Source organism: Helianthus annuus, chromosome 3, assembly GCF_002127325.2.
Source record: "Helianthus annuus cultivar XRQ/B chromosome 3, HanXRQr2.0-SUNRISE, whole genome shotgun sequence".
NCBI classification, from domain to species: domain Eukaryota; kingdom Viridiplantae; phylum Streptophyta; class Magnoliopsida; order Asterales; family Asteraceae; genus Helianthus; species Helianthus annuus.
In genome coordinates this window covers 93098394-93170482 of record NC_035435.2, presented here as the reverse complement: position 1 = coordinate 93170482, position 72089 = coordinate 93098394, and the positions used below count along the sequence as shown (strand labels likewise).

General features: G+C 36.8%; 1 long non-coding RNA gene and 1 pseudogene across 1 annotated transcript; both read left to right on the top strand.

The window, feature by feature from the left end:
• The first annotated feature begins 30904 nt into the window (after positions 1-30904).
• Positions 30905-34837, top strand: LOC110929261. Its single transcript, XR_004888438.1, has 5 exons — positions 30905-31482; positions 31573-32340; positions 32470-32533; positions 32790-32823; positions 34629-34837. It is a non-coding gene; the product is annotated as an uncharacterized LOC110929261 (long non-coding RNA).
• A 20674-nt stretch (positions 34838-55511) lies between these two features.
• On the top strand, positions 55512-57596 carry LOC110929260 (annotated as a pseudogene).
• Positions 57597-72089: the final 14493 nt, after the last annotated feature.

Below are 72089 nucleotides of genomic sequence, written 5' to 3'. Positions count from 1 at the left end.
TGACTGTTCTTGAACTTTAGGTTTCAGAACCTTCTGTTCCTGGGGCTTGACTTTGACTGGAATCTTTGCTGATTTCTGAGAATTAGCCCTCAATCTTTCATTCGATCTCCTTGGGCAATCTCGGGCAACGTGACCTTTGATGTTGCAGTTAAAGCACCTCCTGGTCTCATAACTCCAATACTGGCAGTTAACAGCAATGTGTCCGTGATATCCGCAGCTGTAACACACTCTGTTATCGTACCAATCACCATTTTGAGTCCAAACGCTCAGATCAAAGCATTGTTTGGCTTGGTGATATTTCTTTCTCAAATTTGCTGAATTTGGCTTTGAAGCACTATGGTCCGACCTGCACCACTTATTACCAACATTTTTTGAGTTTTCATTTTTTACTTTTTGTAATTTTTCATTTCGATTGAATACTCGATCTGATGAACTTTTATTAACTTTTTGTTTCTGTTCCACTTTCTTCTTCAAAGGTTTTTGCTTAGAGCATTCTCCCTTTTTCAGTCGATTGCAGAACAGTTTTCTGAAATTTTTCTTTTGATTTCAAAAATAATTTTTGTTTTTCAGATTTTTTATTTTCAACATCAGATTTCACACCACAATCTTTAACTTTGACATTATCAAAGTTTGTGACATTGTCACTTATTTGAACAGAATTGATCGGTTTTGGACAGGGGATATTCAAACACTCAGAAGATGTCACAAAACCTTTCAATTTCTTTTCAAGTTCCTCAATTTTGTTCCTCGAATCCTCAGCTTCACTTTCAAGCCAAGATATTCTCCCAAAATGAGTCTTGATTGTTTCTTCATTCTCATGCTTCAAATTTTCAAGAACAGATTTTTCATTTTTCAAAACTTTTATCTGTTCCTGAAATTTTGATTCATTCGCTTTCAGATTCTTGTTTTCAAGCTTAATCCAGAAATCCAAATCTTCTGAAGATTTCTGTTTACTTTCAAGCTCTTTTTCCAACTCTTTGATTTTCCTTTGAGCACGTTCACCTTCTTTTTCCAAATTTATAATTTTCTGAAGATGAGAATTGATCAACTTTTGCTTCTCAATGTTATTTTGACTAAAAACATTTCTCTCATCTTCAAGAATTTTCATTTGGTTTTGAAATTCTTTTTCACTTCTTGATTTTTCCATTTCAAAATCCTTAATTTTTCTTTCAAAAACTTTTTCTTTTTCTTTCAACTTTTTGTTTTCAAATGTCAAACTGTTCATGTTACTTAACAGTTTGTCATTTTCAGCTTTCAACTTCTCACAATTTTCCTTCAAAATAAGAATCTGCTTTTCATCAGTTTGTTTTTCTTCTTTCAACTTCTTGACTTCTGATGTCAAACTATCCGCATCCTTCTAGAGTTTGTCATTTTCAGTCTTGAAGCTGTCACATTTTGAGGACACTGATGCAGAACTTGAAGAGTCATTCTTCACAGATTCTTCAATCTTTGATTCTTGATCTTTTACCGTCTTGTATGTTCCTGCACCAAAAAGTCTAACAAAATTAAAAGGATTCATACTTTCATCTATATAACATTTCCTTTTAATACCATATTTCAGAATCCTCTTTGTTGCAAGACATATCCGAACTCTTTTATCGATTTCTGTAATCACATCTAATTCCAATTCTTGTAAATTCTTTCCTATCTCATTCAAAAATTCCCTTCTTTTCGTTTCTTCCTTACGACATTCTGCATAAACCTCATTAAAGAACTGATGTGGATTAAGCTCTTGGAAAAAAATCTTTTCCTTTTAGCTCAACCATGAATTCATCCCATTTAGCAGGTCATGCAGTTGTCGATTTCAATATATGTTCATCAGTTGACATTTTAATACCCATTCTCCACAAATTGTCTGTTAGAACTTTAAATCGTGCTTCATCTCATTCAATGTTTCATCCTTTTGATATATGAAAAGTTCAAAACTTTTAACCCAAATGTCTGTACTCACATTCCTATAATTGGTATCCACAGTTCTCATATACCAATTATTCAGGCTTTCAAGCTTATTATTTTCTTGTTCATCAAAAATCGTTTCTGTCATCGTTCGAATACACTCGACAAATCTTTGTTCTTAAAAGCGAAACTGATCAAAACCACAAAAGCGGACCAACTTGTGTTCGAATAAGCGAACCAGAAATGAACACACAAGCGAACCACAAAGTATTATTTGGAGCGGACTGAGATGATCAAATAAGCGGACCTAGAGTGTATTCTGGAGCGAACCAAAATGTACTTATGAGCAAACCACACAACAATTTGGAGCGAACCAGATTCAAACCACAAAAGCGAACCTGATCACAACCTAATGAGCGAACCAGGTTACAATCCAATGAGCGGACCAGAATTTAACCTCAAAAGCGAACCTATATACAAAATGTCCTTAAACACGAACCACTTGAGCGAACCTAGGTGTAATTTTGGAGCGGATCTACTAAAATGTGTCCGAATGAGCGAACCTAACTCGGTCACAAAAGCGAATCTACTCAAAAGTCCGAAAAAGCGAACCTATGTTCGAAGCTGTTTTGACCCATTTTTAGTCCATAATTTGGTCCGAAACTTTCAAGGGTTTGTCTATGTCCAATAATACACAATCTGTGAAATTTTGGTTCAATTTTGACCGGTAAAACTCCCTGAACTGATAAAAGAAGGTGTAGAAATCAGAATTTTAAACGAGCAAAACGGTAAGAACTCTTCTTCCTGAGCTCTGATACCACTTGTAGGACCGTTTTGAGACCTGACGAGTCGTTCAGAAGAGCGCTTAGACAGAATCAGAGGCGGAATTCATTGATTCGGTCTTCGTAAAGCTTGATTTCACTACTTAACGTCTCCTTTATTGATAATCTGACAAATATACAAGATTCAGAGACAAACGGACAGGGCTTCGCTGTTTCACATACACAAACTGTTCTGAGATCCGCTCCAAGTGACCCCCTATATATAGACACTATGGTTCGCTTATATGGACATGTCCATATAAGCGGACCACTCATCATGTCACATAAGCGAACCACCTAAGTGACAGATAAGCGAACCTATGTATAAAGTGACTAATAAGCGGACCACTCTATATACCCTATAAGCGAACCTACCAAATACAAGATTTCTCGTTTTCCGTTCACAATACAATCAGCCCTACCCTAAGACTCGAACGAAGATGTAGTCGACAGACAACTGCACCAACAAAAAGCTAAAAGCAAAGCATCTTAAATGTGCATATATATAGGGAAACTCAGCTCCAAGAAGGCTTAACCATCATGATTAATTGTCAGGAAGTATCACATCCAAACGGCGCTAGAGGAACTGGAGTCATATCTCCATAAAATGACTCTGACAAACGTCGTTACACATCCCAATAAAAACAGGCAAAATCAGGCAAATACCACTTTGTCTGCCAACTGACGTCATTATACGTCATAACATGATTTTCAAAGTACAATTTTTTAATACATATGAATCTTCCTATCAAAGATTCCTCATTCTTCGTAACAAAAAATATTTCCCTCTCAAAAGTCCAGTGCTCCACTTACTTGCATAAGTACAACACTAGACTGGGGGACTTGAAGGGGTAAGGTCCCAAAAAACCCCATAAAAGGCGGAGGGAACCATACCAAAACCTACAAATCAAACCTTATACCTTGCGCGGCCGCGCACTGGTTATACAAACAGAGATCTAAGAGCAGAAAAGATGTCAACACTTGCGCGCCCAAAGGGAATCATAAACCTTTGCGCTTTCTCCCATAAATAAAGGATGAAAATCCTAAATACTCCCGCCTTTATATCCAGACTTGGATATTATTTACTCAGACTTGAGAATTATTTATCCACCTGTCTCCACACGATAAAGGTGACACACCAGATTACAGCAGTAATCTTCTAGAAGGAATACAATCGTGCACCACCAAGACGGTTACAACCGAATGGACACGTGTTACCACCTCATACGTCCCTAGGGTCACAACGGAAGTATGCAAATGGAGAGTAATCTCCATTTGATCACTTTACACGTGGCCTATCCCCAGCCTTCGATCTAAATCACGATCCGTGTGCTCTCACCTCAGATCAGAAAGCTTAACGGAAGGAAATGTAACCGCTTACGGGGTTAGCATCTTCCGTTAACTTTTCATTAACAGGTTTTCCTGCCCAAATGACTCCCGGCTATAAATAAGAGATAAAACCCAGGTACGGAACAAGTTACACACACTTACCAAATACATCATCTTCTTCTTCATACAAATACTTATTCTCACACCGGAGTCGGGTCAAGGAGAGAACCCTCTTCTCCCCTTGACGAGAATAACGGTGCTCTTTTTTGCAGAGCTATCGGAGAAGAAGATCAATCGGATCTGAATCAGTCGAGTGGAAGCTAACCTTTTATGCGGATTCAAACCCCCTAGATATTTCGGTTCCGACCATTTATCTAGTGTTTCTTCATTGGCGCCCGCCGATTCCTCTGTTTTTTCAGTTTTCATCTCGTTTCGATTCAGTTCTTTTTTATTCTCTGTTTTCACATGGCAGAGAATTCATTATCTCACCCATCAGGTCCTCGATCTGAGTTCAAGGGTTCTACAACCCAAAATACCCAGATTAACGGAATCATGGGAACAAACGAAAACAACGGTCGTTCAGACAGAAAGAATTTCTCGGATCCAATCATGGAGAGATCCCCAGAATATTGGTTTAACAGATGCCGGATTGCTTTAAACACAATTGTTATGCAAATTACCGGATCTGATTCCCCAAACACTAGATCTGGTGAAGAAATTGACACCATAGTATTGGACCCACCAACACCTCGTCATGGGGACATCCAATCTAGTCGTAATGTGGATATACGTCAACAATCCAGAAATAACAGTTATCAGAAAATCAAACCAAAACAGATGAACATGGTTCAAGGAGGTCCATCACGGGGACCACATAAGCGGAGTCATGATCAACATTGGAGGGAACAACAAGTTGTGTTTCCTGTTGTCCCTGGAGGCCCTCGGGAAGAACGACCAGTAATCATTACTGGCATCTTCGGCCATTACCGAACAGACTATATGTTTATAGATCCAGGAAGCTCGATGGACATCATCTACGAGCAATGCTTTAAACAGCTCGATCCAGAAGACAAAGCATGTTTAGAACCGGTTGATTTTCCTCTCACCGGATTTTGTAACGAAGCTGTATTCCCATTGGGACAGATAGCTTTCCCGGTGACTCTATCAGATGGTGAGCATTCACGAACAGTCACAGTAAATTTCATGGTCATGCCGGCAACATCACGACATGATGTCTTGCTCGGGAGAAGGTTACAAAGAGAATTAAGTATGATCACCTCTATTCCGCACGCTGCTTGCGGATTTCCAACGGAGACTGGAGTAGCAATCCTATACTCAAGCAAGGAGGTCATGTATGTAGATGACGAACCACCGGCAAAGGTAGCCAAACCTTCGACACCAAATGAGCCAGAGAAATGGGACCTGAACAGCGAATACCCAGAACATACCATCCTGCTAGGACACACCATTTCACCAGCAACGCGGGAACAATTAAAAGAGTTGCTGACCAACAACAAAGATATATTCGCGTGGTGCCCAGCAGACATGACGGGGGTTCCACGCGACATAGCGCAACATTGCTTGAATATCAAACCAACAGCAGAACCTGTTGCTCAGGGGAGGCGTAGCTTTAGCGAAGAAAAAGCAAAAGCCATGGACGAACAGGTAACAGAATTACTCAACGCGGGAATCTTACGCGAAGTTAAATACCATACATGGGTCGCCAACCCAGTAATGGTACAGAAACATAGTGGCGGATGGAGAATGTGCGTCGACTTCAAAGACCTGAATAAAGCGTGCCCAAGATATTGTTACGCACTTCCGGAGATAGACAAAAAAGTCGACTCTCTATCGTCATTCAGATGGAAGTGTTTTCTTGACTGCTACAAGGGATATCATCAGGTCCAGATGAAGGAAGAAGACGAAGATAAAACTGCATTTCGCACAGACAAGGGCATCTTCTGTTACACTAAATGCCCTTTGGCTTGCGCAACGCAGGCGCAACTTACCAACGCTTGATGGACAAAGTTTTCTAAAGGCGACATTGGCAAGATAGTCGAGGTATACATGGATGACCTCGTCATCATGAGCCACGAAGAAGACACAATGCTCAACAATATTCAGCGCACGTTCGACTCATTGCGCAACGTAAACCTGAAGTTAAATCCAACAAAATGCTCTTTCGGCATGGAAGAGGGGAAATTTTTGGGCTTTATAGTCACAAGAGATGGGTTTAAAGTAAATCCAGAAAAAATTCAGGCCATTCAGCTAATGCCATCGCCCGCAACAATAAAAGAAATGCAAAGACTTGCTGGGCGCTTAGCGGCCTTAAGCAGATTCTTGGCTAATCATGCGGCAAGGTCTTACCCATTCATCAGCACGCTACGGAATTGCGCAAAGAAAACTGATTTTCAGTGGACACCCGAAGCAGAAGCAGCATTCAAACAAATGAAAGAGTATTTAATTCAGTTACCAACGCTGACTGCACCAAAAGAAAAAGAACCATTAATCCTGTACCTATCTGCGGCGAAAGTAGCAGTAGGAGCCGTATTGATGGTAGAACGAGAAAACATCCAGACCCCAATTTACTATATAAGTAAGATGCTCACCGGCCCAGAAACTCGTTACTCGATGATAGAAAAGCTAGTCTTGGCATTAGTACATGCAACACAACGCCTACGCAGGTATTTTTCAGGCCATGTCATCACAGTTCTCACCAATTATCATTTGGGCCAAATCTTATCCAAGCCCGACGTAGCGGGAAGGATGGCTAAATGGGCTGTTGAGCTAGGGGGATATAATATCTTGTATAGACCAAGACCGGCAATTAAAGGGCAAGTTCTGGCAGACTTTGCCACGGAAGTTCCCATCGATAAAGTTCAAGAATGCGAAGCAATCCAGAACCCTATTCCTGTTTTCGATGATAGGGTGTGGACCTTACACACAGATGGCGCTTCCAGTGATGACGGAGCCGGCGCAGGCCTACGATTAGTCAGTCCTGACGATCACGAACTTACATACGCCATACGCTTGGATTTCCGAAGTACAAATAACGAAGCCGAATACGAAGCATTCTTGGCAGATCTCCGCCTAGCACTTAAAATGGGAGCAAGGAACCTTGAAGCCAACGTCGACTCAAAGCTAGTGGCCGAGCAAGTTAATGGCCATTATGATGCTAAAGGAGAAACTATGGCATTATACCTTGAACAAGCGCGGGCATTAATCAGCCAATTACAGACATTCGGGGTTAATCATATAAACAGAAGTGAAAACAAGCATGCAGACGCATTGAGCAAACTGGCCGCGACCAGCTTCAAACACTTAGCAAAAGAGGTGCGCATAGAGGTACTGTCCAACCCCTCTGTTCCTCTCAAACAAGTCAACATCATAGAGATCGGCAATCCATCGTGGATGTCCCCGATCATTTTGTACCTACAACACGGGAAACTCCCAGAGGAAAAAGCAGAAGCCAGGAAAATTCAGAATAAAGCAGTAAACTACGAAATGGCAGACGACATTCTTTTACAGGAAGTCATTCATGGGACCGTTACTTAGATGCGTTGACAAGACAGACGCATAATACCTGATCAGAGAAATCCATGAAGGCTTGTGTGGAATACATGCTGGTCCACGTATGGTAGTAGCTAAAATAATGAGCGCAGGATATTATTGGCCGGGAATGCACGTAGATACAGTAGAGATCTTACGAAAATGCACAGCATGGCAACGCCACGCGCCAAAGACGCTCCGACCAAAAAATCCGCTAGTGCTAGTCACATCCGCTTGGCCATTTCGATAATGGGGCATCGATCTTGTTGGCCCATTCCCTGATGCGCTAGGCGCAGTAAAATTCATCATCGTTGCGGTCGATTACTTCACCAAATGGGTAGAAGCCAAAGCTTTGGCCTCAACCACAGCAATGGTAATCCGCAAATTTATATGGGAACATATCATTTGCAGGTTTGGATTACCATTGCGTATCATCTCGGACAATGGCACAAACTTCGCATCAGAAGATCTTCAAAAATGGTTCAAAGAGATGAAGATCGAGCATCATTTCGCCTCCGTCGCGCATCCACAAGCGAACGGTCAAGTAGAAAGTATAAATAAACAGATCGTTGATGGCATAAAAGCGAGACTTGGAACAGCGCGTAGGGGATGGGTCGACGAACTCCCCAGCATCCTATGGGCACACCGTACAATGCCAAAGACTAGCACGGGAGAAACCCCGTTTAGCCTGGTTTGCGGCTCGGAAGCAGTAATTCCAGCCGAAGTTGGTCTTCCGTCACCACGCATGATAGCCATGGAAAAGCAGAATAATGAGCAATAACGAAGAATGGACTTAGACCTTCTTGAAGAACGGCGCGAAAACGCCACCATCACTGAAGCAAGGTACAAGTCCAAACTCAAAAAAATATTATAATGCGCGCGTACGCGTATGCACTTTTATTCCCAGGGATTTCGTCTTACGCGACAATGAAGCATCAAATGCGGAGAAACCGGGCAAATTGGCCCTAAGGTGGGAAGGACCATATGTCATCAATGAAGTCCTAGGCAAGGGGGCATATACCCTTAAGAGAATTGACGGGACTCTGGTGCCCCGCACCTGGAACGCGCAGCAGCTGCGCAGGTGTTACATGTAAGACAACTCACTCGCAGGCAATATGTTTCCCATTTTCATATTGTAAGCCTGGCGCTTTATTAATACGAACACTATTTTTCATGATCACTGTTTGTTACAAATTGCATTAAATTCCTTTGGTTCGCGCGAAAACAAAATGGTAAACATTGTACACCTCATGAACAGTTTGGAAAAAAGAAAGAAAAGCGCAACATAAGCGCATGTTCTGGACAAACGTTCACACCTGAGCACAATACCATCTCTCATTCGCTCTAACTAATCAAAGCAATTAAAAAAATGCAACACATTGTAATCCAAACATACAAAACAAACCCTAACAGGGATAATATTACATCAAAAATATGCACATCATCGAAAGTGTAACCACAAACACTTAGGCAAGATCATGACAATGATCTTCACAAAAAATCGTTCAGATTTACAAAAAAGGATAGTCCTAAAAGTCAAACACCTAACCAGCATCAGAATCATCATCAACAGACATCTGCCCGCACCGACGAGTTCTCCGACGTTGATATACCAGCCGGCACCCTCCCTTCCGGAGCAGTGGAAAGCGAGCTATTAAGCCATCGTCATCTAGCACAGTACCATCATCAACAACAACCTTGTGCTGGAGAAACTTACAGTTGGAACCAACCGCCGCTGGGAAACGGGTTCGATCGGATCCTTTCTGGTAACACTTAAAGGCGGTGAACAAGAAAGAAGCACGAGACCTTCAGCAGCCTCATAAATCCTAAAAGCATCCAACAAGCGACGGGTATAGTAAGAACGTTTCATCTTCTTTACCAGAAAAAGCTAAAAGCAAAGCATCTTAAATGTGCATATATATAGGGAAACTCAGCTCCAAGAAGGCTTAACCATCATGATTAATTGTCAGGAAGTATCACATCCAAACGGGCGCTACAGGAACTGGAGTCATATCTCCATTAAATGACCCTGACAAACGCCGTTACACATCCCAATAAAAACAGGCAAAATCCGGCAAATACCACTTTTTCTACCAACTGACGTCATTATACGTCATAACATGATTTTCAAAGTACAATTTTTTAATACATATGAATCTTCTTATCAAAGATTCCTCATTCTTCGTAACAAAAAGCATTTCCCTCTCAAAAGTCCAATGCTCCACTTACTTGCATAAGTACAACACTAGACTTTAGGGACTTGAAGGGGTAAGGTCCCAAAAAACCCCATAAAAGGCGGTGGGAACCATACCAAAACCTACAAATCAAACCTTATACCTTGCGCGGCCGCGCACTGGTTTTACAAACAGAGATCTAAGAGCAGAAAAGATATCAACACTTGCGCGCCCAAAGGGAATCATAAACCTTTGCACTTTCTCCCATAAATAAAGGACGAAAATCCTAAATACTCCCGCCTTTATATCCAGACTTGGATATTATTTACTCAGACTTGAGAATTATTTATCCACCTGTCTCCACATGATAAAGGTGACACACCAGATTACAGTAGTAATCTTCTAGAAGGAATACAATCGTGCACCACCAAGACGGTTACAACCGAATGGACACGTGTCACCATCTCATACGTCCCTAGGGTCACAACGGAAGTATGCAAATGGAGAGTAATCTCCATTTGATCACTTTACACGTGGCCTATCCCCAGCCTTCGATCTAAATCACGATCCGTGTGCTCTCACCTCAGATCAGAAAGCTTAACGGAAGGAAATGTAACCGCTTACGGGGTTAGCATCTTCCGTTAACTTTTCATTAACAGGTTTTCCCGCCCAAATGACTCCCGGCTCTAAATAAGAGATAAAACCCAGGTACGGAACAAGTTACACACACTTACCAAATACATCATCTTCTTCTTCATACAAATACTTATTCTCACACCGGAGTCGGGTCAAGGAGAGAACCCTCTTCTCCCCTTGACGAGACTAACAATGCTCTTTTTTGCATAGCTATCGGAGAAGAAGATCAATCGGATCTGAATCAGTCGAGTGGAAGCTAACCTTTTATGTGGATTCAAACCCCCTAGTGTGTTTTAGCATAAATATTTTGTGATCCTCTTGCACGAACTCACAAAATATTCTCTGTAGATATTTCATTTCTATATTTTCTTTCTTTCATAAAATCCAAAAAGATTTTAGTGTGTTTTAGCATAAATTTTGAAAAATTCAAAAAGATTTTCGACGACTGATGTTGAGAAGCTGATTTTCGAAATTCTAAGTGCTAAACATGAAGAACAGGTTTGGGAGAGAGTATGAAGATGTTTTATGTTTGCAAGTGGTTTTCAGAGAACAAATTTTTTAATAGATTGTCTGACATAGTTTCTAAAGTGTTAAAAGATTTAATCTTTATAAAAACTTATGTGTTGGGTAGAATTTATGCAGGTGTAAATTTGTGCCAGGTGAAGATTCTGAGCTGTAAAAGAGCCAAGTAATGATCTTGGAATGAACCTTGAAGCTGTGAATTCCAGACTACAATCCCAGCAGATTGAGAGGGGAGTCTGAAGACACCGTGATAAAGCAAGGAAAACCAGTATTGATTCTGGATCTGCTGATGCTGATGAAGTCTAAAGATTCAACATCCGAGAGAGAGGAGTTTGTTGATGATCGAGATAGAGAATGAGGATTCTTGCAATGACAAAAATACTTCAAGAGGAAGAATGAAGACTGATAAAGACTAAAGGTTGACAATCGAAGACTCGACACTGAAGACTTCGTCAACATCCGAGGGGGAGTTTGTTGGTGCATCCGTCTGTCGACTACGTCTTGTATCGAGTCTTGCGTTGTATAGGATAGAATCGGGCACGAAATTCATGAACTTGTAATTGAAGGTGATTTCGTCCCAAATGACATGTGGTCATTTGGAGCGAAACCCTATATTCCTGATTTCGCCCGAATGTCATGATAATGCTGATTTCGCTCATGTGGTAAGTTTGTAATTTCACTCTAGTGTACATGGTATGTAGGAGCGAAATCAGAACCCTATATAAAGGGTATCATGAGCGAAATCAAACACATAGTTTTAGGTGTTTTCTTCCGGTGAGCCAGGAAGTGCTGCCGAAGTGTTGTCAGAGCTTGTAACTGCTTCCGTGATCAATACAACAACAGTTTAAAGTGAATTTGGCTGAAATTGCACCAAGACATTAGTTTCCGCCTCTTGTTTTGGATATGAATTCTTCTGATCGACTCATTCAGGGCCGAAAACGATCCTACAGCATTCTAGTCAATCCAAACAATAGTTTCTCTCTCCTTCAATTCCCCCCCCCCCATTTTTTAAACGTTAATAACTCTTTCATACGACATTATTTTTTTATAAAAATTGCACCAAAAAACGAGCGTTTTTTTATCTTTAAAACGAGTATACTATTGCTATATTTTCGAAAAAGTTTTTCTAAAACCCAGTTGCGTAAAACGCAATGGAAAAAAACCCAGTTGCGTAAAACGCAATGGAAAAAACCTAGTTGCGTAAAACGCAATAGGAAAAAAACCTAAAAAATGACGTTTTTCTAAAACGCAATGCACCAAAAAACACAAAGAAATGTCTTATTTGGAAAACGCAATGGCCAGAAAACACAAAGAAATGTCTTACTTCTAAAACGCAATAGCCTAAAAACACAAAAGAAAGTGTACTTTCTAAAACGCAATAACTGAAAACACATAAAAATGTGTTTTACCTAAAACGCAATGCACCAAAACACAAAGAAATTTCTTATTTCTAAAAGACTAAAACGCAATGGCCAGAAAACACTTAAAATGTATGTTTTCTAAAACGTAGTGGACTGAAAACACATAAAAATGTGTTTAAAACGCAATGCCCCCAAAACACAAAGAAATGTCTTATTTATATAACGCAATTGCCAGAAAACACTTAAAAATGTCTCCTTTCTAAAACGCATTGGCCTAAAAAAACAAAACAAAGTGTTTTCTCTAAAATGCAATGGACTGAAAACACCTAAAAATGTGTTTTACCTAAAACGCAATGACTAAAAACACTTCAAAAATGTGTTTTTCTAAAACGCAATGGCAAGAAAACACATAAAAATGTCTTAGTTATTAAACGCAATGGCCTAAAAACACCAAAGAAACTGTTCTCTCTCTAAAACGCATTGAACTAGGACAATAATTTTGTCTGTGAATTGTCTGAACCAGAAAGTAGATCAAAAGGCTGTCTACGAATGCAGTTTTCTAGAGGCAATTTACAGAAAATTAAATTTTCTGATACATTTTTATTACAGAAAATTAAGTTTTCCAGAGCCAGGGGCTCTGCCCCTTGGACCCCGCCAGGGGCTGCCGCCACTTGGACCCTGCTACCAGGGGCGCTGCCCCCGGACCCCGCCAAGATCTTAAAACGCAATGACTAAATCAAAAACCCAGATCGTAAATATGAAATTAAAGAATTTCTTACATGGATTGAAGTCGATTTCTTCAACGATTGACGAAATTTGAATGATTCAAACACTTATCAGCAATCGAATCGAACGGATCGAGTGATTATCTTCAAAATCACCGGAAAAAACGAGATTTTTTATGAAATTAAACTGGGTTTTCTTCAAAATAACCGAGGAACACGTTGATCGGGTGTTTGAATCATTGATTGGTGACGAAAATTGCACTATAATGTAGTGATTATTAAGATAGAAAGTGAAGAAATGGTTGAAGATGGTGGGTTTTGAAGTTACTGGGGAGAAGAAGGAAGAAGAAAGGATAAGATTGACTAAAATACCCTTCCTCTTTATGTTAAATTTTGCCACATGTCCTAATCCTATTGCTTCCTATCCTTCCTAGCCAAAATAAACTTCCTATTTGATCCTAACCCTAAAGATACAATCCCATTATATAAGGAGATACAAGCCAAAATACAAGGAAAGAGATATCTCCTAAAAAAATACAATCATGGACTAAATATAAACATAATACAATGTATATCGCTAATAGTCACCCGCAGTTCGAGCGGTATTGGAAAGAACACTCAAACTGGATCTGAAGCTTTGGAAGAGCTGTCGAGGAAGTCCCTTAGTAAAGATATCGGCATACTGAGAGGAGGCTGGAACATGTAAGACCCGAACATGACCGATATGAACTTTCTCGCGTACGAAGTGGTGTTTGGTACGCTGATGTTGCACCGGATTTTCGGATAAGTAGACGGCTGACACGTTGTCACAATAAACAATAGTTTCAGCACGAATAGGAACATGTAGTTCAAGTAGAAGGTTCCTCAGCTAACTAGCTTCAGCCACGGCATTTGCTACACCACGATACTCAGCTTCAGCACTAGAACGAGACAGAGAAGGTTGGCGTTTAGATGACGATGAGACAAGATTGTCTCCCAAGAAAACACAATATCCTGAAGTGGATGGCCTAGTATCAGGACACCCACCCCAGTCAGCATCCGAATAAGCTGTCAAAGATAAAGACTTGGAAACAATGATCCGTAAGCCATAATCAATGGTCCCTTGAAGGTACCTGAAGATGCGCTTCATGAACGCAAAGTGAGGTTCCCGAGGTGCGTGCATAAACAAACATACCTGTTGAACCGCGTAAGTAATATCAGGCCGAGTAAATGTAAGATATTGAAGAGCGTCTGCGAGCTGTCGATATAACGTGCCATCAGGTAAAAGGGAGCCAGCCGTGGCACTAAGTTTTGTGGAGGCAGACCTTCACTATCCTTGGTAGCAGTGATCCCCAAAAAATGATGCAAGTGGCCAAGATCCGTCATGGCAAACGTGGAAGACAATGACCGAATAATTTGAGATAATAAACTTGTATCTGATGCAGTCAATATAATGTCATCCACGTATAACAAAAGATAAGCCATTCGGTGTCCCTGTTTGTAAACAAAAAGTGACGTATCACTGGTGCTACTGCGAAACCCTTGCGAATTAATAAATGAAGCGAACCTGTGGTACCAAGCCCGAGGTGCCTGCTTGAGTCCATATACAGACTTTTTGAGACGGCATACATGATTCGGGTAATTTTTATTGACAAAACAAGGAGGCTGATGCATATACACGGTTTCTTTAAGATCTCCATGAAGAAAAGCGTTCTTGACATCAAGTTGATGAATCGGCCAAGAACGTGAGACCGTAAGGGAAAGAACTTTCCGGATTGTGTTGGGTTTAACGACGGGGCTAAACGTATCCTCACAATCAATACCAACGGTTTGTGATTTCCCATTAACAACCAAACACGCTTTATATCGTTCCAACGTCCCATCAGATTTAAATTTGTGACGAAAAAGCCACATACAATGTATAACCGGACTATTCGTCGGACGCGAAACAAGTTCCCATGTACCATTTTTTCTAACGCACTATATTCGGTGTTCATGGCCGCAAGCCAATTAAGATTCGATAAAGCTTTTGTATATGTGGAGGGAATTGGGGAGATGGAGGTGATAGTTAGAAGGTTAAGTCGGGTTTATGGTTTTGAAATACCCGTGTTGGCATAGGTGGTCATGGGGTGTTGGTTGAGTTGCGTTTGGGCGGGTACGGTATATGAGGGGGCTAGAGACATGTTTGGGCTGTTATGTGAGGGGGCGGGTACGTGAGGGGGGAGTTGGGCTGATGACTGTTGGGCCGATGATGGGGAAGAGAAGTTGATGGATTGAGGTGAGGCTTGGGCCGAAGAGGTAGGTGGTGGGGACGAGTGGGTGGTGGGTATGGGTGTTGTTTGGGCCGAAGGTGGAGGCGAAGTGTGGGCCGAATGTGGGTGGTAGGATTGGGTATTAGGGGTTTGAATAGAAGGATAGATGAAGGAAAGAGGGGGTTCCTCATCCAAGAATGAGTAGGATGTGGAGGAGATTGGCTCATTGAAGGGAAAGTTATGTTCATCAAAGATGACATGTCGAGAGAGATAGACTTTGCCTGTGAGCGGATCAAGGCACCGATATCCGCGGTACTCACTAGGGTATCCAAGAAAAACACACCTAGTGGAACTCGGAAGTAACTTATGAGGTTGGGTGGCAAATTGATTCGGGTAGCATGCACACCCAAACACCCGTAGGTGGTCATAAGAAGGGTGTCGACGGTAAAGGGCAAAAGTAGGTGTAAAGAGATTGAGTTTTCGAGTAGGCAAAATGTTATGTAGGTAAGTGCTAGTGTGAAGGGCCTCAACCCAAAAGGTGGGCGGGATATGAGCGTGAAAAAGGAGGGCACGAAGAATGTCATTGAGACGGCGTATCATACGCTCGGATTTGCCATTTTGTGGGGAGGTTTGTGGACAAGAGAAACGAAAAACCAGACCGTTTTGATGAGCAAAGGTTTTAAAATTATGATTATCAAATTCACCTCCGAGATCGCATTGGAAGGATTTAATTTTTCGATGAAATTGAGTGTTGATAAGTTTGTGAAATTTAACAAAAGTGGGGAATGTGTCGGATTTGAACTTGAGTGGGTAGGTCCATACAAAGTGGGTATAATTGTCAACTAAAACCACATAACATTTATAGCCCGAGTTACTAGTGACAGGTGATGTCCATAAGTCATAGTGAATGATGTCAAATGGAGCAAAAGTACAAGTATTTGAATCGAAAAACGGAAGTCTTTTACTATTAGCAAGTTGACACGAATGACAAATAGACATAGTTTGATGTTGATTACAAGGAATAATCAAATTACGAGAAAGAAAATCTAAAACTGGCGCTCCGGGGTGTCCAAGGCGATTGTGCCATTGAGATGTAGCGGAAGTGGTAAGGCAAACTTGAGTCGGAGGAGTGAACGGATAAAGGTCCCCCGTGCTATTGTGGTGGGAAAGTGTCTGGCCAGTCTTGAGATCCTTCAAAGTAAAACCAAATGGGTCAAACTCAATAGATACTTGGTTATCACGGGTGAATTTACGAACGGATAAAAGTTTTTTAATGATTTGTGGAGAGTATTTAATGTCGGTTAAGGCGTAGGTTTTATTGGGTAAGGTATAAATGCTATTACCGGATCCTTTAATTGAGAGCCCTTGACCATTCCCAACAAAAATAGTGTTATTAGAATTAAATGGTAAATGGTTTTGAATTTTACGAAATTCATTAGTGACATGATCGGACGCACCTGTGTCAAAGTTCCAAGGTTGTGCGGAGTTGAGTTGCATGTTCTGAAAGCTGAAGCAAGATCAGTGGGACTCAGCGCGTTGTAAGTGGACCCATTGGGCTGATTATAAACCATGTTAGCCGATTGGGCCTGCTGAGCAGTTGGGCCTGTTTGGTTTGGGCCGCGGGAAGACCAGGGGTGCGGTGGGTTGGGCCAAACAAACGGCTGTGTGGGATATGGGCAGGGGGTAAGTTCCATGGATTCCATGCACCATAATTTTGATTCTGGGTATTACCTGATGATCGACCGTAGCCGCCCCCGCCATTGCCATAGCCGCCCCCAGCATTACGATTTCCTCTCCAAAGACCGCGATCCCTGCCACGACGGTCTTGTGACTGATCTTGATTGCAATTCGGCGGTTGCGGAGGCTGTTCTGGGTTGGTAGGCGGCGGCGGTGTAGGGTTGTTGTTGGTGGCGAGCAGAGCATGTGAGCCGTCCAAAGTTGCTAACCTTTGAGCTTCCCGTTCAATCATATCCCGAGCCACATCCCACGTCGGAGACTGTTGATAGATAAGGGATGCAGTCACCACGTATTCAGGAGGTAGTCCACTGGCCAACTGAAGCACGAGATGAGAGTCCGAAACTGGTTGATCAACGTCCTTCAACTGTTCACCGGATTCTTTGAGTTTGTAACAATATTCAGCCACAAAAGAACAAGCCGATAACGTATGGTTTATGAAAGCATGTTCTAATGTTGCTACCCTTGACCTTTGTTGTTAAGAAACACTCCTTGAAGACGAACCCAGGCAGCTCTGGCAGTGGACTCGGATTCCAGGATGCGAACAAGGAGGTCATTGGACAGTCTTCCATAGATCCATTGTAAGACGATGGAGTCAATCTTGGCCCAAGCGGCGTATTCCGGGTCTGGCGATGCAGGCGGATCCGTACCGTTGATATGATGTAACACTTCATAGCCTTTTGCGTGAAGCACAAACAGTTTCACCCACGATGTGTAGGTGACCTTGGTTCCGCCAAGGACACGAACCTTGTGTTGTATATTGGTGACGGTGTAAACCGGATGGAGGGGTTTGGCCGTAGCCGAGTCGCCGGAGGAGGAGGTTTTGTCGCTGGGTGTTTTGCCGTCAGGTGTTTTGCCGTCGTCGTCAGACATGGTGATCGGATCGAATCGGACCGGAAAAAAAACGAAGAATATTAGGGGCGATGTATTATGGCTCTGATACCATAAACGCTTGTAAATTGTTTTCTATATCATTGCATAAAGATACAATCCCATTATATAGGGAGATACAAGCCTAAATACAAGGAAAGAGATATCTCCTAAATAAAATACAATCATGGACTAAATATAAACATAATACAATGTATATCGCTAATAGTTAGTTATTGATTAATAATTTCTTTAATCCATGTTAGTCAAAAGTTAGTAGGTCGTTTGTGTAAATAGTTAAAAGTTGTTTTAGTGTTTATTCTTATTCTTATATATATAGGATTAGGGTAAAATGAAAACTTATACGAGTTGTGAGAACTCGGCCTTATAAAGATTTAAAAAAAAAGAGAAACTTACCAAAATTCCTAAAAAAATCAACTTTTCCAAAAAATTAAAAAATAAAACAAAAGTAGTTTATTTTTCATTTATGGCAATGCTATAAAAAGTGATGTAATGCTTATGTAATCAGATTTTTACAGCTGTTGTAAGGGGCCGAAAAACACCACTTAAATTTTTTTTTTAATTTTTTATATCAGCCTTTTCTAACATTTTAATCTACTAGTGTGAAAAAAATGGGCGCAAAACTCGCACGGGAAGGCCAAATTGTCTAAGTTCTCACAAGTCGGAAGGGTTTTTGATCTGTAGTCCGGGTTTTTGATTTCTTAAGGAAAGAAACTATTTCCGATTAATAAATTTCCAATTAATAAGTTTTATCATTCAAAGGAAAAAAAAATAGGTGGTAGGTGTCACTTTGAAAATTAGATATTGGAGCATTGTTTTTTAAATAATTTTGTTTAATGATTTTTCTGTTATATTTTTTATCTTTTGTTCTATTTTTATCATATAATATATTAGTAATGTCTATTTGTTATGCTCAATTGAGTCCTCTTTCATTCATAGTTAAAAGAATGCAAGGACAAATAAAAGAATGCGGAGCATTTGAATTAACAAGAAAAAAATAGTTAAAATCCTGGGCATGATAGTTTGTTTACGTGACTTGAGGGTAATTGTTGAAAGAAACTCGAGTAACCTCGACGCAAGATGCATAGAACAAAGTAATTGCGGTTTCAAAAACTAATCAATTGAATACGAGATTACAAAGGTGGATATTAAAAAAACACCGACAATTTAATTCATTTAAAATTAGCATCATGAATAAAATAATTCAAGGTAAAACTGTTTTCGAACTTCTAGGAATACCACCAGGTTATAATTAGTTGGTGATTGTTGGTCTCTATATTGCATGCTATTATAGTAGATGGGGTTTACACCTGTATAGTGCTTAATAAAATTCTTAATTAAGGGTACACTTTTCTCATGGATGTGATATAGGCAATGAATTCACAAGTACGACAAACAACGGCTTCAGTATATGAAAATATGCAAAGGCAGCCTTTTATCATTGGTATGTATAATGTATTGTCATGCTACTTAATTAAAATCATGTTCAGTATGATTCGTATACCTTAAAGAACAGGTGCATAGGAACTTTTTGTATAGTCTAATCTTTGAAAGGCCTAGAATTGTCATACATGTTATAAAAGATTTTGATCAACAATGAGGGCCTGTTGAAGGTACAACTTCAACATCTTCAGGGAAAAAAATAGTTTTGACATATGTTATAGAGTAACTTCATTTTTTCATTATTTAATGTAACAAATAATTTTTTTATATTTTTAAACTTATTAATTATACAAATTAATTTTGTCATCCCGTGTAATACATGGATAACTAACCTAGTATGTATGTATGAATGTATGTATGTATGTATGTATGTATGTATGTATGTATGTATGTATGTATGTATGTATGTATGTATGTATGTATGTATGTATGTATGTATGTATGTATGTATGTATGTATGTATGTATGTATGTATGTATGTATGTATGTATGTATGTATGTATGTATGTATGTATGTATGTATGTATGTATGTATGTATGTATGTATGTATGTATGTATGTATGTATGTATGTATGTATGTATGTATGTATGTATGTATGTATGTATGTATGTATGTATGTATGTATGTATGTATGTATGTATGTATGTATGTATGTATGTATGTGTGTGTGTGTGTGTGTATATATATATATATATATATATATATATATATATATATATATATATAGGGAAGGCTATAGAGAAAACCCACTTGAGTTATGTAAACTTAATAAACCTTTGTAAAAAACCCATGTTCTTCAACAAAAAATAGGAAATGTAATATAGGTAGAGGATCCTGTACCTTAATCCAGAAGTGCGAGAAGTGTATTATAACAATATATATAACACTATATAACATCATATAAACACCGTATAACACTATGTACCACCATATAACATCATATAACCCTATATAACACTATATAACATTATATAACAAATATAACACGATATTTTGTCTGATAGCATGTCTATGATAGATGTATAGTGTTATATAGTGTTATATGGTGTTATATGGTGTTACATAGTGTTATACGGTGTTTATATGGTGTTATATAGTGTTATGTATGGTGTTATATATAGTGTTATAATACACTTCTCACACTTCTGAATTAATGTACACTATCCCTACCCACATAATATATATGTCCAAAAAAATGTAACATACAAATTTTCAACATTTTTTTTTAAAAAAAAAGAGAACTAGTAAGCGTTTTTTTCATTTTTTTTTTCATAAATAGGTTCCTGTACATTTATATTACATTCCCTATTTTTTTTAGAAAAAATAAAAATGTTACATAGGGTTTATTTGGGTTTTCTCAACTCACATGGTTTTCGATTTATCTTTTCCCTATACACACACACACACACACACACACACACATATATATATATAGGGGAAGGTTTAAATGAGAACACTAAATATTGTGAGAACCGTAAGAACAAACGAAAAAACTACGAGAACTTGGTCAAAAACAATTCAAATTCAAATTTTTTTTCTACATTTATCATTATTATTCGAATACAATGTTAGAAATTTAATTTACATGCTTAAATTTATGTGAATTCGTAAATAAAGAAAATTTACACATGTGTAAATTTTTCATTTACACGTGTGTAAATCTGTTATATTTACACATGTGTAAAAAATCTAAAAATAGTGATTTTGAAAAGAGAAATGAATTATTTGATTACAATAAGGTTTGTATTAAAAAAATTGGTTTTGATTGGCTTTTTCATTCGTTCTCACGGTTCTCCCAATATTTAGCGGCTAAATATCGCGAGAACCATGAGAATGAAAGAAAAAAAAACAATCAAAACTATTTTTAATACAAACCTCATTGTAATTAAATTACAACATCGAAAAAAGAATTTAGAACATCAAATAATTCATTTCTCCTTTTAAAATCACTCTTATTAAAATTTCTACACATGTGTCAATTTGTTAAATACAACAAATTTACACATGTGTAAATTTTTAATATAAACGAACACTAGTAAATTTAAACGTGTAAATTAAATTCTAACATTGTATTCGAATAATAATGTTTAGTGTAATTTTATTTTATTTTTGAATTGTTTTTACCAAGTTCTCGCGGTTTTCTCATTTGGTCTCACAGTTCTCGCAATATTTGGTGTTCTCATTTAAACTTTCCCATATATATATATATGAGGAATTCGGTAGAAAGTGGGTTTTCCCTAGAAAGTCTAGGAAACAATAAGAATGTGACACGTGGCATGGAGGGATTTTAATTAAAGAGCACTTGTGTAATTTGACATTTTATTTTATTTTTAGAATTTTATCTCTCATTAACTAACAATGCCTAAAATTATGGAAACTATTTCTCCAAGATTTTTTGTATTTCGCAACCTTCTCCTTCTTCGTCTTCGTCATCATCAAACACTTCTCCATCTCCACCATCTCCGAGTTCATCATCACCATTCAAATACTGTTCGTATCATCTCCGTTTTCTTGACGATGTGTTTTAACAGCAAGCAAATTAATACAATTGTGTTTTAGCAGCAAGCAGATTCGTACAGTTGTGTTTTAGCATTCAGATTCATACAGTTGTGTTTTAACAGCAAGCAAATTCATACAGTTGTGTTTTAGCATTCAGATTCATATAGTTGTGTTTTAACAGTAAGCAGATTCATAGAGTTGTGTTTTAATAGCAAGCAGATTCATACAGTTGTGTTTTAACAGCAAGCAGATTCATACAGTTGTGTTTTAGCATTCAAATTCATACAGTTGTGTTTTAATAGCAAGCAGGTTCATACATGTGTGTTTTAGCATTCAGATTCAAACAGTTGTGTTTTAATAGCAAGCAGATTCATACAGTTGTGTTTTAGCATCCAGATTCATACAGTTGTGTTTTAATAGCAATCAGATTCATACAGTTGTGTTTTAACAGCAATCAGATTCACTACTAGAAAATAAACTACTCTTGACACGCGAACAATGACACACGCATATTTTATGACATTCAAAAGCGTATGTCAAGAAAAAAATGTCATGGTTTACAAAATTTAATAAATCTATGACATTTTTTTTGTGTGTCATGTTTTTAGCGTCATTAAAAAAACAAGATTTATCTTGACACGCAAATAATGACACACGCTCATTTTATGACATTCGAAAGTGCCTGTCAAGAAAAAAAATGTCATGGTTTTACAAATTTCAATATATTTATGAAACAGTTTTTTGTGTGTCATCCTTTTAGCGTCATAAAAAAAATAAGATCTATCTTGACACGCGATTAATGAAACACACTTATTTTATGAAATTTAAATGCGTGTCAAGAAAAAATGTCATGGTTGTACAAAATTTAATAAATTTATGAAACTGTTTCTGTGTGTCATTTTTTAGTGTTCTAAAAAAATTATATAAAAATAAGGGTTAATTTCCTATAGCAGTTATTCACTACCAAAAAATGTCATTCAGTGGCATACACTTTTATTGGTATTTAGATATTGTGCCACTAATTAAGTTTTTAATGACACTTTATGTATGTCATAAATGCTTAGCACATACTTTTAGTGACATTTAGTTTTTATGCCATTAATTTAAGCTTATAGTGGCACTTTACGTATGCCACTAGAAACTTTTGCATTAGATCCTACATCAAATTTTATGTATAATAAAACTTATGCCACAAAAAACTCTTCCTAAAATTTCCCTCTCGTACTATAATTTATGCCACAAATACTTTATACAGACTTTAAAACAGACCAAATACCAAATTTGTAAAATGCGGTATTTATAAAACTAATATTTACCAAATAAAATATTTTTTTTTTTAAAATGATTAAAACTGGGGGATAAAAAAGTGATTTATAGATGTCAAAACGATATATATATATATATATATATATATATATATATACACATATATATATATACACATATATATATACACATATACATATACATATATATATACATATACATATACATATACATATACATATACATATACATATACATATACATATACATATACATATACATATACATATACATATACATATACATATACATATACATATACATATACATATACATATACATATACATATACATATACATATACATATACATATACATATACTTATACATATACATATACATATATATAGAGGCCGGTTAACGTACAATAGGGCTTATCGTACATTACGTACGCGATAACCCTAGCCGTCAGATCTTCATCTCCCATGCGAACTGAGTTGTGCGAATTCAATCTTCCACATGTGATTTTCTCCATCTACACACCCTATGCCATTTTTCACATTACCCCATGCTAACCACTTTTCACATGCGATATTCAATTTTCCACATGCGATTCTACACACCCCATGCCATTTTTCACATTACCCCATGCTAGCCATTTTTTCACATGCGATATTCAATTTTCCACATGCGATTCTACACACCCCATGCCATTTTTCACATTACCCCATGCCATTTTTTCACATGCGATATTCAATTTTCCACATGCGATTCTACACACCCCATGCCATTTTTCACATTACCCCATGCTAGCCATTTTTTCACATGCGATATTCAATCTTCCACATGCGATTCTACACATCTCATGCCATTTTTCACATTACCCCATGCCATTTTTTCACATGCGATATTCAAATCTTCCACATGCGATTTTGTCCATCTACACAACCCATGCCATTTTTCATACTACCCAATGTTAACCATTTTTTCACATGCGATATGTATTGAATTCGCACTAGATCTGCACCTGATTGAACGGCTGGGATGATCGCGTACGTATCGTACGATAAGCGCATTTGTATTTTACTCTTTACCTATATATATATATATATATATATATATATATATATATATATATATATATATATATATATATATATATATATATATTCTTGGGTTTAATGAAAATATATTTTCTTTAATTTTGTATCTTAAATAGGTTTGGTCTCAAGGACAATAAAACTTTATGAACGTCATATTTTTTTCTCTTTGTTTTAGTCAAACTAGCCCAAGAACATAGCACTTTGGCGATATTTGTTGCCCCAAAACCGAAAAAAAAGGAAAAGGGAAATACAAAATAAAAGAAATATAAAGTAATTAATTAGATATACTTTGAGTGTTGCTATCGTAGATGATCGAAAATTTTGAAACAACAACTTATGCCATATGATTTCCCTCTAACACTAAAATTTAAGTGAGAAAAAATTTCCCAAAATCTCCCGCTCATACTAAAATCCCTCCTGAATACACATCATCATCAGATTTATAGTCCACTTAAAAGTGAAAACCCTAAAACCCCGTGGGAGATAGGGGGATCGCATATATTATCGTTTGATCGCATTCACCTGGTATGGTCTCAAACTTCAGTTCTTGCGATTGCTGTTATGTTCTTGCTCTCAATAATTTTAATTAATGGTTTGCTATATGTATCTTCCATACATCCTGTATTGAACATCATGTAGGTGTTTAATTTTGACCTCTTTAACAACAGCGGGTGCGGTTGTTGCAGCGTTGGGTGGAAATCTTCAAGTTTTCTAGGGTTTAATTCAAGCAGCCCTAATGGGGTCGCACCCACCAACAGGTTTAAGCGAGTCAGAGTAGTTTGTCCCTCTGCATATGCATTTGATTCTTCTTCGGGTACTCTTTTTATCCTCAATTTGTTGTAATTGATGGTAAATTATGAGTTTATGATGTTGTTAGAGCATATATAGCAGTAGTAAATTCTATTTTGAAGGAACTCGCAGGCCCAAAATGACATTCTTTAGTAAGGAAAATGATTAGGGTTTTTTTTGTGTTTGTGTGTGTTAAGGCTAAGTTTCTTCCTAGGCTCGAACCCATTATTTGACTCGCATCATCAAAAGATTAATAACCAAAACTATTTACATGGTTATAGAAGCTGGTGTAAGTGTCATGGAAGTATATGTTACATATAAAAGTGAAAATATGTGGTCACTAATGAGATATGACAATTGAGCGGTACACATTAGCGATTCATCAACACTCAAATTATCATAGTTGTTAATGGCGAATAGCGACAAATAGCAATAAGTTACCTATAGCGAGCCTAGACCTATACATCTGAACCGGGAACCGAATGGATGTTTCCTTTCACTCACAAGATAACTCATTAACTATTTCAATCCCTATGTTTTTTTCCTTTATCCGATTCAACGTACTAATTAGGAGATAATGGAGTGAAATTTTGAGTGAAAGTTAATAGATAATACATTTTTTTAAAAAGTAACGTATACCTTATACATCAAGAGATAAGGAATAGCCTCGCGTGAAAGTGGTATTCCATAACCAAATGATTGTGGGTTTAAATCCCGTAAATGATAGGCATTGTAAGATTTTAGCAGTTAAAAAAACCTCACACACTTTTTATTCTAGTCTTTTGATATTATATTTTGTTATGAATGCATCCATTTTATGGCCCAACCCAATGTTTATGGGCTTTAGCCTTTTAGGGATTCTATTGTACTAGCTTATATATACAATGTATATGTAAGATGAATGAGATGATTGAATCAATTTTCTCCCTATATTTCTCTCTTGTTTTATCACACGTTATCAGCACGATAGCTCTTCGAACGATTACTCCTAAATCTAGTAGTTTAATCATTTACTTTTCCGGTTCTAAATGTTGTCAACCCAATTTTCACCTATGTACCGCCGGCTGAAAAAAAAAGAAGCAACACATCGGAGAAATCGCTGATGAAAATAAATGGTGACACCCTATTTTTCAAAGAGAGCAGGTTTGCAAAAGAAACATCTAATAGTCCACGTAGCAAGTTGCCTCTGTTTTAGCCATCGATGATGAGGGACGCCAACACCGTAGTCACGGTACTTGTTCTCGGAGCAGGTTCAAAGCGGAATCAGCGTCTTACTTATTCAGAATTCAGTTGTGTCAACAATCAGGTAATCATATCTAACCATCGTCTATCATTATACTCTCGCATAAGCATTAGGATATATTGAGATTCAAATTTTTGTTTGGTTTCTTCGTATGGCACCCACATACATTTTTTTTGAAATTAAAACAAATGAATATAAAAGTCCAAAACAAATCTCCGGCAACCGTAATGTGCTCAGAGAAGAAATAGTCAGATAATATTTGTGTTTGTCAGGTTGAAGTAACTGATACCGACTCTTACGGGTGTAGAAGAGAAACTCAAAAAAAAAATATATCAATAAATTAATTTTGACGTAACTGACCAAATTAAAAGGGATTAATTTTGACGTAACTGACCAAATTAAAAGACATTAATTTTGACGTAACTGACCATATTAAAAGGTATTAATTGCTCTAATTCTTAACTGATTGGATAATTCTTTAGTTTATTAAATTTTTAATTTGAAAGTATGCATGGCATATATTTAAAATTAGTAGATTAACTAGTTAGATGTTTTATTTGGTAAATTCTATATAAAGTTTAAGGTACGCAACTAGTATTAGGATTCTTAAAACTGTAAATGATGATTTTAATATTTATTGCCTTTCATGATTAGGGTGGTGTCACTATCTCGGTTAGGAATTCTTAATATGCTAAGTAAATTTTATATGATTAATAAGAATCATGATAAAGAGATTTTTCATAATTGATCGTAACCATTGTTAATCGAGTGGCATACATTGAGAAAATTGAAAGATCTACGTTTTACTTCAATTTACTATCTCAAGATTCACATCATCTTGACCTTAATTGATTTTTGTTATTGTTTTTATATGCGGTGATATTTGTGAATATCATAATACACGTGCTTATCTTTGAACTTCATTAAAATATTTCATAGGAAAATGTATATGCTATGATATTTGTGAATGCAATCATATATGTATTTATATTTGAACTTCATTAAAATATTCATGGATTTATATGAAGTTTTAATATACATGAATTGTTTCTTTTAAAAAAAAAAAGACATTACACAATAATTTAAGATTGTCACCCTCGTGATACATATTATATAGCATCGGAATATTTATATCATTTAAAAGGCTTATTCATAATTAAAACGGGTCATGTGTTTTTTAGACCATTTCTCGATTTGTGCGTGTCATCTTAAATGATATAAAAAGGGTCATGTGTTATTAAATTAATATACGTGATTTGATGGATATGTATTATTATATTTTAAATTAGAGTGTCGATATTTGTATACAAGATACAGTTTTGATTGGTTATATCGTGATAAGTTAATATAAATTATATATGTCCACTTATAAATGACTTGTATGAAATGTTGGAAATTTCATAATTTAACCTTTTTGGTATATGTGTGTTATAAATGTTATAAATTATTAATATTGAGACTATTGAATAAGCCAAATAAAAGACCACAATTAGTTGGTTGTTATCGCTCACATGAAAGTGTATAAATATGTTTAGACACGACACTGGATATTATGAGAACGATAAAATTACATGACTCGAACATTGTACTACTTTTTAAAGATATTATGAGAAAATTAGTTTGTTTATAGAAAAAAAGTCAATAAAAGTTTTTACATTTATGACACTTGATATATACTCCTGAAGTAGCAATATCGTTAAAATAGTCTGAATGTTTAAAATGATTTCAAATCGAATCTTTAAAATTTGAGTTTATCATCCTCGATAATTCTTAGCACAACTACCTCCCACAAACTTTACAAGCCAAAATTTATTGCGGCAAATAGCCTAGGAAGAAAATCATTTGACAAAAACAAGTTCTCCATCCAAACAAAGGTTGATATCATAATCTTCTCCTCTGATATATTTAAAAAAAAAAGGAAACCATTAGATACGTCCAATCAATGCTAGCCCGTTTCCTAAAACAAATGTGGCTAGCATTGAGTATACAAGGAGGAGAAAAAGAGTCTACGACCCAACAGTGGACAAGGGAGGTTTATGATCAAATATATGAAAATAGTGGCATGTGACAACCACTGAGGGAGAGATCTTACAAAGGGTAAGAAAATAACCGCTACACATGCGGATTAACCAACCATTAATAAAATAAGATGTTAAAAATCTTATATAGATGTGAACATCTATACAAGTGTAGAATCTCTAGTAGAGCGATCACAAATATGAGTCGAATGTTTAATCTACAACAACACGACAATATCAATAGTAACACTATCATAAAACCATAATACATATGTTATCAATTGTCCCCGGCAACGCAGTTGGTGAAATCCCAAAAGAGGTGGCACACAAAACCCCAGAAGTGGTTGCATACTTAACCTTAGAGGTGGTTATTGACAAAGCCCCAGAAAAGAAAACCCCAGAAGTGGTTGCATACTTAACCTTAGAGGTGGTTATTGACAAAGCCCCAGAAAAGGCTAATGGGGTTCCAAAAGAAACTTTGGTACCAAACAAATATGAGATCTCAATAAATTATGTACAAAACGAGTACAATATGGAACCCTAATGAAACACATGTAAAATAATATATTTCGATATGCTATAGCAACAAATGTAATAAATGAAAAAGATTACGTACACAAAACTGTGTAAGAGCGTATACACAGAAATAGCCAAAATGGCTAGATGACTTAATGGTTAAATAAACTTCGCTCGACAAACTAAACGTTTTCGAACCTGCAGTTCGAACACCCATAGACGTCAAACCAGTAGGTTATAAATGGGTGTCTTTAAATAAAAAAGAAACGTAAAGAATGAGATTTTGTGACGAAAGGCATGACATTTTAACATAAAGATTTTTCCCAAATCCTAGCAGTTGATTATGAGGAAACGTATACCCCTGTAGTGGATGCGATAATCTTTAGATGTTTAAGCGGCCTCGCAATCTCAGAATGACTCCAGATAAAACAACTTATGGATGTCATCACCGTATACATATACGAGACAATAGCAAATGACATCTGCATGAAAATCCATGAAGGATTAAACATGCTCAAAGCATTATTAAACAATAACCCCATAAGTGTTACATATATATAAATCTTAAAGGAAACTAGTCGTATGGGGTTCAGTCGACTTAGTTGATACTCTAAAAAGAGTGGTATAAGTTTGATAAAATGAGCTACATCTATTTATCCAGATTTCACTCTGAATGTTCAGTGTAATTACAGTTTACAGTGGTTCTGATGAGGTAAACATCGTTGACATGAATTATCAAATTAATGAATGAAATTTTTGAAAGACCTTTACACAGTGTAGTTATTCTCGACCCGCAGTTCGAGTATATATGTAATATATTTGCTCATCCATTAACTACATCCAAAAGATGTTATATGGATAAAATTCATTTTGTTGAGTACGTTAATGATTGTCGAATTGCTTGACATATGGAAATGATTTTTTCGTCCCTAAGAAGAGGATGGATAAATAACTGGTCCGGAAGTACCATACTTAATTGCGATTGGAACATTGATGTATCTAGCAAACAAGACGAAACGTGATATTGCGTTCTTGATAGATGTATTGGCAAGATTGTAGTTCTAATCTAATATGTTACACTTTTTTTCCTTTTACTAAGTTTTTTTTTCTATCAGATTTTCTTAGTAAGGTTTTTGATGAAGCAACATAACTGATCTAGTAGCATCAGTTTATATTATAAGTTTTTATTATAAGTACTGAAGTACCTTAACATCATCCTGGAGCATGTTGTTAATTATGTATAATGCGCAGTGCACTCTTTTTCCCTTAGCTACGGTTTTATCCCACTGGGTTTTCCTAGCAAGGTTTTTAACGAGTCATAATTACAAAGCGTGTTAAATGATACGGGATTCAAGACATGATATTTTTCATGAGAAAATATGGAGTCCCAACTATCAGATTATGATAATGAAGGATATATATTAGACCCCCACAAAACTCAATCTCAATCTAAATATGTCACTAATGAAAGTCAATGGTTTCAACTCATTCAAGATAGGTGAAGACTTGAGTTAATTAAAGGAAGCCGAATTGTACAATTTGAAGACAATGCAAGCTGAATCAGAAGAAGCCGAATTGTACTATTTAAAAAGCAACCTGAATCCAAAGAAGCCTAAGCAAAGAAGACGGCATCAAAGATCAAGTCAAGCAGTTATTACTTAAGATTGAATCCAACCGACTAAGAGTTATATATATAATTGAGGGGGAGTAATATACATGCTGTACTCTTTTTCCTTAACTAAGTTTTGTCCCATTGGGTTTTCTTAGTAAGGTTTTAATGAGGCAGTATAACTGATCCTGAAGTGTCAGTTAGTGTCGGTCCTGAAGAACTGATCCAATATCTTCCAATAGTATAATATAGATAGTGTATAATATAAAATGTCTGAGGGGAGTGTTATGAATGCATCCATTTTATGGCCCAACCCAATGTTTATGGGCTTTAGCCTTTTAGGGATTCTATTGTACTAGCTTATATATACAATGTATATGTAAGATGAATGAGATGATTGAATCAATTTTCTCCCTATATTTCTCTCTTGTTTTATCACATATTTAAATATTTATTAATCTATATATACATTTTTAACTTGAAACTAAAATTAATTAGAAATTTTGATCTCCCTCTCAAATTGGAGTTTCCCTCCTATACGCAATTTTTTCCTCAGTTCAAGTTCCATCAAAACTTTACACCATAGATTTATTATTCTGAGATTTTATAATCCAAACCCTAATCGTGCCCCTCCCAATTTCCATCGAACCCCTCTCGAACCTCAATCTCATCCTACGAGACAAGCCATCACCGTCATTTCATCGTGCCCTGTTCTCGTATCCTGTTGTCTTTGTTCGGAATTGCTGCAAGCGATTGAGATCTGTTGCGAACCACCAACACATCTTATCACCTCTAATGGCAGCCCTGTTCACCGGCTTATAGAACATATAGGTAGAAATTGGCAATCTTTTTTTACTTTATTTAATGGTGATGTTTTGAGATTGAAATTAGAATTTATTAGAGTTTGTGAGATCTTTTATAATCTTATGTATAGTGATTATGATTTTTTGGTTAGTTGACTATTGGTTGGCTGTGCTTAAATCGAATTGAAATGGACCCCAAATTTGATATGACAATATCACGGGATATCTATGAACATGCTGTTGTGCTTAGTGTAGAGATAGAAGATTAAGATGCATTTGAGAGATATTTCTTTCAGCGGAAGAAATACTTTACAGATGTTGGGTAATATTCTTTCGACTTCACATTCATTTTTTTTTATAACTTTTATGTTTTTTTGGTTGGGACAATGATTTTCTCTCCCAATCCCCACAGGAGTACCATAATTTTGGTCTCTCGTCTTTTGAGCAATCACACATGGAAAGTGCTTATATTCATGCGTTGACTGATAGACAAATGGTACCCCATGAAACTAATGTTTATTTCATGGATCTTTGGCAAGGACGCTTAAGTAAGAATTCTTTAATCTTAAATAGTAAATGAAATCTGTGACAGCCGTAGTACCACCCAACACTTTTTTCTAATGATATATAGATTGCGCTCCTGTGCACTTGAGCTCTGATTTATCTTTTTTGTTCTAATAGTAGCTAGTAGCTGGGGGTCTCACTGGAAGCAGCTTCTCTATTCCTATGGTGTAGAGGTAAAGCTGTCTACGTCTTACCCTCCTCAGACCCTACCTTAGTTTTGCTATTGGTGAGATTTACTGTGAGTATGATGATGATGGGGGGGGGGGAAGAAGAAGAAACGGTTTGTAGTGACAGCCGACATGGATACGAACAAGGTTTGTATGGCAGAAGTGTGGCAGGCGAGACGATGATTACTTTGGGAGCCAGGGGTGACGACAAGAGCTTATTTCGTGCTTTAGTTTGAAATGTTTTGTTGATTTTATGAAATGGTTTGATTGACTAATTCGTGTGTAGATGATTCAGCAGCAAAGTTGAAGGGAAGGAAAGTTCAATTTGATTCTATCAAACTCCGAAGATGAAGATGATGAGAGGACGAGATGGAATTTTGATTTTTGTCAACCGTGGTTGCGTTCTTTATGAACCAAAGTAAAGACATCGCCGCATCTTCGTCAATAAGGTACTAATTTATTAAAAAATATAATAAATATTCAATTTATAAAAATATGTAAGTGTGCTGACATATGAGATACACCATGTTACATCTTTATGAAATATTGCTTGTATTTATAAAAAAAATGTTGCTTAGGTGGTGCCATGACATTGGTGGTGAGCATGCTACAAATAAGCCTTTGATAAAAACCGTTTTCTAGGTACATATTTTTATATCTTTGTTTTGTTACAATCTACTTTGGACTTTTCCTTTTTTCATGTTATGATAAGATTATTTGGTCCATGCAAAACAACATTAGTTTTTTGTTTGCTATACGCGATATAACAATAGTAAGCGGTCTACACACATATGTTTTAAATAAGGGTAAGTGTGATAAAACAAATTGTCATGCTTAGTTGTATTAGATTTTTTCCTTATTGAGGAATTGACCAGATTGAAGTTATTGCTCTTTCTAGCTACGAAGAGAAGGATGAACAGTTCAAAGAACAGGTAGAGTACATGTTTTTTTGAACAAAATATTATGATGGACATATAGACCTTAAATGATAAATTGATCTCATTTTATATCTTTGAATTAATTGTCAAAATCGCGCCCCTGAGGTTTGGACACATTTGTCATTTTCATCAAAAATAACACTTTTGTACCACTTTGCCCCCCACGTTTGTAACTTTTTGCTATTTTCATCCAAACCACTAACTTAGTTTATTTTTCCTGTTAAGTTAAAGGATATTTGGATGAAAATGGCAAATATAAACCACAGGGACGAAAATGGCAAATGTGTTCAAACTCTTTTTAATTTCTTTTATTTAGTTAATTTTGTCACGGATATAATAAAAAAAAAATATACATGCAATTTTTATACGAAAAAAATAATAGTTTTCTCACATATTTTTTTTATAAATTTTCATCCATCCACTAACTAAGTTAATTTTTTCTATTAAGGCGAAAGATGTTTTAAATTTTATAAATTAATTTTTTTCTATTAATTTTATAAATTAATACAGGATCTTTTATTTATTAAATTTCAAAAGAAATCTAAATACAATTATGAATATTTTTGTATTGTAAATTAGGTGTAATATTCTTTTTTAACGAGCAACGATACCATACTTCTTTGGTATTGGTACCAAACTGCACCATATCGGTACCAGATCTCATTTTACATGTTATGGTTACTACTACTATAGAATGAAACATTAGACGCGGTCAACGTTTTTTTAGACATGGTAAAAAAAACCGTCATCAAAAAGTGAGATAAATATTGTTCAAAATTTGTTTAAGAAACAACCAAACCCGGTCTAAAGGGTTTTATAATGAACCAATTTAAAATGCTTGCATCTTCCGAGCCATCCTACTTCTTTTGCTGGATAAAAAGAAGTTTGAGTTTTAAGTTGATTTTTTAAAAATTTATTTATTATTTGTATCAAGATTATTATATGTAGTCTTTTGTTCAATAGAACTTTGTTTTCTTTCTCTAAGTAACATGAATATTTCGATTCTGTTTTTGAGAGTTTAACAAGAAAATAGCTCGTCGTGAAAAGTGTTTATCACAAAATATTAGATGGCATTATACTTATTATTTGGTGGGTAATTCTAAGGTTTGGTAACGGTACATTGTTTGATGGGGGCCTGGCTTTTGTTTTTCGTTAGGAGCGAATTTAAAAGAGTAGAAGATGAATTACAAACTTGGTACATATGATAATATTTGTTTATTTGACATTTTTCTATAAGGTCACAAGCATTTAAGTTTTATAAAAATTAGAGGTTTAAGTAGATTTATTTTTATAAAATTGATCTATATAAACAATTGAAAATTAATTTCTGTATTAATTTATAAAATTTAAAACATCCTTCGCCTTAATAGAAAAAATTAACTTAGTTAGTGGTTGGATGAAAATTTATAAAAAATATGTTACAAAACTATTATTTTTTTAATATAAAAATTGCATGTATATTCTTTTTTATTATACATGTGACAAAATTAACTAAATAAAAGAAATTAAAAAGAGTTTGAGCACATTTGCCATTTTCGTCCCTGTGGTTTATAGTTGCCATTTTCATCCAAATATCTTTCAACTTAACAGAAAAAAATAAACTAAGTTAGTTGTTTGGATGAAAATGGCAAAAAGTTACAAACGTGGGGGGCAAAATGGTACAAAAGTGTCATTTTGGACGAAAATGGCAAATGTGCTCAAACCTCAGGGGCGATTTTTGTAATTAACTCTATATCTTTTTTTCTTCATACCCTCTTCACTAAAAGAGTGGATGAAATTGGGTTTTTTCCATTTTGTAGGTGAAGATGATCGAAGTGAGTAGGAAATCTGAGCATGCTACACAAGCAAATGGTGAAGGAGGTTCACTCGCATAGTTTAATGAAATATTGTATTTTTGTTAGTATTTTTTTGAAATGATGTATGAAATATTGGTTTGTTAGTATCAACATTAATGAAATATTGTTAACTTTGTTATTTGAATAATTGAATGAAATGGATTGTTTTGATATATGTGTATTCTAATTTGTATTTTGAGACAATTATCATTTAATGTGAAATCTAGTAAAAATATATATATTTTTTAAAACACCTAAATTCATGACACGTATCTAAGTGTGTCATCTTCTTATTTATGACATGGGCTTCCTTGACACGCAATGTGTGTCATTAAATGTGCGTCATAAATGGGTGTTATAAATGGGTGTCATGAATGCGTGTTATTAAATGTGTTTCATAAAAGCATGACACACAAATGCATGTCATGTTAATTTTATGACTTCTCAATCAACGACACGCTTTTGCGTGTCATAATAACCGTTTATGACGCACAATGTGTGTCAAGAAATGTGTATTTTCTATTAGTGATTCATACGCTGTGTTTTACCATCCATGCTGGAGGATTTCTTGACGCTGTGTTTTAACAGCAAGCATATTTAGCAAGTAGATTAATGCGATGTGTTTTCTTGATGTGTTTCTTCATGAAGGATAGAAGGAAGATAGAGAGAGAGAAAGGGAGAGAGAGAGAGAGAGAGAAAATCGCATGAAATGTGGGGTGGTTATCGAATGACAATTATTTCCATAATTAAAACAAAATAAATGACATATCTACCCCTAATTAATTAAATAATCCTATTTTTAAGGAACACATATTACCAAAATACCACCAAGATGATCTCAACCATTAAACACACCCATTGGATGGCTCAGATCGCTTCCTAGACTTTCTAGGAAAAACACACTTTCCGTAGGATACCCACTCTCTCTCTCTCTCTCTCTCTCTCTATATATATATATATATATATATATATATATATATATATATATAGTGGAGAGTTTAAATGAGAAGAAATTTTTTGTAAGAACAAAAAAAAAGAAATTTCAACAAATAAGAATGCTTTATTTTAATTTATTTAATATAAGTATTTAATGTTACTATAAGGGTACATTGGTAAATTTACATAGATCATTAATTTGTAGTCTTCCTCTTTAATAGATAACTACATTAAATTTTTTATAACTTATCTTCAAAATATATTTTTTTTTCAAAAAAATTAAATAAAATAATTTAAAGTGTAGGATAAATTACGAGTTGTGTATGATAAATTACGAGTTGTGTAGAATAAATTTCAATGTGTAGGATGAATTTCGAACTATGTAAGATAAGTTTTGATGTGTGTAGGCAAAAAAAAGTTAGTGTGAAGGATAATAGACTTTATGACTAATTAATTATTCAAAAATGGTAATAAATGAGATAAGTGAAAAACTATTTAATGTTTTACAAAATTACCCTTTGTTCTTTTTCTTCTCAATTAAATTTATTCTCAAATGAACCTTCCCCTGTGTGTGTGTGTATATATATATATATATATATATATTTATATATATATATAGGATATGGATATGGTAAAAAGTGTCTAAAATGTGAGAAGGGTAAGAAGTGTTTTAAACCATAGGATATTTGATCTAATTGTTGAGATCAATAGGGTATAAAAATGTAAATTGTGTTTTAATTAGAAGGACCTTATGTAAAATTGAAGGTCAATAGTGACTTTTCCAACGTTTCAAAACCCCCATCAATCTCCTAAAAATCAGCGAATTTCTCGTACAGAATAAATTCTTCGATTTCCTTCACAACAACTTTTATAACACTATAAGAACAGTATATTACATGATAAAACACTATAGGAAGATATAACACTATCTGTTTACTGTAAGACACTATACATAAATAAAACACTGTTGATGGGGATAAAACACTATGAAAAGGAACAGTATATTACATGATAAAACACTATAGGAAGATATAACACTATCTGTTTACTGTAAGACACTATACATAAATAAAACACTGTTGATGGGGATAAAACTCTATGAAAAGGAACAGTATATTACATGATAAAACACTATAGGAAGATATAACATTATTTGTTTACTATAAGACACTATATAGAATAAAACACTATTTATGGGGATTAAACACTATGAAAGGAACAGTATATTACATGATAAAACACTATAGAAAGATGTAACACTATCTGTTTACTGTAAGACACTATACAGAATAAAACACTAATGATGGGGATAAAACACTATGAAAAGGAGATTAAAGATGGCCTGTAGATAATATAACACTATTGACGGGAAAATATAACACTAAAACAAGAAGTTATCGTAAACAATTAAATGTATAGAACAATTCGAATTAGCCTGATATACCTCATCGCCAGTTTTTGGCAGTTATCTTTGGAAATCAATTAATTGATAATAATGGAAAATTACTAATACACCCTTTTGAATTAATTAAGATAAAGGACACTTTTCATTTCCAAATTATTTCTTACACTTCTCATAAAAGTCTCACTTTGTACAGGATCCTCTTCCTATATATATATATATATATAGTGGAGAGTTCAAATGAGAAGAAATTCTTTAAAAGAAGAAAAAAGAAGAAATTTCAACCAATAGAAATGCTTCATTAGACTTCATTTAATATTTGTACATAATGTAACTATAAGGGTATATTGATAAACTTACATACATCATTATTGGTAGTTTCATCTTTAATAACTAACTATATTAAATTTGTAACTTATTTTTAAGATATATATTTTTCTCAAAAAATAAAAATAAAAATTCATTTATAGTGTAGGATAAATACGAGGCGTGTAGGATAAATTAGGAGTTGTGTAGGATAAATTTCAATATGTGTAGGATAAATTTCGAAATGTGTGGGATAACTTTTGATGTGTGTAGGCAATTTTTTTTAGTGTGGAGGATGATAGTCTTAATGACTAATTAATAAGTCAAACATAATAATAAATGAGATGATAAAAAACTATTAAGTGTTTTACTATTGTACCCTTTTGTTCTTTTTATTCTTAATAAAGTTTTCTTCTCAAATGAACCTTCCCCTATATATATATATATATATATATATAGATATAGGGTAGGGATATGGTAAAAAGTGTCTAAAATGTGAGAAGGGTAAGAAGTGTTTTAAACCATTGGATATTTGATCTAATAGTTGAGATAAATAAGGTATAAAATGTAAATTGTGTTTTAATTAGAAGGACCTTATGTAAAATTAAAGGGCAATAGTGACTTTTACAACGTTTCAAATATGGTAACCGTTTCAAAACCCCCATCAATCTCCTATAAATCTGCGAATTTATGGTAACTGTTTCAAAACCCCCATCAATCTCCTAAAAAATCAGCGAATTTCTCGTAATGAAATAAATTCTTCGATTTCCTTCACAACAACTTTTTATAACACTATAAAGAATAGTGTATTACATGATAAAACGTTATAGAAAGATATAACACTATCTGTTTACTATAAGACACTATACATAAATAAAACACTGCTGATGGGGGATAAAACACTATGAAAAGGAACAGTATATTACATGATAAAACACTATAGGAAGATATAACACTATCTGTTTACTGTAAGACACCATACAGAATACAACACTATTGATGAGGATAAAACAGTATGAAAGGAACAGTATATTACATGATAAAACACTATAGAAACATATAACATTATCTGTTTACTATAAGACACTATGCAGAATAAACACTATTGATGGGGATAAAACACTATGAATAGGAGATTAAAGATTAAATGTATAGAGCAAATCGAATATAACACTATTGACTGGGGAATATAACACTACAGCAAGAACTTACCGTAAACAATTAAATGTATAGAGCAAATCGAATTCGAATCACATCCCTAATATATCGCCTGATATTTTTGGCAGTTATCTTTGGAAATCAATTAATTGATAATAATGGACAATTACTAATATACCCTTTTGAATTAATTAAGACAAGGGACACTTGTCATTCCCAAATTATTTCTCATACTTCTCACAAAAGTTGGACTTTTTACAGGATCATCTACCTATATATATATATATATATATATATATATATATATATATATATATATATATATATATATATATATATATATATAGTGGAGAGTTCAAATGAGAAGAAATTACAAATTAATAATAAAAAGAATAAATGATACAAAGGTAATTTCAACAAATCATTTAATGAGTCTATTATTTATTTTTACTATTCAAATTAATGAACTTTAATCATTTAATGAGTCTATCTTATAAAATAGTTGTGCACCTTACACAATAAAACAATCGTGCACATGATCATATTCAACGTTTCTTACACTATTAAAACAATGTTTTGGTGTAGGGTACAGAATATGTAGGACTCTAACACTTTTAAATAATTTTACGACTCATAATAAAATATGTGTAGGACATAACACATTTGAATAATTTTGTCACTCCTAATAAAATTAGTGTAGGATCCAACACATGAATGGTGGTGAAGAAGATAATTATGGTGACATTAATGAGACTTTTGTAACTCTATAAAATATTTATTAGTATTCTACATCAAATTGTCTATACTACCCTTAGTAATTAAAGCATTAATTAAAAGTGGATAAAAATAGTATCTTAATTCTCAACCATTGATCAAAAAAATATAAGGTCTAGATTAATTTATTTTTCTTCTTTTAAGAATATTCTTCTCAAATGAACCTCCCCCTATATATATATATATATATATATATATATATATATATATATATATATATATATATATATATATATATATATTGGGTGGTGAGGTTCAGCTACAAAGTCTAAATTTCCTAAAAAGTGTACAAAGTCATAAAACACCAAAATTTCAGCCATAAAACACAGAGAAACCGCACAAAAATGGAGGGATGATTACTAAAACACCATATTCAAATACTAACAGCCCATAAAACATCAACTACACCACCGTAGAACTATGAATATAAAACACAACATGATAATTATCATAAAACACAATAATGCTACTTATTCAATAATCAGAACCTTATCATCCAAAACACAAAACAAAACACTTAGATATGTTGCTTTAGTAATCTTTATTTTGTTACTTATGGGTTTTGGATGTCTTTTATGGTTGACATTATCGTCTTTTATGACTTTTTACACTTTTTAGAAAACTTAGACTTTGTAGCCAACTCCTAATATATAGGTTGGGGTTATAGAGTGAACATTAGTGTATTTGTGATCTGAGTGAACAAATCTTGAACCTTGATTTACATCATTAAATCGTAAAATACACAAGTGTATTTTCATCATCAAATCCTGCCAGTAATTTACACTTGTGTGTGCACTTATGTATTGATAATCAAGGGTTAGGATTAGTTCATAAGTGTTGTTATTGTATATTCCGTGTGTCCGTCACTGTGCGAATAGGCTCGATAGAGTGTGTGTTGTATATTGTATACTGTATAGATGTGAGTTTGAAAATCAGTTTTGAATTGTAAAGTTCCTTTCGCACGAAGGGACACTAGCCATTCGCACGAATGGGAGATGCCCATTCATCCCAAGCCCTTCGCTCCAAGCCCACTCGCACGGAGGGCAATGTCTATAAATAGTAGATGTTCGTGAGAGCTGAGAGAGGTTTTTGGTGTTCCCAGAGGGGAAATGCTGGAGAATTTTTTTTCTACAGCTTGTAAAAGATGTATACTCTTTCGGTATGAATGAGGCTTTCAACTATTCTTCTTCTACTCCTTCCTTATCAATAATATTCTACCGAATTAGTTCCATTCTACCCAAACTTCCGTCTAAACCCGCTGGATCCTGGACTCACAAGTGGTATAAGAGCTTGGAGGCTGTTCTCAGCGACTAGCAACACAAGATTTAAGCAGATCTCATCAAATTAAAGACTTTTTCACATCTATCTTCTACTCTTTCTTCTTTTGATCAAATTTACGTCGAATTCCTGGCTAAATTTGTCTAATTTTTGGACTAATTGTGCGAAATACACTAATGAACAACCCTTGAACAAATTAGACCAAAATACAAGCAGAATCTTTGACAAATTGTGAAAAAAATGTCAAAATACGTAACTTGATCTTCGAGAGAACGGACCATTCGCACGAAAGGATATACCGACGTTCGAAATAGATATAAACAATTATATTTACTTTCTGAAAGTATACGAAGTTATTCGATTTGTCAATGTTTGAAATAAATATAAATAATTATATCTATTTTATATAAGTATCGGGTTTCGTTACTTAGGAAATCATGTTTGTCGAAACATTTAAAGTTTCCGTTTTGTGTTTCGTAAAACGTCGCCAAAATAAATATATCTTTATATTTATTTTATAATAAAACTCGAATTTTGATAAGTGTCATTTTTAAATTATAAATACGTTTCATATTTTGGATTTTTACGAAAAACGGACATAATTTCCTTTGTTTTTGGAATAACCTCAACAACACAAGTTGTCGATATAGTTTTCAAAACTCAATAATAATTCAACATAATGTATATAGTTTTCTTCACATATGTAAAAATCGTAAACAACTACGATACGATGGTTCGAGCTCGGTTCGCATAAACTAAAAACCTGGAGATAACGTAATTATAATTCTCTACGTTTAAACTTTACCAGTTCCTGAGTTGACCATCTTTGACCTATTTTACCGCTGTTGACCCGAGTTTGACCAGTTTAACTCGGTTTGACCAAGTTGACTTTCGTTGACCACAGTGGACCCGAACACCGAACCGAAAATGTGAACCGAGTTGACCAGCTTTTACTGTTGACCTGAACTGGGTCCGTTGACTGCTGTTAACTATCATTGACTGCCTTTGACCGAACCAGGGTGCTAACCAAACCGAACCCGTTAAATCGTAACCCGAACCCGTTGCACCCGAAACAACCGAAACTGACCCGAAAACCCGAATAAAATATGAGATTTGGTTGACTCAAAAATGAACCCGAACTGAGCGAAAACAAGACCTCACCCGGTTGCCTGTAACACCGTCGCCGACACCATCGGTTCGTCGGAGAACCACCACCAACGTCATCATCGGTCATCATCATAGTTCTGTTCATCAGCATCCTTAATCATCACTGACAAAAACACGTATCCTGTCAATTAATGTTTGAATCTTGATATAATTTAAAAAAATGAAAAGATGGAGTTGAGAGGGGGTTTACCGGAAAAATACCGCCGCCACCGGCAACCGTAATCATCGTCGACATCATCATTTTCTACGCCGGCGTGACACCAGAAACACCACCATCTCTGCTGCCGTAGCGGTGGAGCTGCCATGCTGCTTTCTTCCCCCGATCTCTCTCTCTAACTCTCTCTCTCTCATCCCGTTCCCTTTTTGTCGCCGCCGCACATGGCGGCTTTCCTTTTGTCTAGCTTTTTGAACTGCGAGCGTGGGTGAGGGTATGGGTGAGAAAGGAGAGATGGTCGTGGGTGCTCGTCGCTGGCCAACTGTGTCGCTGGAAAACTGAATCGCCGGTAAACTGAGTCGCCGGAGATCGCCGGCTTCGCCGGAGTTATTGCCGGCATTAGTGTTTTAGAGAGAGAGCGTTGAGGGCCGACTGCTAGTTTTTGATCAAGGGTTTTGGGCAAAATGAGAAAATGAGGGGATAATTATGCAGGGAAAAGATCAAATAGTAAGTTAATTTTGGCTAGAAAGGATAGGAAGTCATAGGATTATGACATGTGGCAACATTTAAAATAAAGAAAAAGGGTATTTTAGTCAATCCAACACCTTCTTCTTCCTTTTTCAAAACCTACTAACTTCAAAACCCACCATTTTCAAAACCCACCATCTTCAACCAATTCTTCACTTTCTATCTCAATAATCACTACGTTATAGTGCGATTTTCATCACCAATCAATGATTCAAAACCCGATCAACGTGTTCTTCAGCTTTTTTTGAAGAAAACCCTGTTTAATTTCATAAAAAAATCTCGTTTTTTCCGGTGATTTTGGAGATAATCACTCGATTCGTTCGATTCGAGCGTTGATAAGTGTTTCTATCATTCAAATTTCGTAAATTTCGTCAATTGATGAAGAAATCGGCTTCGATCCATGCAAGAAATTCTTTAATTTCATTTTCACGATCTGGGTTTTTTATTTAGTCATTGCATTTTACGATCTTGGCGGGGGTCCGGGGGCGGCAGCCCCTGGCCGGGTCCAAGGGGCAGAGCCCCTAAGCCCCTGGCTGGGGTTGAGCTGCATCAGAAAAATTAATTTTCCAGAAATTGGCTCATCTCGAAGACAGTAATTCGTAGACAATTCAGGCAGTTCACAGTGACAGACAGTTTTATGTGTCCATTGCGTTTTAGAAATAAGAGAGTTTTATGTGGTTTCTGGCTATTGCGTTTTAGAAAAAAAAAACACATTTTTAAGTGTTTTTAGTCATTGCGTTTTAGGTAAAACACATTTTTTAAGGTGTTTTCAGTCCATTGCGTTTTAGAATGAATCATTTTTAAGTGTTTTCTGGCCATTGTGCATTGCGTTTTACAAATAAGACATTTTTCTTTGTGTTTTTGGTGCATTGCATTTTAGGTAAAACACCTTTTTATGTGTTTTTGGTGCATTGCGTTTTAGGTAAAACACATTTTTATGTGTTTTCTGGCCATTGCATTTTACAAATAAGACATTTCTTTGTGTTTCTGGCCATTGCGTTTTACAAATAAGTCATTTCTTTGTGTTTTTGGTGCATTGCGTTTTAGAAAAATGTCATTTTTTAGGTTTTTTTTTTCATTGCGTTTTACGTAACCGGTGGTTTTTCTATTACGTTTTACGCAACTGGGTTTTAAATTTTTTTTTTAAATATAGCAATAGTATACTCGTTTTAAAGATAAAAAACGCTCGTTTTTTTTGGTGCAATTTTTATAAAAAAAATATGTCGTATGAAAGAGTTATTAACGTTTAAAAATAAAAAATGGGGGGAAATTGGAGGAGAGAGAAACTATTGGCTTGGATTGACTATAATACCTTTGAACAAACTCACGCGCCTCTTTTCTTCCTTTCAATTTCCCTGATTTAATCTTAGCCCTTGATTAACTTAATGGATGGTTAAGATCACTTCCTAGCCTTCCTAGCCAAATAAACTTCCTATTGTATCTCCACCCTAATTATGCATATACAGTTGTTTTTTTTTTTTTTTTTAATTTGGGCATAAACCCATCTCTATTGTTTGAGTGGCCCGATGGTGTTTCTACAGCCCGTTTTGGCACCCCAATTTTTAAAATGTCGTATAACGCTTATTTAGGCTCGAAAGCAAACAGAATTATGTCGTAAGTCGTTATTAGACGTGTACGTTCGTCGGTCGCGTCAAATCGCGTAAAACCCTTCGGTAGTTGTTTCTAATCCGTTTTTAGATCCGATTTCAACTGCGGTCATTAAAATTTGAAAACGAAGTTAAATATATCATAATATATTAATAGAGTTAATTGCTAAAATCGTCCCTGAGGTTTGGGCACGTTTGCCATTTTCGTCCAAAATGACACTTTTGTACCAAATTGCCTCAAGGTATGTAACTTTTGGCCATTTTCATCCAAACCACTAATTTAGTTTATTTTTTCTGTTAAGTTGAGGATATTTGGAGGAAACTAGCAAATATAAAACCACAGGGACGATTTTGGCAATTTACTCAAACTCTTATAAATTTCTTTTATTTAATTAATTTTGTTACATATATAATAAAAAAGAATATACATGCAATTTTTATATGAAAAAAATAAAAGCTTTGTCACATAATTTTTATAAAGTTTCATCCAACCACTAACTAAGTTATTTTTCTATTAAGGCGAAAGATGTTTATAAACTAAGACAGAAATTAATTTCTAATTTTTTATATAGATCAGTTTTATAAAAATAAAATCTACTTAAACCTCTAAATTTTATAAAACTAAAATGCTGGTGACCTTATTGAAAAAATGTCAAATAAAAAAATCTTATCATATGTACCAAGTTTGTAATTCATCCTCTACTCTTTTAAATTCGCTCCTAAGGAAAAATAGAAGCCAGTCCCCCCCTCCTCTATCAAACAACATATCGATACCGGACCTTAAAACTACCCACCAAATTGTAATTATAATGCTATGAACCAAAAGTTTCTTTACTCAAGCCACTCAGAATAAGTATTAGTTAGTTACTCTCATAATCTTAATTAAATAAATATTTTATTTCTACCAACATATTTCCTAGGTGCTCAACACATTTAAAAAATATGTAACGTTTTATAATTTTTTTCTATATCTACAACTAATAAATACTAAAAGTTGTAATCGATTGTTATGTGTTGCACGCCAATGACATTTTCTCTTTATAAAACTGATTTATATAAAGAAGCTGTAAATTACTATCTTAATTTATAAAATTTAAAACATCCTTCACCTTAACAGAAAAAATAAACTGAGTTAGTGATTTGGATGAAAATTTATAAAAATTACGTGATAAAACTATTAATTTTTTTTTCTAAAAACTCCATGTATATTCTTTTTTTATTATATATGTAACAAAAATAATTAAATAAAAGAAATTAAAAAGAGTTTGAGTAAATTGCCAAAATCGTCCCCGTGGTTTTATATTTGCCAGTTTCATCCAAATATCCTCAACTTAACAGAAAAAATAAACTAAGTTAGTGGTTTGGATGTAAATGGCAAAAAGTTACAAACCTTGGGGGCAATTCGGTACAAAAGTGTCATTTTGGACGTAAATGACAAATGTACCCAAACCTCAGGGAGGATTTTGGCAATTAACTCATATTAATATTGAGACGTAACTCGAGTTCGGTGCTTCCGTTTCCTTGTTGATTGACGGTGCGTTCTGATTTCTGCGTTTTTCGCCCACGTTTGTGTTTTATGCCGTTTGAAAGCTTGATATTTTCGCAAGACGAAATCCATATGATTAACTTATACGTATACAATTCGTATTTGTCGGCGTTGTCAGCATTTTATCCAGTGGTAGTTTGTTATGGTTTAACGTTCAGCAGATTTTCCGCAAATCATCATTCGTGTACTATAAAGTTGAAAATGGCGTTCCTAGGCATTCCAAAAGCCTAATTAAGTTAATTCGTGCCTTAAACGGTATTTATTATCAGCTAAACGTTTGTTATTCGCGTAATTAAAAGGCATTAATTACCGGTTGTCACAAAAAGAGCTTTAACAAAAAGGGAGTTTGATATCTTTACGAGCTTGAAGGGTGAATCAATAAAACAGTTGATTGAGATATACTGTTATTTGATGAAAAAATTGAAGAGATTAGGGATTGAAAATAATAAAGAAAAATTAGTTGACAAGCTGGCTGATGCGTTACCTCAGGAGGGTGATTGATCGACATGTCTAATGATTTTGAAAAATGGAAGAGAGTATTCTGATTTTAATCTTGAAATGTTTATCGAAAAGCTGGAAGGACATGAATTGGAATTGAAAAAGGCAGCTAAAATGCAGAGTTATAACACACAACAAGATGTGAGTCTGTATTATAAGAATAGCAGTTCTTCAAACATTCAGAGACCGAAGATACAAACAACATACAGTGCATACAACTCGATGGGATTTTCTGGTTTTTCTTCAACCAGTGTTGGGATTGAACCCTAACAGAGGAACAGATAATGTAAAGCCAAAACCGGATCCCATCCGTGGACACTTAATAAGCAGCAGTTTACTCTAATCTCTCCCCTTGACAGTGGTTATCTAACAGCTGATGGATGTTAAGTGCTGCTCAACTACAACAACTGATAAACCAAACTCTGATGCTTATCTAACAACTGTTGAAGACAAACTCTGTTGCTCTATCTACTTCCGTATCCTAAGTACTGCTGAAGACTCAAGCACTGCCCTCTCAAAGACTGATCACCTTTGAAGAAAGCACTGAAGACTCAACATCTGTGCTAAGGCTACAACAGTGGAACGTGAAGCAGTAGTTTCCTTATGTTTTGTACTTTAGTGATTATCAGATGTTACATAACAGTAGTTTGTATAGAACAGTATTTATAGTTTGTTAGGTCGTTAGATGTCACTATCATAGTGACGTCAGCTGAAGCATATCAGTAGTTTGGTTTGCCTATAAGTATGACAGTACTCTGTACTGTTACACTTGATCGTTTTGAGTGAGTTTTTCTCCTCAATTCATCCTTTCATCTTGTGCAACCAACTCTGGTGTATCAGGCTGAGGGGGAGTTTAGATTGTAAGCATGCACTGTAATCTTTTGCTTTTATGTAAATCTTTTGACTCAATGAAAAGCAATTGTTTATCAATCTACACTTTCCTTTGTTTGTGTTTACAAAGTTTGCTACTCATTTCCGCTGCACTTATTCGTTTTATGCAAACAAACACAATCACAGACAGCCTTAGATCCTAACAATTGGTATCAGAGCTTGGACAGTCAAATTCGATCTTACAATCAATTTGACATAACAGTTCAGCTCAAAATTTATTGATACTAAGGTTGGTTGTATTTAGTTGGAAAACAGAGTAACGAGTGAATCATGGTCAAAATGGTTATTCAGATACTCTGTAAATCAACCAAGATGTCATATGACACACAAATCTCACACAACAAGTGTTATCATGCATATGTCACTCATAGTTTTCAGATCTATAAAATATCTGATGAATTATGGGATCGTTCGATGTTTTCAAAATTGATTTCAATTGTTGTTTTGATATTTGTGATGTTTTCAATAAAACTAAAGTATATACCTCAATTCAGCAAAATCTATGTTTATCTAAAACACTAGAATATTGCTGACATAGAAAAGAGGGAATAATACTTTAGTCAAAATCTCTCATGTGCTCAAAGGCAAGTTGAGTACCTTCAAAAGGACCAAATCGACTTTGTCTAAACACATTGAGAAAATAAGGTGTCAAAACAGTCCTAATCATAAGTAATGTGAGATCTGTAATAAAACATGTTCAAATATGGTCAGATCTCTCAAAACATTGCTTCAAAGTGATTATGGACAAAGTATGTTCAAAATATAATCTCCTAGTGAGTATTTCTGAACATATGAATAAACAGGGTAAAAGGGTAAAGGAAAATGAACTAATCTCAAAGTGTAGCTATCTCAAAACTTTTAAAGTCAAAAGGAGAGAGTATAAGCATAAAACACTCTTGAGGTTACAACTAGGTCATCAGTGGTCATTATGCAACTATGTGCATTCATCAAAACAGGAATTGTTCTGGTAACGATAGCATCTTCAGTGATGGTGCTTAAAAGGAGTTTACAATCAATTGACAAGAAAATGACCAAAACAATGGTCAAAATAACTTGAGAATAATATGATCATGAATTCATTGGAAAACTGTCTGATCCTTTTGATTATCTTCAAAACATCCTTTATTTTTTTTAGGTGTTTTCCTCTTAAATAAAAACCAGATATATTTTATTCTTTTATGAAATATATTTTGTTCTTTTACTCATTTTTAATAGTAAAAGTTTATCTCTGGTCAGGATGTAATTTCCTTATTTTTGTGTGAAATTACTATCCTTAAATCTGGTCAAAAGGAAATGACACACATATCAAGGTCATGTTAAACTCAAGTTTGGTTTTCACAGATCATAAATTGATTGCAAATTGATTTAGACTACTGAGATACTCATGCTCTAGTTCAGGTAATTAGACACAAAATGAGCAGCTCAAGTAGAAATGTCTTCATCAACTAGGATGCTAAACCATTGTCTAAATAATAGACACTTGGCAAAACCTAGAACAAAAAATTCCTGTAAACAACTGCTGGCAATTTGATCTTGATAATTTACATCTAAAATGTATTTTGTTAAGAATAGCATTTCAAATGCTCAAACAGATGTTAGATAAGATACTGTGCTTTCACAAAGTAAAATCAAGTTCTACATCTGAACAAGCAGATGCTAACATTTTTGTCAAGAGTTGAAACACTGCTGCACTATCAGTTGTTGAGAAAAAAAATCTTCATTATTCTACCACTGTTGTATCTAAAATGCTGTTGTGCTTTAACATCTGCTCTCTAAAGTCTGTCCACTGCTAAAGTGTCAACCTCTGCTCTTCAAAAACACTATGTTTAAAATCATTGTTTCATCCACTGATACATCCACTATTTCATTTTATTACCGTTGTAACTACTGATACTTGATCCATCAGTAGTTGTTAAAACAACTGTCTTCCATCATTTACCATCTCATCAGATGTTTGACACGTGGTCAGTTTTTAGCCGTCAGATCATTATAACCGCTCACACACATCAGCATTCACATTTTTCCTTAATAAAACTCTGCCCTAACACCAAAACAGGGTTTTACTATCGAATTGAATTCCAAAAGTTCTTTTCTCATAACAGTTTCCCTCTCATAACTCCAAAAATCTTTTTCGATCTTCTTCATAAAAAATGACGAAACCAAAATTGAAAACAAAATCAAAACCATCATCTTCCTCCAAAACAGCAGAAGCCACTCAAATGGCCGCTGAAACACCGGAGATCCGCTACAAAGCTCCACACAATTATGTAGGTATACTCACAAAACCTACCGTTAACCACACCTTCGACTCCATCCTTGACATCCTTTCTGCATCAAAGTACAAAACTTTGATAACAGCAGACGCTCCTATTTACCTTGACACCCAGAGAGAGTTCTGGAAAAATGCCACCCTTGAAAAAGAAGGAGATATCATCGCTGCCATCAACTCCTCGATACAGGGTAAGAAGGTAAAAATCTCACCAAAATCCATCTCTGAAACCTTTAAACTCGATGATTTAAATGGAAAAACCTATTTTACAAAAGACGAGTTAGTAAAGGATTTCATGAATAAGGGCTATGCAGAACAACCAAACAGGGACACCCTACAAAAGGGTTACTTCCCTTCTGCACCCAGATTTTTATTCCACACACTGCTCATGTGTGTTTCAAATAAAACAACGTCCTTCAATGAGATACCAACAAAAATCCAATGCATGGGGTATGCAATTTTGAACAGTGAAAGCTATAACTACTCCCAGGAAATATTTGATGATTTGGTAAAGAACGTTGATAATAAGGCATTTCTGCTCTTTTCGAGGTTTCTAAGTTACTATTTTGAACAAAAATTTGTCGGGAAAGAGGCAGAAGTGCCCAAACAAGGTGTCTCATTCAAAATAAACTGTTTAACAATAGAAACTTTTTCAAGAATGATGGCACCAATAAAATTAAAAACAAAAGAGGCAGAGCAGATTCTAGAAACTGCCACTGACCCTCAAGAAACCACTGCTGAGCCCACTGCTCCAGGTGATCAGAGTAGCACACCCACTGCTCTGAAACCCACACCTGCCACCACCAAAAAGACCAAAAGAAAACCATCCAGAAAACCCACCAAACCCAAAACAAAGGCAACTCTGGAAGATGAGATCCTAGAGCAACTACCAGTGACAGCACAAAAGTCACCAGAAACCACTGCTGCTACTTCCTCACAGCAGCTGGTAGAAAGATCTCAACCCCAGCCTCAAACTCCTCTTGCATCCTCACAAAACGATCAAGTTGTAAGCACAGGGAAACCACAATATGAAGCTCTAGGTCCACTCGGATCTATCTTCCACAGTCCTGATCCCAAGGACATGTCTCTTTCAACACCCATACCCTCACCAATAATATTGCCACAATCAATAATACCCCTGTTGCATGCAGTTGATATGGCACAGACAAAAACCAGTTCCTCTCTATCACCCATTACTGAGAGTATACCTCCACAAGTGACTGGGTCTGATGCACTTACCTCTGCTATCCCGGCAACAGCTGAGGAGGTTATACCCCCTGAGTTACAAGTAACTCTTGGTGGTAGTTCAAGTGGAGCAGCAACTACAACTGATGGATCAACAGATTTTCAGTTGGACATTTGTTACATAACTAAGACTCCCTTGAAGGCAATTTCTTCCATGGCAACATCGGTAACCACCAGTGAGTTATCTTTAACTGCTGGTAGCACCAAAGGATTATCGAGTGCCGAAGAAAGAAGTCCCAGTACCAAGAAAAAGGGGCATCAATGGATGACTTTTGGGCTACAGCTCCTAAATCACACATTGATACAACCACCACTGGTGGGGATTCAGATGATCCTGTTAAATCAGGTGATGATTCAAGATACAACGAATTGATGGCCAGAGTTGAAAATCTAGAATCTTCTGTTGCCGAAATAAAAGATATGGTGCAGCAGCTGTTAGAAGCTTAAAAAGCCCAATCTTCTGCTCCTCCTGCTCAAGCACCTGCTCCACAAGCATTTGCTGCAAATGAGCTTTGGAATATCCTCCAACCATTGTTTGAACACCAGCAACAAATGGCTGCTAAACAGCACGCAAATCAAGTACAAATGCTGACCAACATGGTGGAGTCTCGGTTCAAAGACACTCAAGCAGACATCAAGGCTATAAAGACCAGCATACAACAGAATGCTCAAAGTGAGAAAGGTCCATCTACCATTTTCTTCATGGATACACCCCTGGCAGATAATGCCAAAAAGGGAGAGAAAATCAGGTTGAAAAAGAAAGGTATAGAAGATGGGATGCACATTGAACCTGAGAAACCCAAATCCTCAAAAACTTCAACAGCTGATACAACAGTAGTTACAAAAACTACTGTCAGTAGCCAAACAGCTGTTATCTCATCAACACACACACCTCCAACACACACCACTTCATCACACACCACCACAACTACTGTTCCACCACCACCACCTGTGTCTACAACACAAAAACCACCCCTACCATCACAAACAGCCAAACCATCATCACCCCCTGCTAAAAGGCATAAGACAACAGATGTTACAACATCTGTTGTAATGGCAACAGTGGTTGAAACACAAGTTGGTTCAACTACTGCTAGTCAACCACTGATCACCTCCCAAACAACTGCCACAATAACCCCTGCTCAAAAGCAGAAGACATCTGCTGACACATCAGCAGTTGTAATGACAGCAGCAGTTGAGACACCAGTTGTTTCAACAGTTGTTAGTCAACCATCCACCACAGCTCTATCCTTTCCTATATCTCAACCTAGGCTTTTTAGCAGAAAAAGAAAGCCTATTGCTGCTGATGAAGGGATACATGACCCAAACGCTGAAAAGTATCCACTAGAGCTTGATGCCATCAAAAATGAGATGAGGCAGTTTTATACAGAAACAGATCCTTCAAAAAGAAAATTCTCCTCACTCATTGGCTACATAGCTCCAGAAGATATAAATGATTATCTCAAGATAAAGGCAAGGCAAGCTAAAGTTAAAGCCAAGGTTGACAGTGAGAAAGAAAAGCTAAGCGAAGGAGGCATTGCTAATAGACTGGAGTTCTACCTTGAAAATGTTAAGCAGATGGAAGAATATGCACAAGAGCTAGACAAAGAAAAGGCTGATCAAAAGAAAGTGAGAGAACAACTTCTAGCCTTCATCATGAAAGAAAAGTTCTATTCTGCTGAAGAATCCCAGTTTAAAGAATGGCCTTTAGTAGCTTTGAAGCATGAGGCTGAAAGGATCCAAAGAATCAAAAATGATCCTTCAAAGAAGAAAACTGCTCCAAACTGGAGTAAGTACAAAAGACTCATTCCTGATCTCACTGCTGAATATAAAGGAAAGAAGAAGGAGTTAGTGGATGCTAAAGTAGATACTGCTGAAGCCATATCAAAATGGTCTAGGCAGCAAACTGATGAAGCCTATGAGAGGCTGAAGAAAAGGAAGAAGAGAGAACAAATGGTGAAAATGGAACAACAAATTGAAAACCTCAGAACAATGCTAAAATCAGCATACAAACCTATTCTTGTGTCAAATCAAGAAGAAGGTACACAGATGTCTGAAGAAGAGGTCAAGGAAAAAGAAGCAGAGTTCTTCAAAGACACCATCATGAAAATGGGTCTGAAAGAAGATAGCTCATCAAAGCTTCAAAGTCTTTTTGTGAAGGTATTAAACAACCCTGCATCCCCAAACACTGCAACAGGCATGATAGAAAATGAAAAACAAGAGCTTACTGGACAAGAAACTGCAGAAGACATAGCTGCAGCAAACAAAGTCATAGAAGAAGCTTTCAAAAGAATGTCTGAGAGTTTGCATGTGTTTTCAAGGCCATCATCCCTCAACTCATCAGCAAATAAATCTCTCCCAAGAAACCCATTGGATTCAAAAATACTAAAGTGGAAGTCTGATCAAAAGACCCACGTATTGACTTTGCTCAGATCCAATGGTGAGGTGAAGCATATATCAAGGAAAGAAGCACTAGGCCTTAGTGTTCGAGATTTGCAGGATCTCCTTGAGCTTTCACTGTGCAGGGATGTAGATGACCAGAGTGCCAAAGAATTTGAAGCTGAATTTAAGGAACAAGCTAGGGCACTCTTGATGAGTAATAAAGGTCCTGAATAAGGAATGGTTTTGGCATTATCTGTTCCAGGGGGAGATTGTTGGGATTGAACCCTAACAGAGGAACAGATAATGTAAAGCCAAAACCGGATCCCATCAGTGGACACTTAATAAGCAACAGTTTACTCTAATCTCTCCCCTTGATAGTGGTTATCTAACAGCTGATGGATGTTAAGTGCTGCTCAACTACAACAACTGATAAACCAAACTCTGATGATTATCTAACAACTGCTGAAGACAAACTCTGTTGCTCTATCTACTGCTGTATCCTAAGTACTGCTGAAGACTCAAGCACTGCCCTCTCAAAGACTGATCACCTTTGAAGAAAGCACTGAAGACTCAACATCTGTGCTAAGGCTACAACAGTGGAACGTGAAGCAGTAGTTTCCATATGTTTTGTACTTTAGTGATTATCAGATGTTACATAACAGTAGTTTGTATAGAACAGTATTTATAGTTTGTTAGGTCGTTAGATGTCACTATCATGGTGACGTCAGCTGAAGCATATCAGTAGTTTGGTTTGCCTATAAGTATGACAGTACTCTGTACTGTTACACTTGATCGTTTTGAGTGAGTTTTTCTCCTCAATTCATCCTTTCATCTTGTGCAACCAACTCTGGTGTATCAGGCTGAGGGGGAGTTTAGATTGTAAGCCTGCACTGTAATCTTTTGCTTTTATGTAAATCTTTTGACTCAATGAAAAGCAATTGTTTATCACTCTACACTTTCCTTTGTTTGTGTTTACAAAGTTTGCTACTCATTTCCGCTGCACTTATTCGTTTTATGCAAACAAACACAATCACAGACAGCCTTAGATCCTAACAAACAGCACAAACAACAGCAGTGGATTTTCGACATTTTCAAGCTTTGATTCAAACTCTTCAACTCCAAGTTCAAAATCATCACAAGGATCCATTTCATATTCGAATCAAAGTAATTAAAATTCTCAAGTGTTACACTTCAATATAGCTGTTAATATGCAAAATACTCAAGGATGGGAGATGTATTATGTAGCAATATAGATAATTAAAAAATATAATAGTTAAATAGGTTTTATCTCACAAACCCTATTAACTATTACTAATCATCTTCTGGGCCAAAGCCCAATACAATTATTACAAGCTCAAATGCGATACGAAGAAAAACAAAGTTTAATTAAATAAATAATTGAACTATAATTTATTTATAATCGGTATAAATAATAAATTTTGTTCCGTGATAAATATATATATATATATATATATATAATTATTCTAGATAATTATATATTTAGTTCCACTAATTGTTCATGATTACCAATTAACCAAGTTAAGTGGATTTGCTATTTTTTTACCCAAGGTGTAACTCTTACGGGTCATAGCTCGGTCAACAGTTTTGAGTTATAGAATCCATACTTATAAAAGCCAACAAATACCACCTAGGAATTTGAGCAATAAGAAAATACCCAATAACTACGTGTTGTGGAATTACTAAAAATAAATAAAGTAAAATAAAATAATGAAAAAGACATGATTGACTAAAGAGTGGACCCCATCTCTCAAGGGGTTTGGCGCCCGTTTATTGAATGGCGAGCTCGCCCTTAATACCCTCCATTGATGCCCCGGCATGGTATTTAACGCCCTCCATGCTTATTTGTCATACACAATAATGAAATAAAGCATACACAAGAAACTTAAGCACAAACTTTTTTTTGGTGAATCTAATTTTGCTATATTTTAGGCTATGGGGTATGAGAATGGTAGTTTGGGTCATGAATTGACACACGAGACATTATCTCGTGGAACACCACCCCTCCCTTTTCTCAATAGAGACCACGAGCCCCCTTTCTTGAATTTGATGAATGAGACAAAAAAAAATTAATAAAATAGAAAGTGGATGGTGGGTTGGGTCATGACCACACCATACAAGGTGGTAGATGAGGATGGTAGATGAGAGTAGACTGACGTGACGCTGACACGAAGGATGGTGGTGATGATTTGAGTCACCACATAAGGGAAAAATAGGTGGATTGTTTTTTATGTGCAAGTGTTGTGATTCTCTTGTAGTCTGTTTGTTTAGCTAGTTGCTTGCTAGCTCTGTTTGAATGAAATTCGCTGTTCGAAGAAAAAACATACAGGAAAAATAAATGACACGGTCACCTTTTAGTCTTTTAGAATAAAAATATGTGGTTTGAAATTGAAATCGACAACTAATAGTCCAATAATTCTATAGCTGGCCCAAAAAAGTTGTTGTGGTTAAGACCAAAGTTGATGCAAAACCATCAAAGCTTGCAACTTGTCAAGCATTTTTTTTTGGTTTTTTTTTCTTTGCAATCATGGAGTTCTCCCATACTCATATTATCACTTCATTTCTTCTTGTCTTCATCCCTTCTATAGCCTTCAATTAACTTTAATTTTACAAATATCGATCCATCATATCAGAATCAGGACATAGTTTCAGAAGGTAAAGGATCTTACATCTCCAACGATGGAATGAATCCAAGTGACCCCAAATGAGATTGGTTCTGATCGGACCCAAAAAGCTGGACGCGCGAAATACATTAGACCACTTCATCTTTGGAGCAACCGATCCGGAGAGCTAGCAAGCTTCTCTACCAATTTCACTTTTGTGATTGATTCAAACGGGGAGACAAACTACGGTGATGGTCTCACATTCTTTCTTGCTCAGAACAATTCTGACATAACTCCAGGTGGAGCCATGGGCCTTCCAGTCAATGCCACAACCCAAGTGGCGACTAGCCAATTTGTTGCTGTGGAGTTCGATACATATCCGAATAGTTGGGATCCAAAAGTCTGGGATCCAATAACCGGTAGCAATGCTTCCGTAGGTACTCATGTGGGTATCAACATTAGCTCTCTTACATCTGTAAGGTATCAGAAATGGTTAAGCAATGTAACTGGAGGGGGGGGGGGGGGTGTGTCAAGCTTGGATTATGTATGATTCGGTTTCTAAAAACCTTAGTGTTTCCTTCACTGCTTTTAGAAACAATACAGTTGTGCGTCAAGATGGACTAGTTTACACGGTTGATCCCAGAAGAGAGTTGCCCGAATTCGTTATATTCGGGTTTACAGCAGCAACTGGAGCTTCTTTCCAAAGAATAACGTTAAATCCTGGACTTTTGATAGTTCGGATTTACAGATTGATGATAATACTGCGAGACCACCAGACCCGGGGCTAGATCTAGTAAGCCCGGGGCCAGATCTAGTGAACCCGGGGCCAGATCCAGTGAACCCAGGGCCAGATCTAATGAAAGAGAAGAACCGCAAGCTGGGATTAATAGTTGGAATATCAGTTACTATTGGTTTTCTTTCAATGTTTGCATTTCTTTTGTGGAGGAAGAAGAAGAAGGCCAGGGAACATGAAGCAGAAGAAAGTTCCTTTGATGTTGAGATGGACAATGAATTTGAAATGGGCACCGGGCCTAAAAGATTTTACTACCATGAATTAGCTAAATCAACTGGTGATTTTGCGGAGAAAGAGAAACTTGGAGAAGGAGGGTTTGGTGGCGTCTACAAAGGTTTCTTGAAGGACTCGAGCACGTATATTGCAGTGAAAAGGGTGTCAAAGAGTTCAAAACAAGGGATGAAGGAGTATGCATCGGAGGTGAGGATCATTAGCCGATTGAGACATAGAAATTTGGTGCAACTCATTGGTTGGTGTCACCAGAAAGGCGAACTCTTGCTTGTTTACGAATATATGGAAAACGGAAGTTTAGATTTGCATCTTTACAAAGGGAAGAGCTTATTGACATGGGGAACAAGGTATAAAATTGTGCATGGTCTAGCGTCTGCTTTGTTGTATCTACATGAAGAATGGGAGCAATGTGTTTTGCATAGAGATATTAAATCAAGTAATGTGATGTTAGACTCAAATTTTAATGCGAAGCTTGGTGATTTCGGGCTAGCTAAGTTGGTAGATCATGAGAAAGGCTCGCAAACAACGATGTTGGCTGGAACCTTGGGTTATATGGCTCCTGAATGTGTAGTCACTGGCAGAGCAAGCAAGGAATCAGATGTTTTTAGCTTCGGAGTTGTTGCACTGGAAATTGCTTGTGGGCGAAAACCCATTGAGTACAAGGCTCAAGAAAAGAAAATACGGTTGTTAGAGTGGGTTTGGGAGCTCTACGGAACTGGCACTCTTTTAGAAGCAATTGATCCGAGTCTAGGGTCAAACTTTAGGGAAGAAGAAATAAAGCGTTTAATGATTGTTGGGTTATGGTGCGTGCACCCTGACTCTGAATGTCGTCCGTCCATGAGACAAGCCATTAATGTACTGAACTTTGAAGCTTCCCTACCTTTACTACCCACAACAATGCCTGTGGCATCGTATTTGACACCTCGGATGTCCCCAGCATTTGATGCCTCCTCCATGGTCCAATACCAGTCTTCAAGTAGCACCTCTAACACTGAATCATCAAAGCAAACATCATCGTCCATGATTTCTTCTTCTTCTTCTTCCCAATCTGTGTCATTGTTACATTCAATGTAGTGAAATGTCTCAATTGTTGTAAAAGGCCAGATAAAAAAAAAATTATTGACAAGTTCATCCATTTCAACACAAGTTTCAGAAATAGTTCACGGAGCTTTTGTGTTGCTAATATAACCTAAATCAATCGAACTGAGTCAAGAAACTTTCCTTATTTTTATGCAAAAAGTGCAACTATGCATACAAGTAAAAAAAAAACAGAGAGAAGAGAACGAAATAAAAACCTCTACAAAACTAAAATTACAGAACGCATTGTCAACTATACGAAGGATAAAATATTCTGCCTAATGCATTTAATTTCGTGCTATCGTTTTTAACACCATAGTATTCTATGGACAAAAATCATATAATCATGGATCCTTGTCAAGAATGCCTTGCACAATGCAAAGATTCACGCCCAGATATGCATTGAGGACCAAAAGGAGTGGTTATTCAAGCTCGATTTAAGATATTTCCAGGAACTGAATAGTAAATAGTCCGGATTGTATGTGATTCGAGGAGTAACCCCATATAATTTGGTCGAGATAAAAATTTTATTGAAATATTGTGTGTAATGGGTAGTTGATGAGGTGGAATTTAAAGAAGGTAAGGATATTTGTAAGGTAGGAGATAAAATAGGGGTTTTTAAGGATTTGTAAGGATTTTATGTGGCAGATAATGTGGCAGCTAAAGGCGCCCAAGGACGCCTTTAGCATTGGAGATAGTCTAACATTCCTAGTAACTAGACACCATTTGAAGTCAGCCATATACTGCATCCGCAACCTAAAACATGTAGGAACCTTTGTCTATAAATAAAATAAAACAATTTTTTTGAATGATTACAATACAAAAATTAAAGAAAGCATTAAATTGCTAAACTGTTAGAATTGAAATAAATCAAAATACAAGAACAAAGATGAAGCGGAAAAGATTCGTGGCTAAGGGTTGCGTTTAACACAGGGCCCTTCAAACAAATTCGGAGTCTCGGGGACCCGAAGAATACCTTGAAAAAAGAAAAAAGAAGATCATAAATTTGTAGAGACTTTGTTGCATTACCTGTTGGTGTTTTCTGCAATTGATGTGATGTTGTATTTATATAGCATATTAGGTAAAAGAGAAAAAAAGAATTAAATGAGAGAATTAAATTGTATTAAACGTCTTCAATCCAATTTAATTTCTCATTTAATTCTCAGTCAAAGCCGTTGACTCGTCTGTTTCAAATGTTGAAGTGAAACTATTCTGTCATTAATTAAAGTCTGGGAAGCTTCTGTCACGCGCGCACAGGACATAAAAGCTCATGCGCATGTGCCATTTGGCTCACTTTCGTGCGCTATCGTACAGGTCTGCGCGCGTACACCATTTTGGCTTACTTTCATATATGCGATCCTATAGGTCTACGCCACTCATGCGCACGCCGCGTCACCAGTGAGCCTATACGATCACACCACACAGTCACGTCGTATTGGCTCACTTTGGTGTGCCACGCGCGCGCTGACCAGGATACTCCCTGTCCATGCGCCATACCTGTGCGCTACCCGCCATTGTCATGACTCATGTACTCGTGTGCCACGTTATCTGCCACCTGGTCCTTGCATCCTCTATGTTGAGCCACGCTCACGGTAAAAAATATAAAGGCGGCTCTCAAGCGGCTCGCGGCGTCATCAAAGCGCCACATTGCGCCCATCACCCCTGCTAGGCGCGCGCGTGTGCATGTGCGAGTTAGGGTGCTCCACGCCGTTCACGAGTACACTAGTGTGTGCTTCCATGGAACAATAAGGAAGGAGTGTTTCCACTTAAATACCACTTTAAGTTTCATCTCTACTCCTATGTGGGACAAGGTGCCCCTTTCCCATTATTTCAGTATTCAATGTTTGAAACACCAAACTTTGAGCATCAATATCTCATTCATCTTAGCTCCGTTTTGGACACCTTTTGTTGCGAAGCTCTTCCAACATAGAACACAAACCTACAAATAAATATATAAAATCCCCTCAGTTTCTTATATTTATTTCTAGTCCAAAATTAGAAAATTTGCATTTCTTATATTTGTGAAAATTGTTATTTTCACAAATTTTCCAACAATCCCCCACATGAATATGGAAATCGATCTTTACTTACAAGTTTCAACGATACAATTCGACAGTTGAATATTGCAAGATAGGTAGGTTGTTACCTTTGAACCTTCTTTTGTGAAGCATGCTTAGCTTACTAGCGGTTTGTAGACGCGATGTCCTTGAACATACCCCCATTTGTGTAAACGATAATACACTTCACACAATACTCTCCCTAGTCTGGCCAACCCCTCATTGTCGTGTCCTATTATGGTCCTGGAACACTATCCTGGTTCTGCGAGAGCTCTAGGATTGTGCACCCTACTAAGTCATTCGAAGCGACCCTACTTCTCTCTCACATAGGTGATTCCCATAAATCATTAAAAGCATCATGGTTATTTGATTTCATAAAATCTCTAACCTTAATATGCTTAACCTCACTTCATTGTCACTGATTGGAATAGACTATAAAGTATATAACTCCCTTTTATTTGGTTTGGGGTACTCCCCCACAGTGACTCCGTTTTGTTAATATGATTATGTAGTCCTATTGAACATAGATCTTGGGATTTCCAGTCAACTAAGTTAGGTTTCCGTCATATTCCCATTTGTTTCCACGAGCTTCAGTCCTATTCCTCTTGACGACAAGTGAACTAACTCTTTGCTTAAGCCTTTTGTTAATGGGTCTGCAATGTTATCTTGTGATCTCACATAATCCATTGTGATTACACCCATTGAGAGTAGTTTTCGTACCATGTGGTGTCTATATCTAATGTGCCTTGATCTACCACTGTACATCGAGTTTTGATCTCTACCAAACGCTGATTGGCTATCACAATGTATACATATGGCTGGCAAAGGCTTTGTCCATCTTGGAATATATTCCACGAATTGACGTAGCCATTTCGCCTCTGCTCCTAACTTATCCAAGGCTATAAATTTAGATTCCATGGTGGATCTTGCTATAACAGTTTTCTTAGATGATTTCCAAGCAATAGCCGCTCCTCCAAGTGTAAACACGTAACCACTTGTTGATTTTGAATCTTTTATATCCGATATGCAGTTTGCATCAGTGTATCCTTCAATCACTGCTGGTTGTCCAGAATAATGCAACCCATAATCTCTTGTGTATGTTATGTATTTAAGCATCCTGGTTATATTTTTCCAATGTTCATGACTTGGATTGCTAGTATTTCTACTTACCCTACTTACCGGGTATGCTAAATCGAGTCTAGTACATGTCACTAGATACATTAGACTGCCAATAACTCTTGAGTACTCTAATTGAGCAACTCCCTCTCCTCTATTTTTCATTAGATGTTGGGAGGTATCAACTAGAGTTCGAGCTATACTCGTATTTACTGAATTGAATTTTTTAAGAATCTTATCCACATAATGAGATTGACTTAACAGAAGACCATCTCAGGTTCTAATGATTTTTACTCCAAGAATCACATCCACTAAACTATGTCTTTCATGTCAAATCTCATTTTCAACATGCTTTAAGTAGCTTTGATCATTTTATCGGTGTTGACTATCCTTGAGTAAAGTTGAGATGAGTAGTCTTCCACCAGCTCCTCCATGGGCGTTTTTAGCTTTTGAAAATCCTATTATGGCACTCCTTCCAGATAAACCACATCGTAGTGTAAAGAACTGCAATAATAAGCTTTACTTTATCCTTCGAGTCTCTATTATGCTCCAATAACCCAAAAAGATCCTTGACATTGTTAGTCGTGTACCATTTAAAGCCACTCCACCATGACACCAGGTTCCATAATTCCATAACAAAGCGACGCTGAACAAAAACATGATCAACGGACTCATCTTCTAATCTACAGAACAACATCGACTGTCCTTAATTGCAATACCCCTTCTGACCAAGTTGACGCCCACCGGGATCCGATTTAGAAGCAGTCTCCAGCTAAAAGAAACGACCTTAGACGGAACCCAATTTAGCCACCTAAAGTGTTTCGTATGCGACACGAAATTCTAAGATGAGAGAAGGAGGTGGCACACCACACTAACCGAGAACGAAGCATCACCATCCGGCCCCCATGCCCATGAGTCTTCACCGATAACAAACTCATAACATGTAAGCATCTCTATAAGTCATCTAGTTCCGCACTTGCAGCAGCATTTAAGTTTTTTCTAGTCCGGCTACATTTGAAGGCACTAATCCCACCTTTAGCAGTACCCAACCTATCAGAAATGCGGAAGTTTTTAAAGGACTCAAGATAGTAAGGGTTTGGGTTGAGGTCTTTCAACAGAGCCTTCCCGAACCAGCCATCTAACCAGAAAAGAGTCTTCTCCCCGGTCCCCACCTTTTTATGAAATAGATTCTCGGCCGAAAAACCAAAGCTCATAAACTCCTTATCAATCTTGGCGATTTTAAGCCACGTACCGATTAAGAATTATTCGCCATTCAATCCAGATAAAGGATTTTAATGTTGTGAATGGCGTAAGTACTTTTTGTGACAATCCTCACAAATCCAGGTATCCGTACAAATTAATTAATATTTAATTGGTGCTTAATTACTGTGCTTGATTACAATTATGAATAAACTGCTTTCTATTTTGTGATACATACATACTCATGCATCATACTTTATTACTGTCACTCCATTTATTATACACAAACAATAGTGACAAACTTGATGCACAAAAGCACAGTTAGCACAGTGAGCGGATAACCCAGTAAACACGCTGACATTGCCACCACTAAACAAACATTGTTTCTAAGGCCAGTATGAGCCAGGAATGGATCACTACACTAGTAGGGAGTGTAGGGAGGTGAGGACCATAGAATTGTGTCACTAGGTGATAGTTATAGTGCCCGGAAGTGCCTAAAACACACTTTAAATACAAAATTCTGCACTATATACAAAAATTCAGCATTTAACAATACTAGTAAAATGCAAAAACTTGGTGAAATAGTCCTAAACACTTTTTAAAGTGTTGGGAATTTATTGTATCACTATAAACAATATAAAAGACACTTTAAAGCGTTATTTAGCACTTTAACGGATCAACATCCAACCGAACAACCGGACTTTACCCGGAACATAAAAATATTGCCAAACACATTGTTTCTATTTTTTTGAACTAGTTAGGGTCCCCGAATACCTTAACACACCTTATATTATACTAAACGCTTAATATACTAACTAAAACCATTAGATCCTAACTAACCAAGTAACTATATCATCACCACCCAACCCCCCTACCCCCCCCCCCATTTCGACGGTCCCAAGGGTGGGACACACCCTTGTTTCTTTTGATTATTATATTAATGTTGTTGTTGGTTAATTAGACATAAGACATGTTGGACAATATGAGAATTGGATTATAAATTTACATGAGAGTCTTGCATTTCATTTCATCAAAACCCAACAAACAACAAAACTCTCTCCTCCTACCACCACCTCACGGCCGCCACCACCTCACCATACTACCACCACCTTCAAGATTTGTTCAACCATTTCTCATACACTCAAAGGTGCAAGGAGTCCTACAAACAAGCCCGATGCACTCGGAAGTTCAAGAACCACTCTCGTTTCCTTTTATCCACCACTTTTACGCCTTGTTTCTTCCCTAGCCTTGTGCTAGTAGTAAGTGTTGTAAAACATCATCTTGCTCTTGATTTTAGTGGTTAATAGATGGTTGAATGATGAAAAGTTAAGAAACATTAATGAACATAATTTAAAGTCTTGAACATAAGTGTTAAAGGGTGGATAAAGTGAAGATATGTGTATAAATCATATAGATCTTGTGTAGTTATGATTATTTGATGTTGTTTGTTAGTAGAAGCAAGATGGATCATCATCTAGACATACTAGTTCATGTTTAAGAACATAAACTAGTAGGATGTAAAAGTTAAAATCATGAAATACGATGAATCCATCCATACATAAACCTTGAACTTGAAAAAATGTAATTTTTCTTGAAAAATAAGCTTACAAACTTGTAGATCTAAAGATCTACAAGTGGTTTTTCGGAAGAACCAAGCGGAAAATACTAGTTTTGTAAAAACCCGGATCTTGTATGAACTAAATACATTTTTGGTGACTAAACAAGTGTTTAAACACTTGTGTAACAAGGAAATTTCATAAAAGAAATATTTTTGTGAATCTTGACTAGAAGTTGTGAAACTTCAAATTCTTTAAAAATAAAGTTTTCAAGAAACTAATCATGTTTTTAAAGGTAACAAGACCTCCTAAATGTGCTAGTGATTTACTACATATTTTTACAAAACTTTCAAGTTCATGAGTTTAAGATTTAGGCTTATTTTGTCAAGATTAGTGATTAAATATTGTTGATTGATGATTGTTGATTGATTTTTCAAAAGAAAATGATATGCTAAAAGCATAGACACCTCCATTTACAGAGGAAACTCTGGCGAAAATTTTCAAGAAATATAACACTTAGAAATAATTTTTCTAAAAAACGTTTACAAATATATTTTAACTTGGTTTTCAAAATAAACTTCGCCACGATGTTTTTATTACAAAATACCAAGTACCGGAGGTGGATTTCCGCAAATAAAACATGTTAAATATATATTTAGAATATATTTTATAATAAAACGCTTGTGTAATTATATGACTTGAAAACACCGTGAAATTACGACTCCAAAATAATATCAACCCTTTCATAAAATAAATATTTAAGTTATACAAGTATTGTTAATACAACGCGAACCTTAAAACATAACTTATGTATTTTTCAGAAAATACTCCTATTTGTACATTTTTGTGAAAATATTATTTTGAAAAAACTTATGAAATAAAATATAATATATTTGGGAAAAATATATATATTTTGGAATTAAAACATTTTAGACAAAGTGATTAAAATATATTTTTCAAATGAGACTTAAAAATATATTTTCGAAATTATAAAACACGTATGTATTATTACCCCCATCCTTGGGAAGGAATATACTTATAAAATAATTAAGAAGTGTAAATACGAAATAGTTGTCTAACTATTTCCCAAAAACGTAAAACCTTAAGCCAAGGCACGGCCGTCCGTCAAATACTGTTTTCAGTTTTACAACTTCAGGGGTGAAATACATGTTACAATTATTTAGAACAGTTTTATACATGGTATGGTTAGCTTAAGGAGGGTTGGGACGTTCAGATCATGTGAGTGGTGGGTACAACGCTTAAAGCCATTAATCCTCGTTGTTAGGACCGAGGGACATAAGAGTGATAGATCTATTTGGGTGTAGCGAGCCCACACCCGTGAGGTCAGGGTGACCCATAGAGGTGACTGTGTCTTATAGCCGAGGCCCAGTACAAATTTGCTAGGTTTGAGTTTTCCTGCATCACTTCACACATACAAGTGGCTTTGCAACCCAGTGGTGACTCTTTTCCTTAATTGCTACATACCAGAAACATTTTTACATTGGGACGTACTTTAACGATTTATTAACATACTCACTTTTACATGAGCTCGCTCAACTTTTGTTGATTTTTCAAACCACATGTATTTCAGGAAATTAAGGGATCTAGTAAGGTATGCTGTGTCGTCAAGCTGCATAGGAGAAATGATGTCATCCGAGTTTAGGGATTGTGACTTTTGCCTGGACGAGTCACAAGTCTTAAACGATGTTTTTAATTCAGGTCTTATGGTTGTGTCATAAGAACAATATTTTATTATGCCATGTAGTAATTCGTTGCATGTGTCGACTTTTGAAAACAATGTTGTCGTATTTTACTTTTTAAACTTGAATTAATGGATGAACATCATGGTTTTATTTTCATATAGCATTGTTGTGATTGTGCTATGGTATTAAGAAGTCACACCAAATAAACCCACGCTTCCGCAAAGCCAGGGTGTGACAGCTTGGTATCAGAGCATCGATCATAGTGAACTAGGATTCCTTCTCGAGTCTAGACTATGATCACTAGGGCTCTCACGAAAATATTTTTACATTGAATACACTAGAACGTCAAGGTCCAGAGTACAAAACGTTTTTACAAATAAAAAGGTACAATAACTTTTTTTTTTCAAAAATTTGTGGTTCAGTCTTAGAGACTGAGGGTGTTTAGCCTTAGAGGCTGGAAGTTTCAGTCTTAGAGGCTGAGGGAGATTGGTCTTAGAGGCCAGGGAGTTAGTCTGAGAGACTAGGAGATTCAGTCTGAGAGGCTGGGAGGGTAGTCTAGTGAGACTAGGAGAATTACTTGTTTGCTTATTGGTGACTAACATGTTTATTTGATTATATGTTGATTATTTATGCATATGTGTGGTTGTGTTACAGACATTATGCCATCATCCTCAGACACGGGAGTTTCAGACACCTTAGATCCTATGGCGATCGTATCCGATGACGAAGTTTCGTCAGAGCGAGAGGTCTACACCACCGACACCACCAGTACCGATGATGACGATTTCCAGCCCTTTGCGCTGCTTGACGTCGGAGCTGAGCCTGCTGATGGCCTTCCCGCCGGAGATTTACCACTTGCGGTAATCCCTGCTCCTATACCACTTGCTGCTTATCCAGTCGTAGACATGCCCCTCGATGTTGTCTCTGACGATGACATCGATCTGTTTGAGGAGGACCCACCTAAGGCTGACCATGAGGGCGGGGCCCCTGTTGTTGCTGATGTCATTCTACCCATCACTGATGCTCCTGCAGAGGAGGCTCCTGTTGATTCACCTGTCCCAGATTCATTTGAGTCTGTGGCGTCTGCATCTTTGCACACTCAGGGAGTGCAGTATCACTCTCATGACGCCGACCCAGACATGGCGTTATCAGCTGTACCTACTCCCGCACACGACTTTGAGTTTGATCACAAGGTTGACGATGATTTTGATCCTGTCTTTCCCCCGGTTTTGATCCTGACCAGGATATCGAGTTCATTCACTTAGACCAGCTCCTAGAGGAGCCTGTAGCCCCTATCAATCCTTTGTTTGATGATCCAGCTGATTTTGATATGGATTTTGTTGACCCAGAGCCTGTCGTGGCCCCCGAGCCTGTACCTGCTCCTGAACCTGCATTAGAGCATGACCCTGTTCATGATGATGCACCAGCCATTGCACCCTTTGTTGATGATGTACCCGTTGCTGACGCTCCTGTTGACGCTCCACTCTTGATAGAGGATCCTGTTGTTGCACCATTTCCTGATCCTGTGCCGGTGCTATTTGACCGAGCACCTTTTGCTACTCATATAGATCCACGATATGCTGACACCCACAACGGGTGGATTGATGACGATGACGATTACCCACCATTTGTGCGACCTGTTACTCCCCCAGCAGCACCCATTTCAGCACCCACTGATATCCCACTGATTCCCCCACACACCACAGATGCTCATCGCACTGATCTCCCTGTTACGTTTCTTCAGGACATACCGCCACCGCGTCCTGGAGAGGGGTCATCTAGGAAGCCGCCTATTCTTGTTCCACCCATGTTGTCATCTCCCCTTTTCCATTCGCGTCTCAGTTTCCCACTGTTACACCACCTACTGCACCGTCTTTCACTCCATCGAGCGAGCCATTTCTATGGACTACACCCCCTATCATGCCATTGTCCGATCCGTGTCACCCATACCATGTTGGGTACTCTACGGAGGACATCCTTACTTCTTTGATGATACAGCAGGAGGCATTGACCCGTCGCATTCAGGAGTTGGAGAGAGCTCCACGTCCATCCTATCATTGCCAGACCCCGTTTGCAGCATCACATCCTCCGCGTCCACTTTCCCCCGACTCAGACGCTCGCTTTGGACTTCCGAGCAGCAGATAGCATATTTGCTATGCGTCTGTCGTGCTTTAGAGTAGGACTGGTTACATATGCGTCGCTTGTATTACTCTCGTTTTCCTCCTCCACCTCCGCCATCAGCATAGGCATTTTGATTCGACGCAGGTAGACTTTTGGTGAGAGGACCGCGATTGTGCAGACTATACAGCTTTTGAAGACCGCATTTTGATGACATTACCTTTGATGTTTAACTTTTTATTGTTGTGGTAGTTGATTAGACAGTGCAGACAAGGGCGATGTGGCCCTTAGTCACTCTTGATGTCAATACAGTTACAAAACTTGTAAACGTTATTGTGGTCTTGATTTATGATAACGCAATCGCAGTATTCTCATTATATGTGATGTTGGGTCGATTGTTTATATTCTATTACATGTGATGTTATGTGCTTGATTAATTTGTAACATGAGATGTTATGTGCTTGATGATGTTGTTACGTACGTATACCATTTACTTATTATGACCTGACCAACGTGAAACTTCTTTTAGAAGATGCCACCAAGACGTGACCCGCGCATGCCCACTAATGAGGCAGAACTTCAAGGAATTATTGCTGCCGCTATCGCGCAATATGCTGCTTCTCATGCAGAAACCAGTGGAAGTATCTCTCAAAACCACGGCAATAACAATCCACCTAATGGTAATGTTAAGTCGTTTGAGATATACTATGATACATTTGGATATTTATAGCACGTACGCTAATACCATTTGTAAATTGAAACGTATGTGCAGGGTGCACTTACAAGCAATTTCTTGATTGTAAGCCTGTGAGTTTCGACGGCACAGGAGGTGCTGTTGCATTTGTAAGATGGGCTGAGAAGACTGAGTCTGTTCTTAGAATGAGCAAGTGTGCTCCTGAACAACAAGTGACCTACATCTCAGGGCTATTTCTGGATGGAGCCCTATCTTGGTGGAACCTGCAAGTGCAAACTCTAGGTGAAGCTGCTGCTTATGCAATGTCATGGAATGAGCTGAAGGAGCTCATGTGAAGGAAGTACTGCTCACGTGCTGAAATTCAGAAGCTGGAGACTGAATTCTGGCATCTAAAAATGGAAGGACCCAAGATTGCGGAGTATGTTCAAAGATTCCATGATTTGTCCCATGTAGTGCCATACATGGTTACACCGGAGTTTAAACGTATTGAGCGCTTTATCTGGGGATTGGCACCTCAGATCATGAGTATGGTTACCACATCCAAGCCTGCCACGATTACAGAAGCCATTGATCTCAGTGTGGCTCTTACTGAGGAAGCTATTCGCTTGAACAAGTTTTCGAATTCTGAGCAGAAGAAGAAAGAGACTCATGTGGAGTCTTCCGGTGAAAATAAAAGGAAATTTTCGAACTTCCAGCAGGGTACAAGCAACGTGAACAAGAAAGGTGAATCGAGCACACCAGCAGGAGCTGCAACCGGTGTTGAGAACAAAGGAAAGGGTTACATGGGCACTCTGCCCAAGTGTGGATTATGCCAGTATCATCATACTGGTCAGCGCAGAAATAGCAAATGTGAAACTAGTGGGAAGATTGGCCACTTGAAGGATACTTGCTGGGTTGGTACAGGCCAGGGTGGCCAAAGGGGTTTTGGTAACAACAACAGTGGTGGAAATGGAAACCGCCAGCAGGGAGGAAACGGCGGAAATGGAAACCGGGGAAACATTGTGAATCAAGCTGGGAATGGGAATCGCAACCAAAATAACCCTCAAGCTGGAAACAGAGGTGGTAATGGTCAAGGACCCGGATGTTTCAATTGTGGAGAAGTCGGGCACTTTAAGAGGGAATGCCCAAAAATGAATCAAGCTCGTGGAAGAGTGTTTAACAATGGAGTAAGGGAAGCACACCAGGATCCCAATGTTGTCATTGGTACGTTCCCTATAAATCAACGCTTTACACCTGTTCTGTTTGATATTGGTGCCGACTATAGCTTTATGTCATTAGAATTTAAGAATATGCTTGGGTTAACTGCTAGTAAGTTAGATGTCCCGTACTCAATCGAACTGGCTAATGGAAAGCTAGTTGAAGCGAATGAAGTTGTCAGAGGTTGTGTAATCGAGCTGGGAGAGCGTGAGTTCACTTTGGATCTACTACCGGTTGAGTTGGGAAGCTTTGACGTGGTAGTAGGGATGGATTGGTTGTCAAGCAACAAGGCCGAGATTGTTTGTCACGAAAAGGTCATTCGCATCCCAATAGAAGATGGAGAAACAATCGTGGTTCACGGAGAGAAGCGCGATACGCCTCTGAGAATCATCAGCCGTCTGAAAGCTCGAAAGTGTTTACAGAAGGGATGTGTTGCCTTCTTGGCACACATCGTAGATAAAGAAGCTGCTGAGCCGAAGATCGAAGACATCCCAGTGGTAAAGGAATATCTTGAAGTCTTTCTAGAAGACTTGCCAGGATTGCCACCCCAAAGGCAAGTTGAGTTCCACATAGACTTAGTTCCAGGCGCCGCGCCTGTGGCCAAGGCACCTTATCGACTTGCGCCTTCGGAGATGCAGGAGTTGTCGATATAGCTCCAGGAGCTGTTAGACAAAGGATTCATCAGACCAAGCTTCTCACCTTAGAGAGCTCCAGTTTTGTTTGTCAAGAAGAAGGATGGTAGTTTTCGTATGTATATTGACTACCGGGAGTTAAACAAGTTGACGATCAAGAATAGATATCCTCTGCCGAGAATTGATGACCTGTTCGATCAACTGCAAGGTTCAAGCTATTACTCAAAGATCTATTTGCGATCAGGTTATCATCAGCTGAGAATACAAGAGGAAAGTATTCCCAAGACTGCTTTTAGAACTCGATATGGACATTACGAGTTTCTGGTGATGCCGTTTGGGTTAACAAACGCGCCAGCTGTTTTCATGGATTTAATGAACAGAGTTTGTAAGCCGTACCTCGACAAGTTTGTGATTGTGTTCATAGACGATATCTTGATCTATTCAAAGACGAAGGATGAGCACAAACAACATTTAAGAGCTATCTTGGAGTTACTTAAAAAGGAAAAGTTGTATACTAAGTTCTCGAAGTGCGAGTTTTGGTTACGCGAAGTCCAATTCCTTGGACATGTGGTAAATGGAGATGGAATCCATGTGGATCCCGCCATGATTGAAGCGATCAAGAATTGGAAGACTCCCAAGACACCAACCGAGATTCGATAATTCTTTGGTTTGGCTGGCTACTATCGAAGGTTCATTGAGGATTTCTCAAAAATCGCTCAACCTTTGACTTCCCTCACCCAGAAGGACAAGAAGTTTGATTGGGGAATCAAACAAGAAGAAGCGTTCCAGTTGTTAAAGGACAAGCTTTGTAATGCACCGATTTTATCGCTACCAGAAGGGACGGATGATTTCGTGGTATACTGTGACGCCTCGCGTCAAGGTTTAGGATGTGTGCTGATGCAGCGACAGAAAGTCATAGCGTATGCGTCACGCCAGTTGAAGGTTCACAAGAAAAATTATACTACGCACGATTTGGAGTTAGGAGCAGTGGTATTTGCGTTGAAAATTTGGAGACATTATTTATATGGTACGAAATGTACAATCTTCACGGATCATAAGAGTCTGTAGCACATATTCGACCAAAAGGAGCTTAATATGAGGCAAAGAAGCTGGGTCGAATTATTGAACGATTACGACTGCGAGATTAAGTATCACCCAGGGAAGGCGAATGTGGTCGCCGATGCCCTAAGTCGTAAAGAAAGGATCAAGCCCATAAGGGTTAGGGCTCTAGAGATGATTGTACAGACAGATCTCACACAGCGCATTCGTACCGCGCAGAAAGAAGCCCTCAAGGAAAGGAATATTGAGGAGGAATATCTTTGTGGGATGGAGAAGCAGTTGGTACCAAACGAGGAAGGAACGTTATGTTTCATGAGACGGATTTGGGTTCCTCTATTTGGTGGTTTGAGAAAGGTTATTTTTGATGAAGCTCACAAGTCACGGTATTCTATTCATCCCGGAGTGGATAAGATGTAACAAGATCTCAAGGACTTCTACTGGTGGCCTAGGATGAAAGGCGATGTTGTAGTATATGTTAGTAAGTGTTTAACGTGCGCCAAGGTAAAAGCTGAATACCAGAAGCCTTCAGGACTTCTGCAGCAACCTGAGATACCTAAATGGAAATGGGAACAGATTTCAATGGATTTCGTAACGAAGTTGCCAAGAACGCTAAAAGGTCACGATACTATTTGGGTGATCGTAGACCGGTTAATGAAATCTGCGCATTTCTTGCCAATCAGAGAGAAAGACAACACGAACAAACTTGTTGAGATATACATGAGGGAGATCGTTACACGTCATGGAGTGCCTCTTTCAATCATCTCTGATAGAGACGGAAGGTTTGTGTTAAGGATTTGGCAGTCCTTTCAGGAAGCATTCGGATCTCAGTTGAACCTGAGTACAGCTTTTCACCCACAAACTGATGGACAAAGCAAACGAATGATCCAAACATTAGAAGATATGTTGCGAGCTTACGTAATGGATCTAGGTGGAAGTTGGGATACTCACCTACCATTGGTCGAATTTTCATACAATAATAGTTATCACGCAAGTATTCAAGCCACACCGTTCAAAGCTCTTTATGGATGCAAATGTCAATCACCAATCTGTTGGGCTGACGCAGGTGATGGACAATTAGTTGGTCCGGAAGTGGTTCAGGAAACCATAGACAAGATTGCACAGATCCGATGTCACACCCCCAAATTTCCACCCGCGGATAACACCCGCTTCGAGGGCGTGACTGACCAGGATCCAGCCACCAATTATACTGAATAACTAAATAGATAACAA